Raw genomic sequence first — 72,089 nt, 5'->3', positions numbered from 1 at the left:
GGAAAAATAGAACCTTGAATTTGTCCCAAAGTGAATATATAAAGAAGGTGTTGAAAAGATTTAACATGCAGGATGCAAAAGCAATTAGTACACCTTTGGCTAGTCATTTCAAATTGACTAAGGAGATGTGTCCAAAGGCACAGGAAGAGGTAAACAAAATGTCTAACATCCCGTATTCATCAGTTGTTGGCAGTCTGATGTATGCAATGGTTTGCACAAGGCCAGATATTGCACATGCAATGGGAGTTGTGAGCAGGTTTATGAGTAATCCGGGTATGGAACATTGGAATGCCGTGAAATGGATTCTTCAGTATTTGAAAGGAACTACTATGAAGGCATTATGTTTCAAAGGATCTAATGTTGCTCTGAGTGGATTCATTGACTCTGATCTGGCAGGTGATATTGATTCGCGGAGGAGTACTACAGGGTATGTTTTTACTATAGGGGGAACTGCAGTCAGTTGGATTTCTAGGCTGCAAAAGGTTGTTGCACTTTCAACCACTGAAGTTGAGTATGTTACTGCTACAGAAGCCAGCAAGGAGATGATTTGGTTACAATGTTTTCTGGAGGAATTGGGTCAAACACAGAAGGATCGCCCATTGTATACAGATAGCTAGAGTGCCATTCATCTTGCAAAGAACTCTGCTTTTCATTCAAGGACAAAGCACATTCAGCTCAGGTACCACTTCATTCAGACTATTTTGGAGGAGGGTCAGTTACGGCTTGACAAGATTCACACAAGTGAGAATCCTGCTGATATGTTCACAAAGGTAGTTCCACATGAGAAGTTGATTTCTTCATCAGTTTTTGTTGGTCTTCTTGATTGATAAGTGTGAAATTTATACCAGTCAAGTCCAAGTGTTTTATCCAAGTGGATGTTGTAAGTACAGTGGTGTTGTCTAGTATCAGTCTCCAAGTGGGAGATTGTTGATATGTGGCGACTAATCAGCAAAGTATTGTACACTCAGCACGTATCCTCCAGGGATCCGAGGCTGATTCGGGCCCTGGGAAAGTAGGCGAAGCCCACTGCGAGGGTTCGGGGGCGGCAGCCCCCAAGAAATTTTTTTTTGCCATTTTTTGTTGATGAAAACTGACATTGTAATAAAACCCTAAAAAGGCCAACTTTGTTTGTTGCCCTAAAAATGCATGTTATAAGTGGCTGGGATGCTTAAGGCATTGTAAGGTTGATGTACTATTTTTGTTGGATAATAAGAAAGATTGGACGACTGTGCATGGTGGACGTAACCCATTCTGGGTGAACTACGTTAAATCTCTATGTTATCTGTGTCCTGTTTTATTTCTTTATCTTTTATATTTAAATCTGCATATAATTGTTAGTTCGTGTTTACTTCAGATCTGCTTGAAACCCTAACAACCTTAACCCTAACCCTAATACTAACCTTAACCCTAACACCAAACCCTAACTGTAACCGTACATTAAGTAATCATAAATTAAATCGTAATCCTAACCCTACTCGAGTTATAATTATAAACCTAACCCTAATTATAATTATGGTTACCCTAACCCTAATCATAACCTAACCCTAACCCCAAAACCATAACCTAATTGAACTCTAATCATAATTTAACCCTAACCCTAATGCTAGCCTAAATTCAAATATAATACTAACCCTAACTATAATTAAATGCATATCACAATCAAACGCTGACCTTGACAATATCCCTAATTTATACCTAATTGAACCTTACCAATAGCCTAATCTTATCATAATTGAGACCAACTGATAACATGACACTAAGTGTAATTATAACCCTAGGATTAATCCCTAACTACAACTTGAACCCTAATTTTACCATTAATAAGCACTAGCCCTAATCCTAATTTAAGCATATCACTAATGTAATTGAACCATGGCCCTAATTGACCTCTAATCCTAACCCTAAATATATTAAACCCCTTCCACAATCAAACCCTGACTCAAATTAACTATAATCTTAACCCTTAACCCTTAACCCTAATCCCTCTAATTGAATGTTATCCCTAAACTCAACTCTAACAATAAATTTGAACCCTAATTTCAACTTGAACCCTACTCTAAGTGTAATTGAACCTCATTCTAACCCTAACCCTAATTTTAATTGTATACACCTAAAAATGGTCTGAAGATAATTAATTGAATAAGCAATTATTTAATTAGTCTCCCTCCCCAATTTAATTAAATTCATCAACATTTTGATTAAATCCTTCCTTTTCATCTACTTATTAATAAATCTAAGGATTTATTTAATAGGTTCATTTCAATAATCCCCTTTGATTAATTAATTCTTCTCCATCAAAATCACTTCTTCTAATATTCTGATTAATTAAAATAAATCAATTATGAGTTGTTGAAATTAATTAGCCTTTTCTTATTATTTGAATTTATAAATTTAAATTACCCACAAATTCTCCTAACTTTTAACCACCTAACCTAACCATTCCTAAACCTAACCCATTCCATTTACCCACATGTCCCCTTTCCTTGAACACTTTACCCTCTCATGAGCAAAGCTTTGTGACACGTCACTAAGTGTTCCCTTTCATCCAACCTCTTCTAGAAGCCTCTTGACACTTGTCACCATAGAGATGAGAGATGTTCCCTTTAATCCAACCTCTTTTCCAACCTCCTCCAATTTCACCATTGATATCTTCAGACTTAATCTTGACCGTTGATTCCCGCCACCTCACCCCTAGGCTTGGAAATCCTATAAATAGACCTCATTTTGGAGCACAAAGGATCCCATCTCATTTTCATCTTATGCATTATTACTATAGGCATCTAGCTTCTAGTTTATCATTTTAGCAATGTTATCATGTTCAATTTTAGCTTAATTGCATCTTCATTCTAGCTTATTTTCTAGAATAATCATGAAATCATGTGGCTTAATCATGCTATCATTGCTAGATTATGCATCTTCATCATTTAAATCCTCCATCTAAGTGTAGTCAAGTCACTAGAATTTGCATAACCAGATCTAAGAGCAAAATTCATACTTACATTTACTAGGAGGCAATAGATCGATTAGCTATGGTTTTATCTTTCATTGATTATTTTCTAACCATTGCTTGTAATGATTTATTGAGTGTTTTGTATTGCAGCTGCAGGTATAATAGGTACACACTTCACAGACCATGACATTAATTATAGTCTTTAACCCTAACCCTAATTATAATCCTAACCATAACCTTGACCCCAATTATTATTATAACCCTAACCCTAACTTTAATCATAATCACTAATTATAATCTTTAATTGTAACCCTAATTATAATCACTAAGACTAACTCCAATCTTAACCCTAACCCTAATCCTAACCCTAACCCTAACCCTAACCCTAATAATAATCACTAAGACTAACCCTATCCCTAATTATAATCCTAACCATAGCCCTCACTCTAATTATATTCCTAACCCTAACCCTAATTATTATCCTAACCATAACCCTGACCCTAATTATTATTATAACCCCTAACCCTAACCCTAATCCTAATTTTAATTATAATTACTAATTATAATCTTTAATCATAACCCTAATAAGAACCCCAACATTAATAAAAACACTAACCATAACCAAAACATAAACCAAATCCTAATCCTAACCATACCCCTAGTTATAACTCTAACCCTAATTGTAACTATGCTTACCCTAACCCTACCTTCTATGTAAACCCTAAACATAATTGTAACCCTGACACTAAACCCTAACCCTAACCATAAGTTTAATCCTAATATTAACCATAATCATAATCATAACCCTAACGCTAACTATAATCCTAAACCAAAACCAAACCCCAACATTGATGCTAGCCCTAACCATTATTATAACCCTAACCCAAACCATGATGTAAACATTATCCCCAACCATAACACTAACCTTAACCCTAACACTAACCATAACCATAATACTTGTCATTAAATAAAGATTAATACATCTTAGATTTTAGTATTTGCTTTGATCTCGCAACACATATATTATTGAAAATAGTCTAAATAGATACATAAAATTTCATATTTCTCTACATAATAATATTATAATATAATTTATTTTAATAAAAAGAGACTATATAATTATATATTGAGTTTTTTTATGTTTTCTATGTTGTGTGGTGCCACTGCCACTAGCATATATACCTTAAATTTTAATTTAATCTATATAAAGTATGTCGAGTGATATCCTTCTCGAGGCGCCTATTTTTAAACAATTTTAGACACAAAAGTCAAATAAAATAGGCGCCTGAAGGATATCTCTCAACGTACTTTATATAGATTAAATTAAAATTTAAGGTATATATGCTAGTAAATAATAAAATAACCACTTGCAGAATATTTCTCAATAATAATAAGCAATAAATAGTAAACAATAAATAATAAACTATAAACAATAAATATTAAACAGTTATTTTAAATAATAAGTATTTAACAATAAATAATAAATAAAAACAATAAACAATAAATCATGAATCATTTTAAATCACAAATAATAATAAATAATTCTCACAAAAATAATTAATAAATCACAAATTACAAATACTCAATAAATAAATAACTCTTTCTTGACAATAATTAATTCCAAATAAATAATCCACTAAAATAGAACTAGTGGTTACATCCATTAACTAGATAATAAAATCATAACTAGAAATTGCACCTTGGTGTGCAATGGGTATGCCGAAAATTGCATAAGGTCAATTATAATAAAAAAATGTGTTCTATATTTACATACGTTTAAACAATACATGGGGTCAATTGATAAGTCATTCGGATAATACACATTGTTTATTTTATAGAAATTAAAATAAAATATCTTAAAACACAAAACTTATTCAATAGAAATAATTCTATAGATAAAATAAAATATCTTTTCTACCATGAATAATTTTATTTGATTGCACAAATGACATGAAAATTATTAAAAAGTTTTGGAAAAGCAAATAAAAAGAGAGAGATAATGACTTGGAATAATCTCCTCTCCTTTGTTTTTAGTAGACGTTAAGCCCTACCCTAGAGGAAATATAATAACACTGATTACTACTTAAAATCAAGTTAATTTGATTAGATGTGAGAATTAAAATAATTCATGAAAGTCTAAATAGAAAATAATAATATAATAAATTAATTATGTTTATACACCACAAAGTAAAATGAAGCAAAAAGGTGTAGAGCGAGCATAAATACTAAGGTGGCGTGTCAACTTTTAATTGTCATCTAAAGGCAAGTATCGGTTTCTATTGCCACTTCTCTATACTCTGTACATTTTTGCCACGTTTAACATTGAATATCTAAAATTATAACCAGTTGGCATGGATAAGTGGGGCGAGGACATTGCAAGCTAGCATTCATGCATTTTACTGTCTAGGAACACATGGAAAGACAAGGTCACATTGAAGATGGATTTTTTCAGAGTGAAACTTCTTCTATGACAATTGTGATCCACATTTTTTTTCACAGTGAAACTAAGACAATTGTGGTTTGTTGTGAATTATGAGAGCATTTAACGTCGGTCCAATTACACATAGGAATAGTGATATTCCAATTTCCTAAGGAGTTGTTGGGGTCGAAGGTGATTGCAGCTCTGAATGTCAACAAAGATTGTTGGTTAGGAATAGGAGATTGGAGTGGAATTGAGAATGAAAAGAGCGACATCAACATTACTAAAAATAACATGCATTCCATTTTCTTGAAACAAAGAATATGAGGACTCAATGAATTGGAAAGGCCTCGATATATGTACTTCATTTTTCGGCTAGAGTAAGATGGGACTTTCTTTTACAAGCTTACCTCTTTGAGCTACGACACAACCTAGTAGCAGAATAAGTAAAAGATGAAGTGTTGTCATTTGTAAGTAGATATTTAAGTCTATGAAACTAATTGATGATTATCATGAATTTATGGTATAATTGCATTAGTTTTCTTTAATGGGTCGTCCCTCATCTTTTCCCAGGATTGTATTATTTCACGGGTTTGTAAAAATTAAGTATACTTATATAGCATTGGGAGGAGAAAATCCCAATTCCCTGACAAGTAAAGCATGAGCCAATTACATTCTAAGTATCATCTCATTGTCAAACTTCTAAAACCATGTTGAACTTCAAGGTGGAAATTGTTTTTTTGTCCATATTTTCAATCACTGGCATGATGTTACAGAAAATCATTTAGTTCATTTTTTTGTAATAGAAAATTATTAAAGCATAGACAACACATGGTAGTATCTCTGAAGAAATAAGGTTCCACGGGCTGTAATATTTGCAAAAGATGCATAACAAGAATTTGCGAAAAGGTTTTGGAAATTTTCAAGCAAATGCAATTGGCAGGAATAAGCCAAATTCAATAACCTCAGCCAACACTCTTCCTGCGTTTGATAAAATGGGAGTTTTGGAATAGGGTATGGGCCTCTATCAAAGCATGATGAAGGTCAAATTTTAGCCAAAAAATATAATTAGAAATAGCTAGGTAGATATATGCAAAATGTTGAAGAAGAATAAAGGCACACAAGCTGTTACAAAATGCCACAAAGAGATGTCATTTGGTGGAATGCAATGATTGCAAGATTGTGCAGAAAATGGTTTGATGAAAAGGCTTTAGAAACTTTTAAGTAAACACAATGCCCTCTGTGCCATGTTTTCCAAATACACACAGAACAAAGAGTTGTTTAATAAAAACTTTTGATACTTGCAAGGAAAGGCAGCTAGGGACTGCACGATATGCACTCGATATATCAGTTGAAAGGGATTTAAAACTCTCTAAAAACTACAATGCAAGGAGTGAAGCCAAATCTCAAGAAATGGAAAGCTTAGCTAGTCTTAAAGTTACCTGTACTTTTTTTGTTAACACTAACCTAGTGAGGAGATAGGTGAAGTGGCCTAGTGAGGAGACAAGTGAAATAGACATTGTACCATGGAAGGGAGAAACTGCATCCGATTGTCCAAACAAGTGCAATCGTCTACCATCAACTTTCAACCCATAAAAGAACTGACGGTCACGATCTTTGTGATCATCTTGCAACTCCTGAAACGCACTATAGACCATTGATTTGCAAAAGTTAGCCGGTGCATTCCATAGTAGAAGATGCCTTCAGCGTAATAATAATTAATTTCCACGCAAATAAAAAATTCTCACAATAAATAATTAATTTCCAAATAAATATAATAAAACAACTAGTCCCACTAAGAAAAAGCAAAATATAATTTTCACTAAAAATATTCTCCACTATAAGTTATCACATGCACAAGTATCATCAAAGCATAAACAAAGTCATAACATCTATCAAGAATATCATAGCAATAAATAATAAACAATTGAATGGATAAATAAATGAATGAATAATTAAATTCATATATAATCATAAATAATTAAATAACTCAATCACCAATAATATTTCCCATAGATCATTTAAATTATAATAAATAATTTTCCATGCATAATTGTAAATGCTCTAATAATATATTTCCATAAAATAATTATTAATACATTATAAACTCACCATAAATATTACTTATTAATTACTAATATTATTTATTAATCACATAGTAAAGCTTATAACATTATTAAATAATTAATTACCACAATAAAACCAACCCACATAATAATTAAATAAGCATCACATGACAACTTAAATAAAATACTAGAACTGACAAGGTATGACTAGGCCTAGAGTATGATAGGACATTATATCATTCTTTATTTTCAACTTACCATTGGGATTAGAGACACACTCATACATGTGAAGCCAGGTGGAGTCGATGTCTAGTACCTACAATCTTGCAACGTCTATGTACAACACACACAAACACACATGGAGTAGACACACTAGTGGAAAGAGAATCACAATGTCACATCTCACTCGCAATGAGCTGTATGAAATCATCCTTTTCACGTTCATTGCAAGACATTACATCAAGGACATAACATAATGAATAACATTAACATCATCTCATCTAACGTAAAGATAAAATTAGGGTTAATGCAAGATAAATCATCAGAAACAATAATCATGAATCATGTCTCCTAATCAGGTATTTTCACGAAGCTAATCATTAACCTAACATCAATAATTAACCCAAAGTATAGAATCAATGTCACCATGATAATCATAATGAATCCACTTACGTCAAAGAGAAAATCAATGTAAGCAAATTAAATATTTATCACAACTATCATAAGGGACGAATCAAGGAGAGGCACTACACTACCTTCAAAGATAATGCCATCCACATAAACAACTACCATCAATAAATGATTACCTTTTGTTCTTCTGTAAATATTGATATCTACATTACCTCTCTTGAATCCTTGTTGTAGATACTTGTCCAATTTAGAATACCATGCCTCGAGGGCTTGCTTGTGTCCATTTAGATCCTTCTTCAATATGCACACAAAATATAGATTGTCTAAAAGTTGAAAACCTTCCAATTGTTCAATGTAAACATCTTCTTCTAACTCTCCATTCTGAAATGCAACTTTACCATCCATCTGATATGCTTTGAATTTATTGAATGCAAATAACATGTCAAGAACACTAGAGAAAATATTTCCTCAAAATAAACTCCTTCTACTTGAGCATATCCTTTTCATACAAGTTTGGTCTTATTTTGGGTCACTTTTCCATCTCCATTCAACTTGTTTCTAAAAACCTTGAATCTTGGAACCATCTCCCATGTTATATTCTTTTCAACCTGAGTTAATTCTTCTTTCATAACTTCTAACCATCCTTCATCTTTTCTTGCTTCTGCATAAGTATTAGGTTCATTTTTTTACAATAAAGCAAAGTGTACTTGCTAAGTTGCTTTCTCAAGTCTTTTCCAAGTTTAAACATTGGAACTATCTTTGTCTCCTATGATTTGTTGACTGTCAAAATTTGTTAGGTTCTATCAAAATGGTACTCTCTCTCTCTCTCTCCCTTGTAGGGTTAGGGTTTGTCAAAATTTTGCCTGTCATGAGTGGGAATGTTTGCCCTAGGCATAATCCTCTCCTTTTTCTAATTTTGTGTTGACTGGTTGAACTAGTTGGCAGTGTCCTTAGCCATAACCTTGAGCATCTTTGATCATCTATTAATTGACCCCTTGTGTTAGAAATTAAGTCAATTTATTGGCTAAACATTGCCCTAATGTCATCTAAATTTTATCTTAAGTTTAAATATCCAAAGCAACTAGTTCTTCATGGCCCCCTAACCCTTAAGTCCTAACTTAAGCAGCCATGTGCCTCATTGTTTCTTTTAAGTCATGGCCTTCCCCTCACCCTCACACAATATTTTTCAAGACCTAAAAGATGTTGCAAGGAGGAGGGGAGGCATATGTCAGTTGCATTTTATGATTATCCATCCATCCTCGCAAGGAAGTAAAAGTAATGGAGATGACCACAAGGGACAACAAGGAAGTGCTTGATGTTATAGGTGTAGTGCTCCCCTTGTCCCCACATGGTTTAAATTGAAGAAGATAAAACACCACAGGAGAGTGGGGAAATAATATTCGATACTATGAAGATAGTTTCCCCTCATCCCCTCATAGTTAAGGTTGCAGTCTATGAAATGTCATGGGGCAGCAGAGGATGATAATTTATGTTGTAAAGGCCATTTCCCTCTACCCCTCCATATCTAGAAATTATCACCCTAAGTCCTTGACAATTAGGACTGTAGAAGGAACTATTGTTGTGGACATTAGGCAACATGCTATAATATGTTGTTTTGATTTAAATAGAAATGCCTTGAAGGTAATAAATCTAGCAAAATTTGAAGATGAAGACAATAGGAAGGAGTTGGATATGAGAAGGAATGAGGTTTCAAGGCATGGGAAGAAAATGTACGAAAGTGGGAAGAATTATTTGTTGCAGGCAAAGCATGAACCATTTGAATTAGTCTCATTTAAGCATTATTTTGTTAAGACATATTATGCATTGTGTCAAATTTTGGGAGTTGATGCTCAGAAGACAAGGATGCATGTGGGTTTGATGATCATGACAATGTGGATCTAGCATCCTCGTTCAAATGAATTATATAATTTTGCTACTTATATTTAGGACCAATTGTAGACACCTAAAAATATCTCAGTGATCGTGTACTAATTATTCGTCCAATTAGTTGAATAATTCATTAATTATTTAATTAAGCTAATTAATCTTATTCTTCTAAATTCATATTTCCTCATCATCTTACTAATTATTCTATTTCAATTCTATCATCATTTAAGCATTTAATCATTTTCTAAAGTTAATTAAATATTATTTATTTAATTAATTGTGATTATTAATCCTTCAATTTAAATAATTTTATTATTGAAATAAATTCATTGTTCTATTTCTATTTCTATATCATTAATCATTAACCTCTTTTAATATTAATTAAATGTTTATTATTTAATTAAGTATGATTTTAATCCTTTAATTTAAATAATCTTTATTATATTCAATTTCTAAATAATTGAATAGTTTCTTAAAATTATTTAATTAACTAATTAATTCTTCAAATTCTAATTCCAAATCCCCAAATTCTAATTTCATTTAATTCATCTAATTTCATATAATTTCATTTAATTTCATATTCTTCTAATTCAAATTTAATTCCATATTCTTTTAATTCTTCTAATTTCATTTAATTTAATTCTTCTAATTAATTCTTTAATTTTATTTTTTATTTTATTTTTTTGATCGGTAAAAGGCTGAAGCCAGAGAAATTTATTAATTATTTAAATTGTAATTCTTCTAATTTCTCCTAATTTCAAATAGATGTGCATGATTTCAAAAATCAAATTGAAAATCAAAGTCAAGTTCTAAATATATTCAAATAACAAATTGAATTTAAAATAAATTCAATATTTGAATTAAATCTCATGCAAAGATTAAATTAAAAATCAAAGTCAAAGTGCAAGAACATGCTAAATTAATTAATTCAATTAATTAATTAATTAAATCATTATCTTTCTAGTTCCTATTTCTATCTTCCACTCTCATTTTTTCCAAAAAAATAAAATTCAATCTGTTAATTACATCATTTTCTTTAATTTCCTCCAATCATTCTATTTCTATCTCCTAGTTAGCTTTTTCTAAATAAATCTTTCTTTGTCATCAACCAATTATCCTCCAATCATTTTTTTCATCTTTCAATCAACTTTTTTCTTAATTAGTTAACTCATTTATCTATTCAATCTCTTCAGTTCCACCTCCAAATCATCAGTTCAACTGTCAATCAGCATGTGAGCTCACCTGAGTTCCACCTCTTGATCAATCTGTTCCACCTCTCATTCAATCCTCTCCAATAATCTATAAATTCAACATTCAATCTCCATTTTCAACAATCACGAACTTTGAATCTTTGTGTCATTTGCAGGTTGCCAACGCGATATCTGAGAGCCACCTTACCACAAAGAGGAGAAGAACAATGGAAGCTACATGCAGTCATGGAATAGGGAGATTTGATTGATTATTTTACATTCCTATTTGCTTGATTGTGTTATTTCATTGGCTTTGTTTAGGATTCTTTGATTAGATAGGGATTCGTGATGTCCCTTTGTTTCTAGTTGAATTAATGATGAATTTAAGTATAGACACCAATTACATGAAGGTTTGATGAGGGTGAAAGGAAATCAAACAACCATGGTATTCAAGAACTACTCTCTCTTATGCCATCTAATTCTTTTTCAAAATAGAATAGAGTGGAGCTTTGACCTCAAAATTACTATGCTTGATCCCAAGCAGGTTGGAAGGTGGCCAGTGCAAAGATGGACCCAAATTTGGGTCAAAGGGTCAAGGAGATCATATTATGTTGCATTTTTTGACCATTTTGCAATGAAAGTTGTGAGGTTGTGTGGCACCTAAAAATGTCTCATTGATCATGTACTAATTATTCATCCAATTAGTTAAGTAATTATTTAATTATTTAATTAAATTAATTAATCTTATTCTTCTAAGTGTCATATTTCTTCATCATCTTGTTAATTATTTCAATTTTAGTTTTATCATCATTTTAATCATTTAAACCAAGTTCTAATGTTAATTAAATATTTATTATTTAATTAATTGTGATTATTAATCTTTCAATTTAAATAATCTTTATTATTTAAATAAATTCATTCCCAATTTCTCTCTAATCATTTAATCATTAACCCTTTTCTAAATATTAATTATTTAATTAATTGTGATTTTAATCCTTTAATTTAAATAATATGTATTATTTAATTAAATTCAATTTCTAAATAATTAAACAGTTTCTTTAAATTATTTAATTAACTAATTAATTCCTCTTGTTTCATTTAATTTCATATTCTTCTAATTTCAAATACATGTGCATGATTTCAAAGATTAAATTGAATTCCAAAGTCAAGTTCTAAATATATTCAAAGAACAAATTGAATTAAAATAAATTCAATATTTGAATCAATTATCATGCAAAGATTAAATTGAAAATCAAAGTCAAAGTGCAAGCACATGCTAAATTAATTAATTAATTAAATCGTTATCTTTTCAATTCCTATTTCTATCTTCCACTTTGCTTTTTTCCAAAAAGCTTTCAATCAGTTAACTATTCAATCTTATTTAATTGATTATTTCAATTAATTGATTGATTGCATCATTTCTTCAATTATCCAACTATTCAATCTATTTTAATTGATTATTTCAATTAATTGATTGATTGCATCATTTCTTCAATTATCCTTCAATCATTCTTCTTCATCTTTCAATCAACTTTTTTCTCAATCAGTTAAATCAATTAACTATTCAATCAATTTATTATGTTCCACCTCCAAATCAACAGTTCAACTATCAATCAGCATGTGAGCTCACATGAGTTCCACCTCTTAATCATTATGTTCTAGCTCTCAATCAATCCTCCCTAATATATATAAATTGAGCATTCAATCTCCATTTTCAACAATCACGATAAATCATGAACTTTGAATATTTGTGTCATTTGCAGGTTGCCAGCGCGATATCTGAGAGTCGCCATACCACAAAGAGGAGAAGAACAATGGAATTCATATGCATTCATGGAATAGGGAATCTTTATTGAATATTTTACATTCCTATTTGCTTGATTGTGTTATTTCATTGGTTTTGTTTAGAATTCTTTAATTAGATAGGGATTCGTGATTTCCTTTAATTTCTAGTTGAATTTAATGATGAATTTAAGTATAGACAACATCCAATGTCCAAGGTTGCCTGATAAAGTTGTGAAGGCCTTGAGGGCCAAGGACATAAGGCCAAAGAGGGGCAATTGATAGAAGATGCCTTCTAACACAATTTTGGTGACTTCTTTTTATATCCCGATTGCATAATGACAAGGGTATATGGGTTTCATCAAGCACCACATATGCTGCCAATTATTATTTCACCAAGATTGGCATTTATAGAATTATATTGGCAACTAATGTGGATGAAGAGAAAATGGGTGGAGCCATAAATAAAAGGAACCCATCTCCCAAGATATACCTCCTATAGTGATTTTGCCATAGGATGTGATTCCATAGAAAAGGTCTAGGAGTTCTTGAGGGACAATTTCTACTTGCAAAGTGGTCAAGTAAAGGAGTATGACCCTGAAGGATATATAAGCCACCTCAAAATGTAGAAGATGAGAAGAAAGGAGGTACCCCATGAGCCTTGTGAAAATGAAGACCTAATAAGGAATTTCACCCCCAAGAAAACCATCAATGATAGAAGAAAGTTGATTATTTTGGAGAAAATTGAAAGGGAGAGAAGACAGAGGGGTCGTAATTTTAAAGGATTCCATGCAAATGTAAAGAATGAAGCAATAAGGATGCAACTAAAGTTGCAAAATTTGGAACAATTATTTATTGAGTCTTAAGGAGAGTCATTCGGCCTAGGAGAGCAGAGGCCCACTTATCAACCACCAAGGGTTGCAACATACATAGGGAAGGGAAATAAAATCATGGGCCAAAAGCCACAAGAATTCCAAGTCCCTCCTAAAAAAGAACAACCTTATAAAAAGGTCAAAGTAACTCCACTTGATATTTTGGAGATTCAAAATGATGAAGAAGGGATGGATTTTCTTCCTCCTTCCCCTCCACATGACATATTTTAGGATGTAGAGTTTTCAAGTGAGCCATTAGATGCTGACAGGGTTGTTGTACCAAATGTGATCCTAGTGAAGGAGACAACAAATGAAAGGATGATAGTTGCGGTCCAATTTTTGTTTGATGATGAATTCACATGAACCCCCACGTTCAATTTTTTTTGGCTATAGGCAAAAATGAAAGAATTGTCTAAATAAGTAGCAAATGTTTACAAAGAGAACATAAAAATCACTCCTGACGAAGCCATGATGATGATCAAAGAGAGGGACATGCTACTAGTCCCAGGTTGGGAGTTGAGAATTTTTTTGTCCTAAAACAGGTTATGAAGCAAGAAGATCCAATTTTTGTGAAAGAATTTGGCACCAAGGGGATTGGGTTTCACCCTAGCATTAAAACACTAGCCTAATGGTCAAGGGCCCGAAGGACAGATAAGCCCAAATTGTTTATATGGTGTAGAGGTGAAGATGGGAGATGCAATTGTTAGGACATTGAAGGATACTTTTGTTGTAGAAGCAACACAATTGCAATCCATTCAACCTTGTTTGCACAAGCAACTATAGATGAAGAAGAGAAGAGGCATAGAATATTGAAGAAAATACATGTTGTTCGCAATATCATCTTTAATGAGCTCTACATGAAGAATATCAAATTGAAGAAGGACTTGGCCAAAAAGGATTCAAATTTGTCCTCATCTATTACAGTATTAGAGCCCAAATCCCCTCCCCCCCAGTCACCAATTTGTCAAACAAGGCTCACCATCTAGGAGGACATTACCTCCACCTCTCCTTGTGAAATTGAAAGGCTAAAGAATGAAAATAAAGCCTTAGAGAAAATGGTAAAAAGAAGAAAGATGGTGTTGCTTGAGGCAAAGGTGAAGTCTAAGGAAAAATGACTAAGTATTATGAAGGGCACAATTTTGCATTTACTTAGGACAATTTTGAATAAATTGGATGAGGTCCACACCTCGTATCAAACTATTTTTTAAGTTTTGAATAAAATTCAAGTTTTCATTATAGTTTTCAGGCCATTGAAAAACACATGGTAGCCTCAAGCTACAATTTTGAAGGAATTATTTTTTGTGGTCAAAAGTCTTCCTACAACCCACCTAGTATCGATTCCATGTGGAAGAATTATAATATTTTGATTAAGGAGCTGCAGTATATTGAAAGCAAGGAGGTGACACTCAAGGAAAAGATTGATTCTTTCAAAAACTTCCAACACTAGACAATTCTAGAAATTTCGGGGAAAGATAAAGATATGAAGAGCTTGGGTGAGTGGAAGAGAGATTTTGAGAAGGCAGTCCATTTGGATATTGAGAAAATTAATGAGAGGGATCAACCCCAAACATTCACCTATCATTTTATTATTGACAAAGTCATTGTGACTAATTTTTTGTACAAAAAAATTGTTGCAGAAGTGAAGACTATAGTGGATAATAAATGCAGGGAGACACCTGGTAGAGTACAAGAGTTGCAAAGTTTCAAGTGCCCCACTAGATTTCAAATTGAAAAGTGTCACGAGGAATATTTTACTCCTAAAGAAGAGAAAATTGAAGAATTATTATCCTTGTCATATATTCTTTTGGGCTACATTCTTTTTTGTGGTTCCTTTGCAACAATAGATCACATTTTTGCTTCCCATTCAACTTGTACGCCTTTAATTACAACACCAAGTTCAACAACAACTTTTTATTCCCTATTAGGGCAACTATCAGATTAAGGTGACACATTAGGTCGACTCCATCCCAGCTTGCAACACTGACTCCAAGAAGTGGTTACTTCAGGAGCCTTCTTCATTTTCTCAAAAATGTTTTTTGTTCCGCTATACTAAAAAGATGACTTTGGCATATTCAATTGTAATCAGTGAAATTTTGACATGTGTACTACTGACTTGAATCTTGTTTTTCTCCCTTGAATTATAAAAGAGAATTCAAGATCAATAGTAAATAATTCTGAATTTTTGAGTAAGTAGAACGTATAGGGCTTAAACTTCTCATAATATAAGAAAGTTTTTAGAGTCTCATTGTATTGCAAATAATGCATATCATATTTTAAATAAAATGAAATGAAAAGAAATAGTTTCAAATTGTCTCCCATTCTATGTATTTGCAGTATATGAATCAATGCGTAAAGGATACATTAATTTTTCTTCTTTGTTAATGGTGAATGTGTAGCTTGAATGATAGGTTTATTCTAAGGAGGGAATTGCATTTTGCAATCTAGTTATAGTAATGCAAGTATACTCCATAGATATCCTTAAGTAGAATTTGGAGTTGTTACAAGTGCATGTATGTGAAGCATATGTGTTGAATGTAGAATTTGCATATATATATATATATATATATATATATATATATATATATATATATATATATATATATATATATATATATATATATATATATATATATATATATATATATATATATATATATATATATATATATATATATATATATATTTATATTTTACAAGAAGTGATTTCTTTGTTAAGTTTGACTCTATTACCCTAAGGATGGATACCTATTTTGCTTTCTCAGTTACTTTCCATAATCAACAAAATCAAGATATCTTTAAATTTTTTGTTTTAGGACTAGGTTTTAGAATAAGAGTCAATACCAAGTGTTGAGTGAAGGTTGGAATACCAATATTATTATTAATACTAGAGTCAGAAGACTTTCCTTGATATATCTTCATTGAGATGAATCCGCTTTGTTTGCAATATTGAAGTTAATGTGTCATATGTCAAGAGTATTATAAGTATACCCTCCTAGGTCTTGTAGAGCCTCACCAGAGCCTAAAGAGTAGGAAGTCATTAATTTTCAAGTTGAGACCTCATTTGTTGGCCACTAACATGTAGGTCTGTAGATTAAGTAAATTCATAGGAATCCTTCAGAAAATTAGTTGGATACTCCAACAGATTGGCAATTCTATTGGGGATAAGTCAAATCTTGCATATATTTGTGTCCAATAGTCTATCTTAGGTTTCAAGAGTCATATCAAATCATCTCTTGAAAAAATTAGGAAACTTTATGCATTGAGCCAGTGTTTCTAATAGTTTGTAAACTCCCATACGTGGGTGGTGACTCTGAGACCAAAAATATTTGACACGATGATTTATTTAACTTGAAAGGCTCACATGAGTAGTGAAAAGGCCCAAAATACTGCTACATGAAGGAGTGTGAGGGTTTTGAACCTGAAGTCCTCAAAGGGTGTACAAGATCAAAATAAGAAAGCAGAATGAGAAAAAAAAAAGATAAACAACCAAGTCGAGTTATCATGAACAAAATATGGAGTGCTAAGAACAAAGGTATTGCTGAAATTCCCTCTGCTTTAGATTTAGTGGATAGTAGCTTAGAAATTTCATTTGATAGTCTAGAGGGTAGATTACAATTACCTAGTTACCAAAAGGGGAAGGGGATTTTTGAATATTAATTTAGTGATTCACATATACCTACCTAAGGGGAAAAAAATTAAAGCAGCGAGGATTCTTCCCTGAGAGAAAACCTTATTTCAGTCACACATTTCCAATGGCTAGTAAGAATCCCTCAGACCCATATTATGTAGACCCCATTTAGGCAAATATTGCCCAAGATAAGTTGTATGAAGAGATAGAACAAGTTAGATTTCATAAAGAACATGAAGAAAGATACATTGAACAACTAGCAGTTGCTCAAAATATGTTCAACCTTTAAAGTGTTGTGACAACTCCTTTACTAATGAACCGACTTTATTCCCAAGTTGTATGTTTTGCACAATTTTTGATGCAAATACATGTTCCACATCTGGAAATGTTTCTAGAGAACCTAGAGTATGAATTGTAAATGGAGTTAGAACAAATGAGAGCTTAAAAGATTAGGCTACAACTCATAAGAGAGAGGGAAACTGTAGCTTAATAAGTATTAAGTTTAACTTCCTAGTCAACTATGTCTCTCCCTCCTTTTTCTCATCTTTTTGGTGCAATAGGGGACTTGCAGAGTCTCATTCCATCAAATACTCCAATGTCTAATCATGTAGAGTCATTTGTGTCTACACATCCTACATCAAATGTTTCAAGTATACCCACTTCTGTAGTTGTAAATGTTTGTTCATCAGCCCTTGCAATGAGTGCTGCTACCTTGAAATCCATAAGTAATGCTCAACTAAGTTCCCAAATGAGCGCATCTTGTATCATGATAGGGACTATGCTAGTGCCAACTCTCCATGTTATTACTATTGCCCAAAATGTATCAGTTGTTTATGCAAATTATAACCCACCTCCTGTGAGTAATCAACATATTGCTACTAGTCATATGGGAGTTAGTTAACAACACAATATGCAAAACCTTTTCAATAGACTTGGTTATGGACAATTCCTTCCCCCACCACAATATCCTCTAGCAAACCCTATGGGAGGTCCCAATGCTTATCAACAATATTTGTAGTATTTACAATATCAACAACAATTTGCCAACCAATACCAACAATATAATCAAGGACCCCAAAATCTGCTCAATCAAGGAAATGCAAACCCATATAATCTTCAGGGAAACTTGCAACAACAACAAATTCCAAACATGCCCTTGAATCAACTTGTTAGAGGGCTAATGCAGTTATATAGATATAGGCAAATAGACTTCACATGGATTCAAGGATACCCTAATGCAATTAGTAATGAGTTGAGAAATGCACTACCTAAGTTCTTAGGAAATAATACCATGACTAGAGGAACACATTAGAGCATTTCCCAAATGTCATGGATAATTTTGAAGTGGAGCATGAAGATGTGCCCACGAAGCTTTTTATGCAACCACTCATAGAAGATGCTAGGGAGTAGTATAGAAGTTTGTTGGATGCATCTATAAGGTATTTTAATATTTCAAAAGAATGTTTAGAGATCAATTTGGTGATCATTCTAATCCAAATTTCCTTTGCATGAGCTCACCAACACAAAGAAGGGACATAATGAAGAAGTGACCAGTTTCAACACTAGATTTAACAAGTTGTATAACAAGATTCCTCTTCATTTGAAACCAACTGATCCCATGTGTTTGGTCTTCTATATTAATGCATTTGATCCTAAAGTCAGTTATGAATTGAGGACCAAGAACCCCCTGATTTTGAGTGAAACATTCAAGGCTACCCTGAATATTGAGAATAATAGAAAAGCCTTTGATAAAGGAACTACGAGAGATTATGTTAGAATTTTGCAAAATTCTAGGGGACATCACAACAAGCAACCTAGAGAGGAAGATAAGATTGATAAAACCATGAGTGATCTAAAGGATTTGAACTACAAAATTGCTGGGAATGAAAAGGGTTTATCCCATGATAGGCCTAATTATCAAAGCAATGATAGGCCAAGGTTGCATGATATGTCGTATAACACAAACTGGAAAGATGGAAGACCTTGAAATAACAATGAGAGACCTTCAACCAACAAAGAAACCCTTGATCCTTTGAAGAAGCCAAGTGCAAATTTGGTCAGGGAAAACTAATGGTGTATTGTATGTAATTTGCCACATGCTCCAACACAATGTGTCATTGCTAAGGCAATAGAATAATTTGATGAGGTTTACATGCTAGTTGCCAAGAAGATAACTATGAGGGTGATCATATGGTTAATTTGCTCTCCATTAGGTCTTTCAGTGAAGATGCAGGGTCTGCTTCCTCTAAGGAAGAAGAAACATAATTTTATATGGACAATTAGAGAAAATGGAGCAAGAGAGAACACCAAGAAAGATTTTCAAATGATGAAAATAATGACAACCTCAGAGTCAATGCAGCTAATTATTGGTCTGAAAGTGAACTTGAGAAGACCTATCAAGGAAGAAATTAGAGAAATTTCAATTGCTCAATTAAAGAGTGATTACAACTCCTAGGGGACATCACAACAAGAGACCTATAGAGGAAGATAAGATTGATAAAACTATGAGTGCTCTAAAGGATTTGAACTACAAAATTGTTGGGAATGAAAAGAGTTTATCCCATGATAGGTCTAATTATCAAAGCAATGATAGGCCAAGGTTACATGATATGCCCTATAACACAATATGGAAAGATGGAAGACCTAGAAATAACAATCACAGACCTTCAACCAACAAAGAAACCCTTGATCCTTTGAAGAAGCCAAGTGCAGATTTGGCCAAGGAAAAATCATGGTGTATTGTATGTAATTTGTCACATGCTCCAACACAATGTGCCATTGTTAAGGCTATAGAATAATTTGATGAGGTTTGCATGGTAGTTGCTAAGAAGATGACTATGCGGGTGATCATATGGTTAATATGCTCTCCATTAGGTCTTTCAATGAAGATGCAGGGTATGCTTCCTCTAAGGAAGAAGGAAAACAATTTTATATGGACAATTAGAGAAAATGGAGCAAGAGAGAACACTAAGAAATATTTTCAAATGATGAAAACGGTGACAATCTAAAAGTCAATGCAGCTAATTATTAGCTCAAAAGTGAACTTGAGAATACATATTAAGGAAGAAATTAGAGAACTTGCAATTGCTTAAGTGAAGAATGATTACAACTTGAGAAGTACAAATATTGTCGATGGTCAAGGTAGACTTGGAGGATTGTTTGTAAAAGAGAATCAACTTAGTAATAAGTTTCAATCTACACCTCAAAAAGGTGAAGACAAGAGCATAGTGCCCAAAGTTTAGACGACTCAACAATATATTTCAAAAAAAATTTAGAAGAGTAACAAGCCTGACAAAGAAGCTATTGTAGAGACAACTCCAAAGCCCTTGATTGTAGATGAAAAGGAGAAGAAACCCAAGGCTAACACATGTAAATTTTCTGCCCTAGGTACTTCTAGTATACCCTGCTTTGACATGATTCAAACTCTTTAACAAATAAAAGTATCTATCCCTTTGTTGGAAATGATGAAAATAGAAGAACATAGGTAAAATGCTTTTTCTTTGATTTCAAATGTATCAAATGCATCCCAAGGAAATAAGAAGGTTATAAATGTCTTAGATAAAAAAGGTGCGCATGTAAATGATGTAGAAACACAAGTCACGAAGACTCTCGAGGTATACCTAGGGACAACTATTACTAAGAATCCTTCCTAGGTTGACCATTTTTACTTGGCTTTGCTAATTAACAATAAACTTGCTAATAATTGTATGATTGAATTTGGTACTGCTATCAATATTATGCTTATGGGAGTCATGAAAGAGATGGGGTTATGGGTTGATAGTACTTACGGGGAATGTTATACAATGGATAATAGGGAAATCCCCATATATAATAGGAATTATGAAGGATTTAGAGGTTAAATTAGCCAACTTCCTTGAAGCTACTTACAAGGTAGATGTAACAATAGTTGATGTTCCTCTTGATTTTGGGATCCTATTATCTAGATAGTGGACAACTATTATAGGTGGCAATGTGCAAGTAGATTTATCTTATGCCACTATACCAATGAATGGAAGTGAGGTTAAACTAGAAAGGGAGCGAAGATATCCAATCACAGTTGAGCATATAGATCCAAATGATATGATTTGATTCTGTGATGTTGAGATGAATAACTTTAGAATTGATCCAACACAACCATTGATTGAGAACATAGACCCCATTGGTAGAGAAGTACAAAATGGTTAGGAAGGGTTGTGGCAAATATATTTTGATGGGGCTTGTAGTAAAGAGGGTTTAGGGGCAAGAGTAATTTTAATTGCACCAAGTGGGAAAACATTCAAATATTATTTTTAATTATTATTTGAATATACTAACAATTTTTTCGAGTATGAGGCACTACTCTTAGGCCTTAACTTAGCAACTAAACATGGAATTAAACTATTGTGACTATGGGATGATTTAGAGTTGATTATATCTCAAGTTAGATCAAAACATTCCTCCAGGAAAAAGAGGTTAAAACAATAGAAATGTGTTGTATGGGATTCAATAGAACTTTATGATTCTTTTTTAATAGATTGGGTTGAGAGATCAAAAAAGATTATGGCAGATCTTTTAATAGCAAAAATTACCTTGACGAGAAATGATATCACCTTGGTTGAGATATCAAGAGTTGAAGTCAAAACCAAACCTTCAATTTTGGATAATATTTGCTACTGTCAAGTTTTTAATGATGTTGATGACTTGCTCTGAAAGTTTCTCCATTGCATTAATGAATATGAAAACTAATAAATTGATTTCAATGCTTTTGTTGAGGTTGTTGACAATAAGGAAACAATGTTTTGAAATGAAACTGTTCAATTGAAAACCAATAAGATTCCAAAAGGACTTGTAGCACTGGAGAGAGTGTTTGATGATAATGATGGTCAAGTAGTGAGACCCACCCCATTTAACAAGGAAGGCTTGGAGGAGATCAATTTGGGGACCAAGTCATCTCCAAAAAAGGTGTACATTGGGAAAAAGATTAGTCCACATATTAGGACAATGTTGATAACACTAATAAGGAAGTATAAGAATGTATTTGCTTGGTCATATGATGATTTGAAAGCATATAGAGAGGACTTGTTTTAGCATGAGATTCTTTTGTACCCTAAAGAAAATCCTTTCAGACAAAAACAAAGACTAATCAATCCAATGTTGAGACCGAAAATACAAGAAAATCTCATGAAACTTAGATATGGTGGGATCATAAAGCCAATTAAACATTCCACTTGGGTTTCAAACTTAGTTCCTGATAGAAAGAAGAACAGGGACATAAGGTTGTGTGTGGATTTTAGGAACTTAAAAATGCCTTCATAAAATGATAACTGTCCACTCCCAAATATGGACGCCATGTTGCAAAAGGTGACATGTTGCGAGATATTGTCAATGATAGATGGCTTTTCAAGGTATAATTAGGTCAAGGTAAAAGAGTCTAAGCAATACAAGATTGCATACACAACACTTGGGGGAACACATGTATATATAAGAATGCCATTCATATTGACCAATGCTCATGTTGCATTTTAGAGAGCTATGGATGTGGCATTCTTTGACTTGATTGATACCATTATAGTTGTCTATTAGGATGATTTGATTGTGCTTTGAAAGAAAGTAGAAGATCATTGCCTTCATCTTAAGACGATATACATTAGGGCTCTTGAGTATGGAATCTCTTTAAATCCTAAAAAGTGAAATTTTGTTGTCATTGAAGGTAAGATCTTGGGTCATATTGTTTCAATGGATAGGATTAGGATAGATCTAGAGAGATTAGCAACAATAGATAGAATACCATTGCAAAAATTGTGAAGTCCATTTAGTCATTCTTTGGCCAAATTAATTTTGTCAGAAGGTTTATTTCTAATTTTGCTAAAATTGTAAAGCCCATCTCTAAAATATTGAAGAAGGGAGTTAAGAATGATTGGATTGCTGAAGTAATTGATGTTTTTGTGTAGATATCAAAAGAGCAATCAAAGAAGCTCTAGTGCTAAAATCTTTGGACTTCAGCAAATCTTTCCAACTTTTCTCTTTTGCTTCCTTTCACACTATTGCAGTTTTTATGCTTCAAAAGAACGAAGAGGGATATGAGTGAGCACATAGCATTTTATTTAAAATCACCCCAAACTACAAAATTGAAGTATGACATTGTAGAAAAGTAAGCATATGCATTGGTGAAGGCTGTCAAAAACTTTAGACCTTATCTTGTGGGAGTAAAAGTCATAGCATATGTGCCCAATGCAGTTGTGAAAGACATCTTTATTCAATCAAAAGTAACATGAAGAAGGTTTAGATGGATTAAAAAAATCCAAGAGTTCAACATTGATATTTAGATCACCAAAATGGTTAGAGGGAAAGGATTAACAAATCTTATTAACACATATGCCACAAGTATTGAATATTTTCAACCCCCTATGCTCCCTTGGACACTTTCCTAGGTACATAAAGATCCATAGATGCTTGCATTTAATTTTATTCACCTAACGTTAACTAAAATTTAAAATAACAATATTTTTTAGATGATGTAGGATTGGTATACACCCTTAGATGCTCTTGCATTAAATGTCATTTCGTAAGATAGGTTATTAATGGAGGCAAAGTAAATATCAAGAAAGTTCATACACCCAAAAAATTATGTATAGATGTTTACAAAACCAATACTATTAGAGAAGTTGAGGTGGATTTTGGGTTCTCTTGGCTTGTAGAAAAGGTGATGAATGGGCATGGACAGGTACTAGGTAAAAAATTTTAAAGGTGGATTTTGTTGAATGTGACAATAATCAAAGAATATAACAAATCTTATCTTATCTTTTGTAAAAAAAACTATTTTTTCCTTAGAGATAATTTCTAATTTTCTTTAAAGGAAGAAAACTAGCTCTTTCTAAGTTAGGTGGTGGACCTTGTTATCTTGAAGATATTCTATATACCTATGTTGCCTTGAAGGAAAAGTAATTGTAATAGCAACAACTATGAAGATTGTAATTATTTTATTTGAGCAATAATAATACCAATACTTTTCCCTGTGGATGTTTCCTTGACATATTGTCAAGGTTTTACCACATAAATCTATGCCTCGTTTATTATTTTGTTATTCTATTTTTTTTTTTCTTCATTACTTCTTTGCAACTAATGTTTAATTTTTTGGGTTTATTCTTCTTCCACAACACTTATTTATCATGATCAACTTGATGCACACATATAAAATGGAATTGCCACTCCCTAGATAGAATTTCAAAGATATTCCTATGCTATTCCAAATCTTAAGGAGACATCATTTTGTCTAGTATTCTCAAGGAAGGTTGCAAAGATAAAGCTAACACCGACCATTCAAAGGATTGAAATATCTAGGGTAAAATTTTGGCTTCCACTTTTTAAGGTAGAGATAAAAACCTCCATTCATCCAAGGCCCATGCTTAAGAAATTTACCCTTTTCATTAGTGTATCAAATTAAGATAGTTAAGAAGCCTTTTGATAGGAGTTCAGAACTAGATTGACATCCCAATTTTCTTTAATCCAATTTTTTGTGAAAATTCTTTAAAATATAATGCCCAACAATTTACCAATCAAGGCATTCTCAACATAGGTTGTGGCCAACTTTGTAACATGCTTAGAAACATCGATTGTTAGATCATTCTCCATAGGCTTCACCACAACATCACCTCACCTCTATCAAAGAATTTCATGTATCATCGTCCATTGAAACTATTATGCTTTTAATACACTTTAAATATTTATTAAAAATATTGATCAACATTATTATTTTGTCCATGCACTAAAGATTCAAGTTAATTGTTAAAATATCAATTTTTTTAATATATATTAAAAGTGGAGGCATGCAACCTCATTAGTTAAATTGTAGTATCAATTTTATTAAAAATTATACTAGAGATAACTAAAATTTTGTTTGTTCTTCTTGTAAATTAAATTTTGGATGTGTTGCTTAATATATTTGAATGATATTTCACATTATTTCGAATGACTAAATGAATGTCTTTAAATAAAACATAAAATACACAAATCAATAGAACACATATTAATTCAATTCGAAACTAATAAAATAATCAAAACTCTTAACTTCAAAATTTTTAAAATTTCAATTATTATAATATTTTTTTAACTTTCAATCATAAAAATAAATTTAATTTGAAATAAATAATAATAAATCTAAATATCTTAATCAAATATCTGAAATTAAAAGTTAAAAAATATAATAATAATAACACAAAATAAATTTAAAAAATGGTAATTATTCATTTAAAACATTCCAATCAAAATGACCCTAAACATAAGGAAATAAAGAAAAGGAGCACGGGTACGCAATTTTCACCATTTAGAGACCTAAAAGAGTTTAGGAGCCTCAATCCTAGAGCATTTCTTCACACCCCTCATAAACGGCATCTAAATTTTCTGAGTGATAATATGAAGATGACCTATTATAGGTTTTTTATATGAGGAGGAATGGAATTCAAAACTCTCTGCATAAACCTTGAAAAGAAACAGCAGCTCTGGATTGCGGGCCATGACTGTATAGTCGGACTTCCTCAGCTATGGTTCATGCGAGACATGTCATTAAATTCTACTCCAAATTTGGTATGTGCTCGATTATATTAATACACAGATGTTTTTGCAGTAAAAAAGTTTACAGTTCTCGTAAAAACATTAGCGAGAAGACTTCTTTACCACAACAATCCGATTTTCACAATCACATAGTACGCCTCTGTACCACCAACAATGTTAAAAACGCTGTTACCGAAGTGAAAAAAATGCTTGAAATAAAATCCATGATGCCCACAGTTGTTACCTGCAATATAGTACTAGGAGCCCTAACCAGGGCCAAGGATTATAATTCTGCGCTGGGTCTCCATAACCTAATGGTTGATTCAGGATTGGTGCCTGACATTGTTACATTCAACACCATTCTCAACTGTCATTGTGAACATGGTCAGATTGAGTCCGCTTTTCAAGTTTTCATGCAAATAGAAAAAGTGGGTTATAAGCCTAGTATTGTTACCTTTGGTATAATGGTGAAGGGGCTATGTAAAGTGGGGAAAATGCAGAAAGCGATAGAGTTCTTTTATCAAATGTTGGCGAAAGGACACAGGCCTGATCTTCTTATTTGCAATATATTAATGGATGGACTCTGCAAACAGGGCGTTGGTCAGTTAAAGCCTATGATGAGTATTTATGGGCTCATGGTTAAGGGAGGAATGTGTCCCGATATTGTCACTTTCAATACCATCCTTAATTGTTATTGTAAAATTGGCCAGATAGAATCCGCTTTTCAAATTTTTCGGCAATTAGAGAAAATGGGTCACAGACCTAGTGTTGTGACCTTTGGAACAATTATCAAGGGGCTCTGCAAGGTGGGTAGAATGCAGGATGCTATGGAGCTATTCCGCCAAATGCCGCACAGAGGCCTCAGACCGGGTGTTGTTATTTATAATACATTGTTGGATGGGCTCTGCAAGCATGGTAAAGGTATTGAGATTGTAGCCGTCTTGCAAGAAATGGTGGAACAAGGACACAGCCCTGATATGTTCACATACAGTACATGGCTTGCTTGGCTGTGCCAGGAAGGGAAATTAAAAGAGGCCTTAGAGCTAATGGAGGCGATGCTACAAAAAGGTATGCCTCCGGATGTCACTATGTACAATACTGTTATTGATGGATTTTGCAAGAAGAGAAGGATTGCTGAGGCTAGAATGATTTTCAGACATATGTTAGAAAAGGGTCAGAGTCCAAATGCTGTCACTTATAGCACATTCATGGATGGATTGTGTAAAGAGGATAAAGTAGGGGAAGCTATGGATCTTTTATATGAGATGTTGGGCAAAGGGCATAACCCGAGCACTGTCACTTATAACATATTACTTGATGGACTTTGTAAAGCAGATAATATGCAGAAGGCGGCAAGTTTGTATGAGGAAATGTTAAGGAAAGGCCTCGTTCCGGATATTGCGACATATACTACTTTAATTAGTGGGATGTGCAAGGATGGCAGTATGAGAGAGGCTGAGAGGCTTTTTGATCAAATGATAGAATTAGGTCCTAGCCCAGATGGCATTACATACACTGTGCTTATTGCTGGATATTGCAAGGAAGGCAATGTTTTGGCAGCAAGGAAACTTTTTGAAGAGATGATGGAAAAATGCCTAGCCCCTAGCTTAATGACATATAGTGCCATAATTGGAGGGATGTGCAATGAAGGAAATTTTGAAGAAGCTTTGAATCTTTTTCAGGAGATGCTGGACAAAGGTATTATTCCCGATGATGTCTTGTATGGCACTTTGATGAATGGACTGTGCAAATATGGCAGAACAGAGGAGGCCGAAAAACTCTTCAATGAAATGGTAGAGCGGGGTCACAATTTTAAGAATGAGATGGTGTATCAAAATCACAATGTTAAAGGCATGGCTGGTTTCTCGTAAATATAAACATTATTATGTTCGTTATTGTTATTCATCCAGAGCATGTTCAGTGAACCTTTTTCCTTTGTAGGAAGTGCCATTTGGGCCTAGCAGGTGGATGATGCAAGCGATATTTTAAGTTTGCTTCATCAAAATTGTTGATTCTCTCACGTGACCTTAATTGTGGACATTTAAAGAGAACATATTCATTGAGAGTTGACTCTTGATCTTTAAATAGCAAGTTTTCAATCTGTCAAGTAGGCCATAGCCTGGCCAATGTGAGTTCAGTGGACTTGATGCGATAGCTGCATCAACAATAAAGGTAAATCCAATGCCCAATCATAAGTCCCCTATATGATGTTCATTCTTTAAGAAGCTTGTTTGGTATTTATGTATATGCTGAATCAGGTCTGTGGACAACTCGACATGGTGCCTCACAAAGGTGACGAGTGACAGGAATATATAGCTGATAAGCACATAATGCAACAGAGGGGTGCATGTTGACGGAGATGTTGTGAGGTCACCTAGCTGGAAGAGTTGACACGTGAAATTGCTTCCCATATCTCCAAAATGCTCCGGATGACTTCTTGTTTGGCAGTACTGACAAAAGATGTAATTATTATCATGACAAAGAGCTTGAACATTGGGTAATCTTTAATTATACAACAATGATCTATAGCATTGTAAATATAATATAGCTAAGTTAAGTTGACAGACCATCTAATAACAGTCATATTGGAGACTTTACTTTTACCGGAGGTTTCAATATTTGTTCGTTTGTTTCAACATTATTGGACAATTGCTTATGAAGGAGTTTTATTTAGTGCATACAGTGCAGATCTCTAGCCACAGGTATCATAAATCTCTTTGTAATAAATGCTTCAAGTGGTTAAATGCAAATAATAGCATATCGTTTAGGTGAATGGAATAACGTGCAGTGGTAATTATGTTTTCTTAGACAATTCCAGATTCAAATCCGTAGGAAACATGATGAAATTTAGAATTTGGGTGAAATACGATGGCTAATTTGCTGGGTGCAGTGTTGCACAATAGATGATAACCTGTGTAAGTCCGGAGTGAATTTGACAGAAGAAATACCTAACCATTGTGGCATTTACACTGAAGGTTATTCCACAACAGGAACTTAACAAAGAGAAAATTTAGCATGAGGCTATTATAGCTAAGTTAAAATGACAATACACTCAAAGTCAAAGAAAGCATGACATTTAGCAAGTTTTACAGTGTCTATATAGGACCAAAGAAGGGGAGACAAAAATTTGTTTCATATTGAAATATTATTATGCTATTTCTAATTTTTCTCTTTGTTATGTTCCTGTTGTGGGGTAACCTTCAGTGTAAATGCCACGATGGTTAGGTGTTTCTTCTGTTAAATTCACTTAGGACTTACACAGGGTATCATCTACTGTGCTACACTGCACCCAGCAAGTTGGCCATCGTATTTCACCCAAATTCTAAATTTCATTATTTTTCCTACGGATTTGATTCTGGACCTGTCTTAGAAAACACACTTACCACTGCATGTTATTCCATTCACCTAAATGATATGCTATTATTTGCATTTAAATTTTAACCACTTGAAGCATTTATTACAAAGAGATTTATGATACCTGTGGATCTAGATCTGCACTATGCTCACTAAAATATTTTGATATGAAAACAAATTTTTGTCTTGCTTTTCTTTGGTCCTATATGTGCACTGCAAAACTTGCTAAATGTCATGCTTTCTTTGAATTTGAGTGCATTGTCATTTTCACTTAGCTATAATAGCCTCATGCATTTTTATAAATCCTCTTCGCTATTAGTCCATTCTGTCGCCCAAAGAAGTTCTTTGAGACGAAAATGGAGATTCGATGTTGGAACAATCTAGTAGTATCTATAATGTTTGGGAGGCTTGTGATGGATTGCCACCACATGCATCCTTTTTCCCGCATTGAAACATCAAAAGTTAACTTATATAACCACAACATGACCCATTTTTGTCATGGGCTAAACTAGCAATAGCTGGACCTTTTTCAACATACATGTGATATGCCTTGTATTTTATATTTCTATGTTTACCTACTTTAAAAGTTTGACTAATTATTGTATGCATCCATTGAATATAAGACTGGCAAATTTGTCCATTATTTTTCCATTCTCTACAAACAAGATCTTAACAAGTATGAAATCTTCCACCTAGAGATACTTGGTGATGATTTAGTATGAGTCCTTTACTTTGTTATATCTTACTTTTGGGTTTGACTTCACAATTTAGTTTTTAACCCTGGATTAAATGCAGAAAATTTCAGATATAGAGCAAATCTTTTGTGCTGCAGTAAATACTAGGTTGGAAGTTGGTCTATTTTCTTTTATGGTAAGTTTTTTGATATAAATTTTTGAATTTCATTTGTTTATTCTGAAATTGGGCAATTTCTCTACACTGTTGATGCCATTTAACCTTCTTGATTCCAGGAGCTTATTATTAGCCTGAAAGCAATCATGCTGTCAAAGCATGCAAAACAGACTGTTTTGAAGCTGTATCCAAGGTGCATCTACTGTTCTTGATGTAAGCATTGATTCTTGTCAAAAATATGCTATTATTCAGCTTGTACATCTTGCATGTAGCACTTTGATTAGTTATTGCCATTAGATACTCTGTTGGAATCTTGAGCTAGGGGAAACTAGGAGAATGGCTATAAGGTGCTCTTTGCTCAATATGTCACTAAAGGATTTTACTTTTTTATATTTCAAATGCCTGAAATGAGTTATAAAATTTATTTTTGATAGTTCATATCTTGTCTATGAAGTTTTGTAATTCTATTTGAAGGGACGAAAAGTTTTGTTGAATGGTGTTGCTTCTATTGGTTGGTTGGTACAGGTTGAATCTCCAAGTCTTTTAATGTACACATATGCATGTGTGCACGCACATGCAGTGTAATGATCTAGAGTTTTCTAGCTTGTCTTCAGCAGATATAAGTTATTGATTATTACAAATTACAATTAATCTTCTAGTTAAACCTTAGAGCAAGTAAGCTCAACAACATGTATTCAATTGATAATTCATTGATCTTATGAAATTAACAAGAGAATATAGGTTTGATACAATCTTCACAAAATTCTGCTACACAGTCTTGCCAACACTGCAAAAAGATAGCAAGGAATTGTCAACTGGAAGTTGTAACTAATGCAACTTTTGCCACCCAGATCTGCTGATCACCCTCAAGAGTTAGAATAATCTAGGGTTTGAGGCTTGAAACACTCAAAATCTTAATGCTGTGAGTGGACAAGGAAAACTGCTTGCCCTAGACCTGACTTGGTGTTGATTCCGCTGCATTGAGCACATGAAATTAATTGTTATTCGCTCAGACCCTTAATATATGTCATTTGTGATCCCTATCCGAAATATTCACATGCTGTTCATGCCCTTCTGAAACAGATGCAATATGCAGCAGGTCATAGCTGTTAGGGAATCCTTAGGCACTCAGTCTGCAACTACCCTTACATCCACGGTTGACATTTTTCTGATGCTAACATCATGTTCTAGTGCATAATGACGGGTTCTCAGGTGTGCTACAGATTGCTCTTGTCCTCTCTAACCTGAACCAGCCTGGGTCTTGCAAGCTGGTTAGGGTATTGTCCCTCAATCTCTGAAGTAGATGGATTTGCTGATCGGCACTCTGCAAGATGAAATTTTGCAAATGAAAATTATTGTAGGTAATCTAGCTAAGTTACCAGTTCTGGTACTGATACAGGTACTGGTACTTATTAAAGGGGCACGTCAATTTTTTTCCTTGGTATGGTATATATATTATAAATTATAAGAACAATGATACTCATAATTGCCAATAAATAGAATATTTAAATATACTCATAATTGCCAATAAATAGAATATTAAAATACCTCATATTCATAATTTGCAAAATGTAAATACTGAAGTCTCAAAATATCATTACACAATGAAAATTCAAAATTACAATCAATATTTAATAATTTTCATAACCTTCCTTATCAAAAGCATCAAGGTCAACAATTGGTTCGATTTCATTTGAACCACAATCAATTGGATTGCCACTCCTACTAGGTGTGTCATGTCTAGTAGCTGCCTCATCTATAGAGACTTCAGCAAAGCTGTGCACTGTAGCATCTAAATCAGCATACTCAGAACTTAAATCCCAATTCTTTGTCATACCCTCATTGTATTTAGGTGTCTTATGTGACAAGAGAGGAATGTTGTAGTGTACATAGACCAAATCCTTTGCTTTTTTTGCACTCAAACAGTTGCACTTAATTGAGTTGATGGAGTATGTACTTCAATTTTGCTTACCTGAAGAAGAGCTCACAGCTTGTTGAATTTGTAAACAACATTTAGTGTATAATTTAATAAATACTACATAAATTATAAAATTATATTATCATAAAATATGATATATAGCATAATAGGATTGAATGAAAAATGAGAAAAGTAATATTAAAATATAAAAAGATACATACTTGGGAGAGAATTTTAATTGTAAGAGGTTGCAAGTAAATGGAGCCTTGACCATGTAGATACCACCAATCACGAGCATCTTTCCAATATTTGTCTCAAAGAGCCGAAACATCATAATTCCTTGAAGATTTAAAGTGGCCAAACTCGTTCATGACAGTACTTTGGGTTTCTTCATCTGGAAATATCTTTCTAAATGCAGCCTTGTAGCTAGTAGCAAACACCTCATCCCTATATGGTGGCACCTTCCTTAGTATTGGTGTACATTTTATCATTCACCGAACATTAGAATAAAATATCTGAGGACATTCTACCCTCTCTTGAACAAAATCACTACGTGTGTAAGATTGCGTGAAGATCACATGGCAACTCCAAGGTTTATATATGCGAACAGGCGACTTTATGTTGGATAGCTTCCTTGGTAATGTTTGCTGAAATACAAGGGGGACTACGCTCAACTTATCATTCACAAGTTAGTACTTAGATGGATTTGACAATAAATGCTATCTTTTTTTTTTTGGATTTTCAATTTTGTAATTTCAAAAAAACTGAAAATGGAAAAGGGTTTAGAAGCTCTATGCTGCTCCTAAGAAATCCAAGAGATGGTGTTGACCAAGGCAAAATGAACCATACTTTGATTCGCCAAAAACAACTCAACAAATAGGTGCGATCTTCAAAGGTTTGTGCTTATATTTTTCATGTCCAAGGCAGATATCATCAATTCGAACAATATCTACTTAGATCGAAGTTAAGCATCCATAAAAACAAGCTTAGACTAACTTTGCACGATAACTAGAAATCATCTACTTATCAAAAGTATGAGCAATAGGTTTTACCTTTAACCAACACTTATCAAATCTTATATCTCATCTAACAATATAATCAAATTCTACTCTACTTGTTGAAGAAAATGTAAACCATGCAAACCACTTAGACAATATATGTTCCGAAGCCTTTAAGCACATAAGAAACTCTATTATCAAAGCAATCTCTTGCAACAATTTTATTAGAATAATATCTTTCTCTGTGTTATTAATGGTCATTTAAGTTGTTTCTAATTTTGCCTCTAGTTAACAATTGTTTCTTTTAGAAACATCGTCTTTGTAACTCTATTTAAAGGAGCTTTGTCTCCTTGATTAACAACATCGATTCTTTGAAATCCATATGCTTTTGCATCTGTATTATGGTATCAGAGCAGAAAGAAAATTTTTGTTTTTTCTAAAAGTTTTCGAATGAAATTTTTCATCACTGAAAAAACAAATCTAGGGCCTGTGATTTTTTCAAAATTCGAAATTCAAATTTTTTCTCTAAAGGTTTTTCTTTCAGGCGGTTTTTTCTACTGTTCTTCGTGTTTTCTGTGGTGGATTTCTTTTTAATCAGACCTTCGTCTCGTGACGCCATTAATCCTTTGCGCATGACGTGATTTTTTCCACCTGCAATTTTTTTTTATGCCAATTTTGGACGGAAATCTGCATTTTCGATTAGGGTTTTTGTTGGTGTTGGAAATAAGCCACACCCGGACCGACGATGGACTGGTCCAAGAGGGGCTAGTAGCTCAGTGGTAGAGCACTCCAGTAGCATATGGAAGGTCCTAGGTTCGAGTCCTAGCTGGTCCATGTCTCAACATGGTATCAGAGCCAAGTTAAGGAAGATCATATTAAAATTCTGTAACGATCTCATAAACTTTCACCAGGCTCTTACTAAGATCACATTCCCATAATTCTAATGGCAACCGGAGTTAGGTTTGAAGATAGATTAGATGGAGCATCAAATTTTGTATCTTGGAAATTCAGGATCATGCTTGTTTTGAAAGAAAATAAAATTGACTCCCATGCCAAAAGTGAAACTCTTGAACCCTCTGATGATACAGAAAAAATTCAGTGGAGCAAGGACAGTGAGAAGGCCCTTAAGATAATTGTGGATTCAGTAAGACCACATTGTACCAGTTATTTCTAAATATGAGATGACCTTTCAGATGTTCAAAGCACTAGCTGACATTTATGAAATCAACAACACTAGCAGGGCTCTCACCCTAAAGAATCAACTACACCATATAAAGATGAATAAAGGAGAAACAGTTACATCCTATTTCTTGAGGATCGCTGAGCTTAGGGATCAACTATCCACTATTGGACATCTAGTAGACAACAAAGAATTTGCTATGATGGCTCTAAATGGACTTCCTACCTCATGGGAATCGTTCATTCAAGGAATCAGTGCTCGTTCTAAATTTCCCAAGTTTGATAGATTGAAAACCGATTGCATTCAAGAGGAATCTCGGCTTGTCACAAGAGGAATAAAACAAAACAATGGTAATGAAGACATTCAAGTTCTAAACTCTAATTCCCACAAGAAAGGAAAGAAGAAGAGCTTTAAGAGAAAGAGGGACAACAACTCAAATGGGAAGAGGTCTTCAAAGAAGAAGAGAGACATTTCTGAAGTACAATGTTTCAAATGTGACCAATATGGGCACTATGCAATAAGTGTCCAGACAGGATCAAACAACAAGCTTCAATGGCAGAAATTAAGAAAGGGAGTAATTCCGAGAAGCTAGTCTTCTACTCAACCCTCTCTAGTCAAGTCACCTCTAGTTTCAACACATGGGTGATTGATTGCGGAGCATCTCGACACATCACTGGATTTCGTGAGCACCTAGATACACTTGTGGAAAGTTCAAATGAAGAAGTGACAATTGGTGATGACTCAAATTATCTAGTTATGGGAATAGGAACCTGCAATATCAACCTAAAGTCAGGCATATCCCTACAACTGACTGGAGTTCTATTTGTACCTGGTATAAAGAGAAACCTTGTCTCAGTTTCTGCACTTGAAGATAAGGGTTACAGATTAACCTTTATGGAAGGAAAGGTACTTGCCTGGCCAAAGAACTCCACCATCAAGAAAGCCCACACCATTGGAGTAAGACAAGGGAGCCTCTACAGACTTTGCACCACTCCACAGCCTTGATTCATGAGACTCCAGATTCGAATGAACTTTGGCACAGAAGATTAGGGCACCTTCATTTCCATGCCCTACCTAAGATAGAGAAGATGGTGATCGGCTTACCCAAGCTAAGTCAAAAATCTGAAGGAGCTTGCAAAGGGTGTGCCATGGGAAAGAATACTAAAGGGTCTTTTAATTCTAGCAACAGTAAATCCAAAAATGTATTAGAATTAGTTCATTCTGATTTATGTGGATCCATGTCTGTACCCTCATTAGGGGGATTTTTATATTATGTAATATTTGTAGATGATTATTCTAGGAAGACCTGGATATATTTTTTGAGGTACAAAGAGTCTGAAGAAATCCTTTCTAAATTTAAGGAATTCAAAGCTCTTGCAGAAAATATGACAGGTAAGAAAATCATAACCTTAAGAACAGACAATGGGGGGGATTACACTTCTGATATGTTTAAAGATTATTGTATAAATGCTGAGATTAAGAGGGAGTTAACTGTACCTTATAACCCACAACAAAATGGGGTAGCTGAAAGAAAGAATAGGACTATAGTAGAAGCTGCTAGGGCTATGTTGTTTGACCAAAATATAGAAACCTCATTTTGGGCTGAAGCATCTAGGACAACTGTGTACATTCAAAATCATAGATGAAAAACTCGGCGAGCAATTCAAAAACTCGCGAGTAATCGCGATCCATAATCCCGCGCGAGTTAATCGCGGAAATACTCGGGGCGATTTTTTTATATACTCGCCGCGATTTTTTTGGCAAAAAATCGCCGTTAATGGCCAAAACCCGCCCGAAACGCGGCACAAAATGCGAGAAAAACGCGACTTAAGTCGCAGGCAAAAAAAAAACCGAAGTCTTTATTCCATTTCGCGGCTCGCGCGACTCCGGAAGGCAAAAAACGCCACGCGATTTGCATAGGGTTTGCATTTGCACGCACGACCAGGTATCTTTTTGTATTGTTTCATTTCGAATACACAGTCATTTTGACTGTGTAATACACAGTCATTTGAAATGACTGTGTATTACACAGTCAAAATGACTATATTGTTTGCATTTGCACGCACGACCAGGTATCTTTTTGTATTGTTTTATTTCGAATACACAGTCATTTTGATTGTGTAATACACAGTCATTTGAAATGACTGTGTATTACACAGTCAAAATGACTGCATTGTTTGCATTTGCACGCACGACCAGGTATCTTTTTGTATTGTTTTATTTCGAATACACAGTCATTTTGACTGTGTAATACACAGTCATTTGAAATGACTGTGTATTACACAGTCAAAATGACTGTATTGTTTGCATTTGCACGCACAACCAGGTATCTTTTTGTATTGTTTTATTTCGAATGACTAAGACTGTGTAATACACAGTCATTTGAAAATGACTGTGTATTACACAGTCTTAGTCATTTCAAATGACTGTGTATTACACAGTCACAGTCATTTCAAATGACTGTGTAATACACAATCATTAGTAATTAGTAATTACAATTTACAGTCATTTCAAATGACTGTGTATTACACAGTCATCAGTCATTTGAAATGACTGTGTAATACACAGTCATTTGAAAATGACTGTGTATTACACAGTCACAGTCATAATACACAGTCATTTCAAATTTCAAATGACTGTGTATTACACAGTCATCATTACACAATCACAGTCATTTCAATTTTCAAATGACTGTGTAATACACAGTCATTTCAAATTTTCAAATGACTGTGTATTACACAGTCATCATTACACAGTCACAGTCATTTCAAATGACTGTGTATTACACAGTCATCATTACACAGTCACAGTCATTTCAAATGACTGTGTATTACACAGTCATCATTACACAGTCACAGTCATTTCAAATGACTGTGTAATACACATTCATTTTCAAATGACTATGTATTACACAGTCATCAGTCATTTGAAATGACTGTGTAATACACAGTCATTTCAAATGAGAAATGACTGTGTATTACACAGTCATTTTCAAATGACTGTGTAATACACAGTCATTACAGTCATTTCAAAATTTCAAATGACTGATGACTGTGTAATACACAGTCATTTTCAAATGACTGATGACTGTGTAATACACGGTCATTTGAAATTTTGAAATGACTGTGTAATACATAGTCATTTTCAAATGACTGATGACTGTGTAATACATTAATCATTAATGTACATTGTAATTAATGACTGTGTATTACACAGTCAATTGTGAAATACTCATAGTCATTTGAAATGACTGTCAACTGTGTAATGTCAATGTGTATTAAAGTATTTCATTTAAATTTAAATTTGAAGTTAAAAACTTAAAAAAATACACAACCAATTAAAAATTTTAATTTTAGAGAGTCATCTATTTTGACTGTAAATAAAATACAGTTATACAGTCATTGTAATTTTTGGATGTTTGTGATTTTTTTTGGTAACAATGTTATTTATCTCTAAATGTTGCCTCTCTTTTGCTAGGTTCTTTTCCACATCTTTTTGAAAGAAAATGGATTCAGCTTCTACAGTTAAAGTTGGTGGCAAAAAGAGAGACCCTTGTTGGAAACATGGGAGACCAGGTCCAAAACGAGGAGATGTTTTTTGCAACCATTGCAAAAAAATTGTAAAAGGTGGCATTAATAGGTTCAAATATCACCTTGCAAAAATTCAATGCCGAGATACCACAAGCTGTACGGAATGTACTGAAGAGGCTACGAGAGATGCAATAGCAACGCTTGAAGCATATGATCAAAGGAAGGCAACAAAAAAGAGAACAGCAGAGGCAATGGCAGCCCCAAGGGCAGATTTGAGTTCCATGGGGTCACATACAGATGTGGGGACATCTGGTTCTTCCCTTGGGCCACGGATACGAGCAAAGGGAACTTTGGACAGCAACATGGAAAACTTCTTTATTCCACGTAACACTCCTGGTGCACAACCTGGATTGCTTGGCACTGCATGGAATAAAGAGGCTCACCAACAAGCCAAGGTGGCGTGTGCTAGATTTTTTATCTACAACGATGTTCCGTTCAATGCTATTTCTAGTCCATCTTGGGACCAATTGGTCACCGCGTTGACTGTGGCAGGTAAGGGGTTCAAATCCCCAAGCCGTTACGAGGTAAGTGGACCGTTATTGCAGGATGAGGTCCAAAACACTCATGCATTAGTGGAAGAGCAAAGGACTATTTGGGAAAAGAATGGCTGCACCATTCTTTCTGATGGATGGATAGATGGTAGGAACAGGACACTCATCAACTTTCTAGTTGCTTCAGGAGGACAGTTAGTATTTTTAAAATCAATTGATGCCTCCAATGAAGTGAAGAATGCGGAGACCTTGTGCAACATGTTGGATGAAGTGGTGATGGATGTGGGAGTGCAGAATGTCATCCAAGTTGTGACTGATAATGCAGCTGCATATGTGGCAGCCGGCAAACTTCTAATGGCTAGACATCCGACATTATTTTGGAGCCCTTGTGCTGCCCATTGTCTTGACTTGCTCCTTGAGGACATAGGGAAACTAAGTTGGGTAAAGAAAGTGGTTGAAGATGGAAGGAATATCACCAAATACATCTACAATCACACATGGGTCCTGAATCTTATGAGAGAACACACTGAAGGTAAGGATCTTGTGCGCTCGGGGGTCACACGCTTTGCTACCAATTTCCTCACCTTGCAGAGCATACTTGCTACATTGCCCAACCTGAAGCGGATGTTCGTGAGTGAAAGATGGTTGGGGAGTCCTTATGCTACAAAGCCTGAAGCAGAGAAGGTTGTGATTGCCATTTTTGATACTAATTTTGCCAAGATGGTGGAGGAGATCATCAATGTAAGTTTTGAAACTTTAATTGATGATTTATTATTTAATTTTCTAATATTTCAATCTGCTGATTTTGTTAGATTTTTTATATCTAGGTGTCGGAACCGTTGGTGAGGGTGCTACGAATGGTGGATGGGGATCATAACTCCATGGGGTATCTATATGAGGCCATGGATAAGGCCAAAGAGGCGATTCAACACTTGTATGGGTCAAACAAGACCAAGTATGAACCCATATGGCGCATAATTGATCGGAGGTGGAACCATCAACTCCACCAACATATTCATGCTGCTGCCTACTTCTTGAATCCCAAGTTTTTTTACTCTCCGAGTTTCAAAGCAGATGCAGAGGTTAGAATTGGCCTTGACACATGCATTCGGAGATTAGTTGATGATGAGATCCTTCGAGACCTGATACTTGATGAGTTGCAGAGTTATAAGAAGGCCTTAGGGGAATTGTTTTCTTCACCTGATTGCAAACGTAGGAGAGCCACCTTACGACCAGGTAAAAAAAAACATATGTTTAATTTTTACCATTTATTTCTCTCTTTAAGATTATTGAAATCTTTACAAGTTATAAATCACATTTTGTATCCTTGCAGATTTGTGGTGGGAAGATTATGGTGCCACAACGCCTAATCTTCAAAAGCTTGCCATCCGCATATTATCACAGCCTTGTAGTGCTTCTGGTTGTGAGCGCAACTGGAGTGTTTTTGAGAACATCCACACAAAAAAGCGCAATAGGTTGACTCAACAACGCTTGAATGATCTTGTCTATGTGCGGTACAACATTCGATTACATGAGAAGAAGGTGCTAGGGCAAGATTCACATGAAGCACTTGACTTGGATGACATTGATCCATATGCAGCAGAATGGGTTGCTTCTCCTGATGATGTTGATAATGATTTGGATCCATTCCTTACTAATGAGCAGCTGAGTGAGTTGGAGAGGGCAGGAGAGGAATGGGATGCGGAAGTGGCAGCACGTGAGGAGGAGCAGGAGGTTGATCATGCAGAAGAGGCACCTGTTAGTGTTGAGGATGTTGCCACTACTTCAGCACCACCCACCCAGCGGCCACAATCTATTTTGAGCTTTAGTCGTAGACGCAATTTATGATTTCTTATTTTCATAATTTCATTGATACCAAACTTTGAACTTGATATGTAATCAGAATTTCAGAGGTTCTTGTTTTGTGGTCTATGACTCTATAACTCTATGAGACTGTCACTATGATACGTTGATATGTATTGAACTCTTATACATATGTTGCACTTGGTTTTTGGTTTATGCTATGATACTTGCATTTGTTGCTATGTATTACCAAAAAAATTTGATTTATATATCATGGAAATCATATATGTTATACAAATTTGGTGTAAATGTGTGTTTTTGAATTATATATAAAAAAAAAATGTATTTTCAAATGTTCGATAAAGTTGCCAAGTTTTGCCGAGTTTTTTGCCGAGTTTTGGCGAGTCCCGAGTTTTAAAAATTTTTTGGCCTTGCCGAGTTATTGCAAAATCCGAGTTTTTCATCTATGTTCAAAATAGATGTCCTCATTCTCTTCTTGACAATAAAACCCCTGAAGAAGCCTTTACTGGCAACAAACCTGACATAAGTCATTTCCGGATCTTTGGGTGTCCAGTCTATATTCATGTCCCCAAAGAAAAGATGTCAAAGTTAGAACCTTCTGGAAAGAAAGGAGTATTTGTTGGGTACAATGAAACCTCTAAAGCCTACAAAATATACAACATGGTATCAGAGCTAGGTCCAGGCTAGGAGCCCCAAGCACACGAGAGGTGTGGCTTAAGGGGGGGTGTTGGTGTTGGAAATAAGCCACACCCAGACCGACGATGGACTGGTCCAAGAGGGGCCAGTAGCTCAGTGGTAGAGCACTCCAGCAACGTATGGAAGGTCCTAGGTTCGAGTCCTAGGTGGTCCATGTCTCAATAGTTTTTACCCTTCAAATCAAGTCGAATTTTTTTTCTGATTGCAGATTCGTGGTGGGTTTTTTGAGAGCTCAACTGGGTTGTTTTCACTTTTTAGAACTTTGTGGGTGCATCGTTTTCCGTGCCTAAAATTTTGTGCCAACGGATTTCAATTCTGATTTCAGATTCTTTTTGGGTTTTTCGCAAGGATTTCTGGGTTGTCTTTGGATTTTTTTGGGAGAATAATATCTTTCTCTTTGTGTTATTAATGGTCATTTAAGTTGTTTCTAATTTCGCCTCTAGTTAACGATTGTTTCTTTTAGAAACATCGCCTTTGTAACTCTATTTAAAGGAGCTTTGTCTCCTTGATTAAGTGAACAACATCGATTCTTTGAAATCCATATGCTTTTGCATCTGTATTAAATTTAACAAAAACCTCACACTCTCCAAACAAGAGGAGGAAGCCTTATATAAGCACCAAAAAAGAAATGAACAGTCGAGATCAAACAGCGATCAAGGGCCCAAATTAAAGTATCAAAACCCTAATTAGGGTTTCCAAAACCTAACAAGCTTGAGCAAATAGAAATAGGACAAGTGTCACTGGATGCTACTTTCAAGGAGGATGCACCCACTTTCTTTTTTTGAGTCGACAAATTTGATGAACTTGGACGCAAGAGGACGGACCTCTTCCATGGCGACATGTGGCTGAAGAGCACACGGTTATACTGAGAGGGGGGGGGGGGGGGTGAATCAGTATAACAACAATTTTCACCAACTTAAACTTTTTGAACTTCAGTCACAAGTATATAACTTATCTCATTAACATATTCTTTGCATATCAACATTCATATGTAATCTCATTGTTATGAGCACAATTTGAACACAAGATATATACGTGGAAACCCTTACGGGAGAAAACCACGGTAAATCAATGCTTTTATATATTTCTTCTCTTACAATATTTCGTAGGCACCAACCCCTAACACTGTTTGTGAGCACCAACCCACTGGAAGCACCAACTCCCCAATCTGATTGTGTGAGCACCAACTTCCCAACCTGATTTTGTGAGCAACAACCCACTGGAATCACCAACTTCCTAATCCAGAATTAGTGAGCACCAACCCACTTCACATAAATCTGATTTTCCACCTTGACATTGTTGCTATAACAACGGATGATGTATACTATTTCTTTTCACAAAACTGACTATATCTTCTTCTTCAAAAATCTGCTATAATTTCCTTCTTAACTCTGTCATAAATCTGATCATATACATTTCTGCCTTGAGATCTATCCTAACTGCACATATTTCTTCATATGTATATCTGATATAAACTCCTCATGTACTGCACACTTACATCTCAAATATCTTCCTTCCTTTTTTTTATTCCATACTCATACACTATCTTCTTTTTTTTCTGCAATGATCTTCCTTCTTACATCAGCAATATATCACACACCTGAGAACTCTTTATTTTCAGAGTTAATATCTCAGAACTCAGAAATATTTCAACATCATATTCTCACACTCCACACATTACTCTCACTCAATACATGCTTACAGATGATCTTTTATTCCATACTCACTATATTCCCCATCTATATCAGCATAATACCTTTTTAATATTTCTTACAATCTGAAGAAATTTCAGACTTATAAACTCCACACACAGTTATACGTAGCACTCTACTTTCTCACAATTATCACTCCCTCCATATATTTTTCACACTGTATAATTTCATGCTTCACACGTCTGAGAACTTCTTTATTTTCTGAGTTATAATCTCAGAATTATTCACTCAGGCTCAACACACCTCTAAGTTTCATTTCTATTATATATTCTTTATGCAGCCATCTAGGAAGTTGTCTTTTAGTGATCATACCTTTTCAAATCAACAATTATTAGTTTAAGAAATACTTAATAGTTCCAAAATCCATCGGATATATTTATACCGATTAACAAATATCGGTTGTGTTTTAATTTGACTAGTTGTGATTTTGGTTTGACCACGATTTCCATGAGACATGTCTCAAGAGACGAACAAATCGTGTTTTTATTTGAAGAATCGTATTTTTGAAACATACGATATCTAGTCTTTTATTATTAATGTTCTTTATTAATAAAAATAGATATCTTTATGATTGTTGACTAAATCTCTTCCCTTCGTATCTTACATTGTAATGTCCCCTACTTGATCTATTTCAATATACTAAAATTGATTGATATTCTTCAATTAGTTATTAACAAGTTCTTATTTATTTTCTTCATTAGATGATTAATTTCATTATTCATAGTTTTTAATATAGATATCAGACCCTGCTACTACTTCAGTTTTAAGGGAGTCTATGTATGTTACCAAAGCGCTTAGAGACCAAATACAATAGGTTCCCTCAAAGTTTACAGATCCAAGCCCTTACCTATCTTGGGTCTATACCTTCAAGGCTTATGGGTCGCTGATCCCCACCCTATCTTGGGACTTAACCTATTTCTTGGATTTAGACTGCCCCTCTTTGGAACATCTCATTCCCATCTTCTTAAATACTGACGGTAATAACATGATTTAGACTATAAGTATACTAATTTCTTATGTATTATGAATATATATGAAATTAAGTATGACTGTCATACATATTGCAGTCCATATTAATGTTACTATTAATTATGTATAAGAACATTATCAGGTTTCATATATTAAGCGAGGTTGCCGATTCGGGTTCGGGTTCGAAGAACCCGGTACGGCAAAATTTTGAAAACGGGTTTGGGTTCGTTAGTACAAAAACAAGTAAATTTTATATATATATATATATATATATATATTTTGATATTTGTGAAGCCTATAAGCATGAATTAAAATTTGCATGTCACATAGCATCATATAAACAACAAAACAAACATAAACTTGTAATCATAGCATCATGATCATACCATAATTGATAATAGCATCATATACATCAAGTTTAATATCAAAATGACAAAATATTCAAGTATCATTGTTTCAACTTTCAACAATATAAACTTAAAGTTTAATCATCAAATGAATCATCTATTTCATTCTCCTCCTCCTCCTCATTGACATTGACATTAGATGAGCCAATGCCACTTGCACTTGCACTATAAGTTGGCTCAATTTCCGAGTCATCAAGTGTCAATGCAAGAAGCTGAGAAGCAGGAGCATCCAAATCAGTATGCTCTGGTTCTATATCCCACATCTTTGTTTCCCCTTGTGTGTAGTCATGTTGTTTGTGTGAAAGAAGATGTAGGTTGGAATGCACATATACTAAATTCTCCGCTCTTTTTGATAGCAGCCTATTGCGCTTTACTGAGTGGATGAAAGAGTATGTGCTCCAATTTCTTTCTGAAGCAGATGAACTAGCAACCTATGAAGACAAAGTAAACTATAAATAAACTAAAACTTGTAAATTTAAAATTTTAATTAATTAAACTTACTTGTGATAAAACTTTTATAGCGAGGGGTTGTAGGTGTTGGAAGCATGTGCCATGGAAGTACCACCAGCTATGAGCATCTTTCTTGGATCTATGACGAAGTGCATCAACACTTAGACCATTCCCATTTGCGAATTCTATGAACTCATTTGTAACAACATCTCGCAAATCATCATCGGGATATAGTCTAAGAAATGCTGCCTTGTACCCATTAGATACTTCTAGATCTCTCCATGGTGGAATCCTTCTTGGTTTATCAAGAAACTGATTGCTATAGTACTTAGGTGTCAAGGCATAGGCAAGAAGGTGCAATGGAGTGGTCATCTTATTCCACCTCTCTACAATAATTACTTCCAGTTCTTTGAAGAATTTCTCCTGAGGATCATTCTCTTTTTCATTTATAGTGACCGTTATTTTTTCAAGCATTGAGTCAATGCCATCATAAATCTCGTGTATGCAAGGCCTATCCATGTCTATATAGCAAATCATGCTCATGATGGGCTCAGTGATACTTAGGAGATATGTAACAAGATCCCACCATTTCTCATTCAATATTCTATCCCTAATTTTTTCTGCCCTCTCAGTGCTACTTTGCTTCCATACAATCCAATTGGTGCTGATCACCATATTGCATAGTGCCACTCTAACTTTCACAAGTCGTCTTAAGACGATTGTGTTTGATGCAAAACGGGTCTCAGCAACCTATAACACAAATTAATGCCAAATGATTAAAAAATAAAGCCAAACTTTAAAGAAGAATACACAATATAGCTTACACAATGATATTATTAACATTGAAAATTCAAAAAAATCAGAAAATGTAAAATTAAATTACTATTTCACTTACCTTCAATAGCTCCAAATTCGAATAGGTTATAAAAATCCCTTGAGACATGTGGTGGTTTGTGATGAACATCTGGATGTCCTCAGCCTCTGCATACACATCTCTGATCCATTTTATTTTTTGCCCAATCCTTTGTAGCATAAGATTGAGTGAATGTACCGCACAAGGTGTCCAAAAGATGTGATCATAGCGTTGCTCAACCAACAAACCAGCAGCTCTACAATTTTTTGCATTGTCCGTTATGACTTGGACAACATTGCGGGATCCCACAGACTCAATGGCAGAGATGAGAATTTCTGCAATAAATTGGCCATCTTTTATTTGGCCCTCACAATCCACATCTCTCAAAAACATTGCCCCTTTAGGGGACACCGCTATGACATTGATCAAGGGACGGTTTTTAGCATCTTTCCACCCATCTGAAACAATTGTTACACCTGTCTCAACCCATGAATCCCTTATGGGTTTCAATGCATCTTCAACCCTCTTCACCTCTTTCTCCAATAATGTTCCACGTACCTTCTCATATCCGGGGCCCTTATACCCTCTTGGTGCCTCATTAACACTTTTTATCATTTGCTTCCAATATGGGGAGCGAACAACATTGAATGACAACCCATTTGCATAAATGCACCTTACTATATCTTGGTCAGCATTGTTTCTACTCTCATTTTGGAATGCGGTTTCTAAAGGCCCCTTTGTTCTTTTACATTTCAAGGGTGGTTCACTTTGAGGTTCATTTGTGGCAAAGAAGGGGTGGTCTTCTACTACAATACTGGGATTAGAAGGGCCTTGCATTCCCTTTGTTTTCTTTGATGCGGTTTGGTTCAATCTATGGGCTTCCCTCTCTTCAGCCGCCTCATGCTCCCTAATATATTTCATCACTGTCTCATCTGGTATAGGTTTACCATTTTTTGATTCCTCTTCCTTTTATTCCACACAAATGGCCTACCACCCGATAATATGAACTATTACGTTCAATATCACATCCATGGCATTTCCAACGGAATCCCCCACCTCCCGGAAGTTGTTTTATAATGTCCACATATTTCCATAAGGGAGAATTTGGATCATTTCTTTGTTTTGCAATTATTTGTTCATTGCCAATGGAGGAAGATGTAGATGCCATTCTAGTTCCTATGGCAAGAAATAAAATAAACATATTCAAAAACAAAAACTAAATAATGAAAAAAAATTCAAGTTTCATGTTTGACAATTTGTGAAACAAAAATAGTTGGAAAAAAATATTTAAAAACCTACCTCTTGCAGCCAATGGAAGCTTGAAAATGTATGGAAATGATGCTGCAACACTTGTTGAAGCTTCTAAAATCAGTCTTCAACTCCTCTTTGATCTTGGAAGCCAAATTTTGTTCACCCTTTCTTCAACCTGCTCTCATAAAAATTTTGTTTGCAACACAAATGAGGTGAAATGAGTCAATAAAATGTTTTAGAAGTCAATTTTAGGTTATAAGTTTCACTTTTTACAAGGCGGAATTGAAAAAAAAATAAAATTTGCTTTGTTTTTTGACTTTACGGGCCGCCCAGCCGCCCGGGTTCGACTGGGTTCGACTAGGGTCGAACCCGGTCTGGGTTTTTTGAACCCTGGTCGAACTGGACCCGTACCATGGACCCGGTCGAACCCGGACCCGTACCAGGGCGGCCCAGGGGCGAACCCGGTAACCTAGATATTAAGCATACATACTCATCTCACCCCCATGCATACCACCAAGAACAAAGATGTTACTGCTTGTAACTTAATAACAGTTCTGAACTTATCAATCCATGGTGATGTTCTTGGATGCTTTGATTCCTTTCCTTTATATCTCTCAATGTGAGGGAGAGGTCACACCTCTTCATCATGCATACCCTTTGGCAAGAGACACATCCTTTCACCATTAGCACCTTTTGAAAGAGTGCAACTCTTCATTATTTCTGCCCTTTGAAAGGGACATAACCTTTCATATTCAGATCTGCACTTCTTATTTAAATCAGATATGCACTTCACATTTTTCAAATTCTCCCCCCTCAAATGAGTTTCTTTTCTCCCTTTTATATCTCAATTTAGAGGAAGTCACAACTTATCATTTCATGCCTTTTGACCTTTCATTAACTTTAATCAAATTTTAATTATATTTAATTATATTCTTTTATATTTTAATTTTAATTTTTATATTTATTCTTTTGTATTTTAATTTTATTATTGTTAATAAAATAATTATATTTCAAAGTAGGGACATTACATACATTACCAAATTACATCGCTGTCACTAAGTCTTCAAACAGGGGCTGTCACTAATACCTCGACCTTCATCGCTCTTATGGCTTACACACTTCGACTTTCATTATTACTGGAGAGTCGATCATGTGCGCTATCTGTAGTGTAATTGCTGCCTCTTGTAACGTAATTACTTGCTAACTGCTGCATTGGATTACTTCTATTTTTATCATGATATTTAACAAAGTCGCTTCTTTGTCTAAGCTCTACCTTCACAATAATCGCAGCCTGTAATATTATTGTCACTGCCACTGATCATCCACAAACTCATACAGTCATCGGGTATGACTGTATCCTTCACAAAATACTTTGATTCGCTGCTCCATATATCGCTGTCTTAATAAATCATTGTTTAGCACAATATTAATATTTTTAATATGATTCACAATCACCATGCATTCTAACGGAAGTCACTTTGATCAGATTTAAATCTTCAGTTTGAATTGCCATGTTATGTAACCGATCATCTCAACTATTATTCTTTGATAGCATTACTGTCTGAGAAACCTCACATACTTCTAAGCCATTAATTATATCCTCCCATTATCATATGGCATCATTATTATTAATCAAACAAACTTTCCCTCCGTATAACTGATGTCTTCTAACTAGTCGCTGTCCCTTATATTCTTTTGATCGCTGTCATTTAATAGACATCCCTGTAAAAGTATTCAAATTAATGTTCAAAAGTGGAATGTTAAGGATTTTGTCTTTCTTTTAATTCCTTAGACAATATTCAATGCTATTAATGTATTCTCTCTAGTTATTTCTGATTATGAACTGAAACTTCTTTGTTTGCAGGTGGCTGTAGATAATATTTATTGATTTTGATATGTCTCCAGCATTCTTCACGGCACATATATATAGGCATTGCCTTGTAAGATCAAGGCATGCCTTGACCGGACATGTCTTGATCAAGGGTGGTGCCTCTTCATGATGCAAACCGATAACTATCGGTTAATATAAATGCCGATACATGACAAATGATAATTGATGCCAATCGGTTTGTGATTTAATGCGGTTTGATTATCATTGTAACCGATAATGAATTGGTTAGATTCTAATGCAATTTTAGTTATCATTAACCGCTCACTAATTGGTTTATTCTTAATACTATTTCATGGTAATCGATGGTAAATACAACCCGATTATGGATTAGTATAAGAGCAAAAATATGTTAATACGATAACTATTGTAGTTATCATATGACAACACTAATTAGTATTGTCATATGACAACTAGAATAGATATGCAGAACCGATTACAATCATAGCATATAAATGAAATCACTGCATAGCAAATACGATCATATCTCGATCGATGATTGAAATGCTTATAAAGATGATTATTATGTCTACCATTAGCATTTTAGATTTATCGATAGGATAGATGATTGAATGAGAGACTTCATTTATCTCTCATTCAATCATTTATCTTACCTAAGCTACATTGTTTCAACACTCCCTCTTAGCTAGGGAAGATAAATGGAGATCTATGTAAACATTGAAATAATCATCTAATTATATAGCGTCACATTTCTCATAATAGAATGTATTACATGACTTCGTAATACAAAAGATCAAGTCACATATGCTCGTGACATGATGTATCACATAACACATGATACAGAAATATATTACATCATCTCGTGATATAGAGATATTGTTGATACATGATAGCCTCGGTAAGATAAATGATTGAATGAGAGATAAATGAAGTCTCTCATTCAATCATCTATCTCATCGATAGACTATGATAAGACTTCAGTTATCATATATATATACATGAGATTATGATCATGATTCAGTTATCATATATTTATCATCGATTGTATGCATGATATACGATCTAGTTGTGATCGTATCCCTCGATTCATATATATAACCTTGCATATAAATCCCGATTAACAATCGGGTTCTTAACTAATGCCTAAATACCGATTAACATCGGTTACAAATCATAATGCAGAGGATACCGATTGGTATCGGGTTTATTGTTAATGCATACACACCAATTGGTATCGGGTTTATTATTAAATGCATATACACCGATTGGTATCGGGTTTATTGTTAATTGCATACACACCGATTATCGGTTAATTCGATTATGGTTTGAAGAGGCATGATCAAGTAATATCTTGATCGGTCATGTCTAATGGACATGACCGGTCAAGCTATTGCTTGATCTCCTTTATTTGCATATATATATTGATCGGTGAAATGTGGGAAGAACATCGAAATTTATAAATGCTCTTTCTCCATCTGCAACATACCATATAATAATCAGATTTATTATATTGTGAATTAACATATACTTGAAAGGAAGAATAACTTGAATATAACTTGCACCTTGAATTGAAAATTGAAATACATTTACATGGTATCAGAGCTATGGTTAAATCGAACTTGAGGCTATTCAATTTTGTGGAAAATTCAAGACAAGCATATATTCAACATCACATTTCTCAAAATGGCTAGCACTATCAGATTCGAAGATAGATTGGAGGAGGCGACGACTTCTCAGCATGGAAGTTCAGAATTAAGATGATTCTAAGAGAAAATAAAGTTGAATCATTTGTAAAAACTGAAACTATAGAACCTGAGATTGAACCTGACAAAGCAACTTTGATAGAGGGAAATGAAAAGGCCATCCAAATCATAGTTGATGGGGTGAGGAATAATATTATGCCCATCATAAGGAAACATGAAACGACCTACAACATGTTCAAAGCACTTGAAGATGCATTTGAGATATCCAATGCAAGTAGAACCTTGGCTTTAAAAAGAGAAATAAATCATATAGCTATGATCAAAGGGGAGTCAGTCAATGCCTACTTCATGTGGATATCAGCCCTAAGGGATGAGCTAGCAACCCTTGGATATGAGATCCAAAGCAAAGAATTAACACTCATTGCTCTAGATGGGTTGCCTAGTAAATGGGAAACATTCATCCAAAGCGTCAGTGCAAGGGCGGAATTTCCAAAGTTTGAAAGGCTAAAGGCAGACTGTCTCCAAGAAGAATCAAGGTTAAATAAGAAAGGGATCAAACAAAAGAATATAGATGAAGATCTTCGAGTCCTAAATACAAACTCCAATAAGAAAAGAAAGCAGAAACAATTTAGGAAGAGGAAAGGTCGTCATGGCAAGAACACCTTCAAGAAGGATCTTTCACAGATTCAATGTTACAGATGTGACAAATTTGGACACTATGTTGCCAAATGTCCGGAAAGAGCCAAACAACAAGCCACATTTGCCAAAGTAGGAAAATCTAAAAGGGAAGATGACTCTGAGAAGTATGTACTCTACTCAACACTTACAAACCAAGCATCAAACAAGGTTAACTCCTGGGTGATCGACAGTGGCTCATCCAGACACATTATAGGGTTTAGAGAAGTGCTAGACTCCATGATAGAGGAGAATGATGAGGAAGTGACTATCGGAGATGACTCCACAGATCCAGTCAGAGGAGTTGGAACCTGCATCATCAAACTGAAGTCAGGAGTATCTTTGCAACTTAAGGGAGTACTATATGTCCCAGGCATCAAGAGAAATCTAGTCTCTATATTAGCACTAGAGAATAATGGGTACAGAGTGACCTTCATGGACAACAGAGTGTTGGCTTGGCCAAAGAATTCATCTATCAAGAAAGCTAAAACCATTGGTCAAAGACAAGGCTACTTGTATGAGCTATGCACAGAGCCCAACCTAGCTTTAATCCATGAAACTACAAATGCTAATGAAGTTTGGCATAGAAGACTAGGTCACCTGAATTTTAGAGCTTTATCATCAATGGGAAACCTTGTCACAGGCCTACCTAAGTTAAAGCAATATCATTCAGGGGCATGCAAGGGATGTGCCCTAGGTAAAAATGTTAAGGGTGTTTTTCAAAATATTACTAGGAAAACAAGCAAAGTTTTAGAGTTAGTTCATTCTGATGTATGTGGACCTATGTCCGTACCTTCTTTAGGGGGATTTTTGTATTATGTAATATTTGTTGATGACTACTATAGAAAAACTTGGATCTACTTTCTGAATTGTAAAGAATCAGAAGAGATCCTTAATAGGTTTAAGGAATTTAAATCACTAACAGAAAACTACTCAGGAAAAAAAATTAAAACCTTAAGAACTGACAATGGGGGGGAATACACCTCAGATTTGTTTAAAGATTTTTGTAAAAATGCTGGGATTAAGAGGGAGCTCACTATACCTTATAATCTTCAACAAAATGGGGTAGCTGAGAGGAAAAATAGGACAATTGTAGAAGCTGCCAAAGCCATGATTCTTGATCAGAATCTAAATACCAATCTTTGGGAAGAAGCAACCAGCACTGCTGTATATATACAAAATAGATGTCCTCACTCCCATCTTGAAGATAAAACCCCTGAGGAAGTCTTTACTAAAACAAAGCCAGATATCAGCCACCTTAGAATATTTGGGTGTCCAGTCTATATTCATGTACCTAAGGAGAAAAGATTAAAATTAGAACCTTCCGGAAAAAGGGGAATACTTGTAGGATACAGTGAAACCTCCAAGGCCTACAGAATCTATATACCTGGTCAGAGGAATATTGAACTGAGTAGGGATGTAATCTTTGAAGAAGACTTAGCCTTCAAAAGAGCCCAAAGCTCAATAGAATCTGAAGTCTATGTCCCTACCCCTAGCATAGATGAAGACCTTGCTCCCGAGCTTCAGAGGGAGAGTCTTGAGGAAAATGAAGTTGAAACTCAAAACCCACCTAGAGAAAATTTCAAGAAAAGACCACTATGGGCCACCAAAAACTGTAGAAGAAGCTCAGAAGTATGCTGCCCCTTCAGGAACCTTCAGAGAAAGCAAAAGGCCTAACAAACTTACCAACTACGTTGCTCTCATGAATGATCTTTCAAAAGATGAACCTACTAATGTATCAGATGCACTTAAACATCAAGTATGGAAGAATGCCATGTTTGAGGAATACCAGTCCATAATGAAAAATGATGTTTGGGAGATTGTTCCTAGGCCAGCTGGAAAATCTGTTGTCACCTCCAAATGGCTCTTCAAAATCAAACATGCTGCAGATGGCAGTATTGAGAAACACAAGGCTAGATTTGTAGCCAGAGGATTCTCACAAAAGGAAGGAATTGACTATGAAGAAACCTTTGCACTTGTAGCCAGATGTACTTCAGTAAGAACAGTCTTAGCCATTGCAGCAGCAAAAGGATGGAAAGTACATCAGATGGATGTAAAGACAACATTTCTTAATGGAGAGATTGCACAAGAAGTATACCTAGAGCAACTTAAAGGGTTTGAGATTCATGATGTAGAATCTCATGTATGTAAACTCAAGAAAGCTCTTTATGGGCTTAAAGAGGCTCCTAGGGCCTGGTATGAAAGAATTGACACTTATATCGCAGGGCTAGGCTTCTCAAAGAATGATGCAGATCCAAATCACTACTATAAACAAGACAAAGGTGATATGCTGATATTGATTTTATATGTTGATGACTTGTTAATTACAGGGAGAGATCAACTCATAGATCAGTGTAAGAAAGACCTTGCTAAAGAATTTGACATGAAGGACTTGGGAGTCCTTCATTACTTCCTAGTTTTGGAAGTATGGCAGAATTCTGATGGCATTATACTAAACCAGGGTAAATATACCTTGGACATTTTGAAGAGATTTGGAATGCTAAACTGCAGACCCATGACCTCTCCAATGGAAACAAACCTTCATAAACTTAAGGAAGCAACAACAGAATCACAACCCTCAGATCCTACTTTATACATGCAATAGATTGGGTCCCTGATGTATCTTGTAAATACGAGAGCAGATATCTGTTATGCAGTTAATGCCTTGAGTCAGTTTATGTGTGAACCAAAGGAGATACACCTGGTAGCAGTAAAATATATCACGAGATATCTACAAGGTACCCTAAAACTTGGTCTCAAATATAAGAGAGTTGAACTAGATTTACACGGATTCACAGATTCAGATTGGGCTGGAAGTGTAACTGACAGGAAAAGCACCTGAGGATGCTGTTCAGTTTAGGTTCAGCCATGATATCCTGGATTAGCAGAAAACAGTCATCAGTAGCATAGAGTTCCACTGAGGCCGAATACATTGCAGCCTCCATGGCTGCTCGAGAGGTAGTATGGCTTAGGAAGCTGCTTGTGGGGTTATTCGGTGAACCAATGAAGCCTACAGTTATTCATTGCGACAACCAAAGTTGTATAAAACTTTCAGTGAATCCAGTGTTTCATGACAGATCCAAACATATTGAAATTCCATATCATTATGTACGAGACATGGTAGATAGGAATGTGATCCAATTGGAATACATTTGTACAGGAGATCAAACAACAGATATTCTTACCAAACCACTTTCAAGGGAGAAAGTTGATCACTTCAGAAAAGGTCTTGGTATGATTGAAATTTAACTTGCTTTGTACTCCTATACTTATTAAGATGTTTTATGTGTAAACTTCTTTGTCATGTTAGGACTTTTATGGGTTTAACCCCTTGTGTTCATGTCTAAGAGGTGACGATCTCTCAGATAATGAACACTTGTATGTAGACATTATAAGGTGACGATTTTATGATGTTCAAACCAGTTATCATGTTGGATCTTTGGTATGCCATGGATGTGCCATGATTGTGTTGTGGTAAAACATTTGGATAAAATGTTAGTGCACATACCACAACTTGGATAAGTTGAGAATTTAACTATTCTCATGTAATTATTGCGTGTTTAGGCAATACTGATATCATGTGATTAGGTGATATCTTGTCATCACAAGTTGATGTGATGAACTTTTGTATCACGCGTTTAGGTGATACTTCATGTCACGTGCTTAGGTGATGTGATCTCCCGTATCATATGATTGATGATACTTCATGTCACATGTCTAGGTGATATGACTCCTTAGAGAGTAAGATTATAAGACCATAATGAGAAATGTGATACTAGATATGTTCTCTTTCACTAATCTTCCCTAGCTAAGAGGGAGTATTGATACATGATAGCCTTGGTAAGATAAATGATTGAATGAGAGATAAATGAAGTCTCTCATTCAATCATCTATCTCATCGATAGACTATGATAAGACTTCAGTTATCATATATATATACATGAGATTATGATCATGATTCAGTTACCATATATTTATCATCGATTGTATGCATGATATACGGTATAGCTGTGATCGTATCCCTCGATTCATATATATAACCTTGCATATAAATCCCGATTAACAATCGGGTTCTTAACTAATGCCTAAATACCGATTAACATCAGTTACAAATCATAATGCATAGGATACCGATTGTTATCGGGTTTATTGTTAATGCATTCACACCGATTGGTATCGGGTTTATTGTTAATGCATACACACCAATTGGTATCGGGTTTATTATTAAATGCATATACACCGATTGGTATCGGGTTTATTGTTAATTGCATACACACCGATTATCGGTTAATTCGATTATGTTTTGAAGAGGCACGATCAAGTAATATCTTGATCGGTCATGTCTAATTGACATGACCGGTCAAGGTATTGCTTGATCTCCTTTATTTGCATATATATATCAATTGGTGAAATGTGGGAAGAACATCAAAATTTATAAATGCTCTTTCTCCATCTGCAACATACTATATAATAATCAGATTTATTATATTGTGAATTAACATATACTTGAAAGGAAGAATAACTTGAATATAACTTGCACCTTGAATTGAAAATTGAAATACATTTACAGATATCACATAGCACGTGATATCAGTACCGCATAACATGCGATACCTTCGATATAAAATAATTTGAGAATATTGAATTCTCTTATATCCAGGTTATGGTATGTGCACTGACATTACGTCACATAATGTCTACCATAACATATCATGGCACATCCATGAGTCAAGATGATATCAAGTCAGCATGCTCTGGCTTTGGAATGTCAGTCAATCTACCTTTTGCAAGTACCCTTTCTTCTTGGGATTGCATTTTCAGGGTATGGCCAGGTTGCTTGCATGCACACAATGTTAGGTGCATGCACTTCCGTACATTCCTTGATTGACATTTCCCTCCACACACAAGGGTCAAGGCTTCTCTCCCTTGATCAACGGTCTCTCCTATGTGACCAGTTTTCTATATAAGGCTGTTATGCCTCATTGTAAAGGGTTCTTTCCTTGCTGGTTTGAGCTATTCTATGCTCTTTCACTTCTCTTGAAGACTTGTATTTATCTTGCAATTCTGCAATTGTAAGTTTGGCCATTGGTCTTATAATGAATTGAAATCATCATTCTTGCCTTACTTCAATTTATGTATGTTGTGTATGTATTCTTACCTTCATCATAAGTGTATGTTTGTGGCTTTCTTTCACATATATGTTGTGTTAACCTGTTTCTGGGTGTGACTTGTGGGAAACCTTCTCCCCTCTTGACATTCAACAAGTCCTAACCTCCATACGTGCATTAAGGTCATTCATGCAATTGAAGTTTGTGCATGTCTTAGGTATTTCAGTTGATTCCTTGTGCCATTTCGGGTGGGGAGAGAAACATCTCTTATCTTGGTGCATCACCTCCTTTCATTTTAAGCATTTCTTTCTTACCTTTTCCTCTGCAAGTTGTTAGGATAGGTTTAGAAGTAAAATTTGGAGTGTTGGGTTGGTTCAACACTTGCACTTGGATTGAGAAGGAAGCCGACCTTCTCCGGAGATTCAACCCCCTTGCGCAAGGTCCGACACTTCGGGCTTGTTTTGATGTTTCACAAGGTTGCTGAGTTGATAGCTCAACAAGGGTGCAAGCTTTTGTGATAACAGGTACATTTTGTGAACCACGTCATTCGGGCAATGACAATTGAGTTCAAAATATTTCACCACCTTTCTAGCCCATACCATGCCCAAGCCAACAGTCAGGTGGAGTCCTCAAACAAGGTTTTGGTTTGAATCATATTCAAGTCTTGTAGAGTGGAACAAGAGGACTAGGAAGAAAGACTTCCAGAAATACCATGGGCATACCGTTGGTGGTGATATGAACATCATAAATTACCTTAGAAGATCGCACTAGCTTAGTGGAGTTGTTGCTTTGCATGGCAAAGCAAAGTCTACTAGAATTTCACTATACCATTCATAGTCTCTTACATTCTTAGGATTAGATTAGCTTCCTAAACCCTCTCTCTTTTATCTTTTCAAGTCAAATAAAATTCCACGTTCCAGCAGTATTCAAGCAAAAGTTCAAGTAAAATGTAAGTCCACCTTGTGATTCCAGTAATATCACATCAAACCATTGAGTCTATCCAAATATAAGGTCAAGATTTGACTATCGAAACCTTGGAGTCATCTTGTATGAATACGAAGTTTAGCATAAGAGGAGATTTTGTTTAAGAGAGGATAAGATACTTAGTATTTTATTTTGTTTGAAGGTGTCATAAAAACACATCAACAAGGCTGGAATAATCCTTTTTCGTGGAATCCTTCTCAAAAGATTATCTGGAGAATGTTTCCCTATTCTCAAGCATCATGCACAAGACTCAAGAGGCAATGTCAAGATGGGAGAAGATTTTTTGCAAGTGTGAAAAGGATATAGCTATTATGGAGTACAGAGTTGAATCTGTGCCAAGTGTCTTTGTGGGGGAGCTTGAAAATGTCATGACCGGATTCATAGCGTTTGCCGTCAAAGAGAGGGATAGTGGGCGCCCTATTTTGGGCGATGATCTATTGAATGCATAATGAAGTGGTAGGCTATTAAATACATAGTGGACATCCTATTTTGAGTGATGGGCTATTAAATACATAGTGGGTGTGATGCCCTATTAATTGTCAGGCCCACCACTTGGCACCACATAGGTCATTTCTGGTCAAATCCTAATTAGGGTTTGCATGGAGAAATCTCGACCCTTGATTTCAATTTGATCTTGGCTGTCCATCACATTTTTTGGGGCCTATAAAAAGGGTTTGCCCCTTCATTTGTAACAAAGGGAGAACTTGTATGAAATTGTTGCTATAGACTATCAAGATAATAAGAGTAACTCATCGAATTTGGTGATGACTTATGTTGTTTTGAAGTTTGCATGGTTTCACTTCCTCAAGTAGATTAGATTTGTTTTCAAGCAATTAGATGAATGAAAAGGATAATGTTGTTTTGTGGTGAAATTAGTTGCTCATACCTTTTCCAAATAGATGATTTCTATTTGCAGTGTAAGGTTGGTTTGAGCCTTTTTATGTGAATGTTTAACTTCGATCATCGAATGTACATTGTTCTCCTTGATGGTGCGAAAATTATTATCACAACCCTTGAAGATTGCACCTCCTTTGCGAGGTTGTTTAAGTTGGCGAAACAAAGTGTGGTAGATTTCACTTGAGCAGTTATTGTCTTTTAAGTTCCTTGGAATTAGAATAGAGTCTCTCAAACCCTTATTCTCATTTACTTTCTGCATATTTCATTGAAAATGTTTATAAAAGCACTATTCATTGCCAAAACATTCGCAGTATTTCCTTGAGGTTCAAAATTGTTTAAGTCTCCTTAGAAGATCATTTCATAGTGCATAAGCCCCCCTTGGATTACTAGCATACATCAAGCCAAACGAGCTCATATCCAACACAGTCGAATGTTTGCAGTAGGAACCTTGGAATCACTTGTATGATCTTTCACAATCTTAGCATACACAGGATTTTGCTCAAGAGAGGATAGAGTGTTCTTTGGAAACTTTAATTTGTGTTGGTGTGGTTGTAAAACACCCATCAACACATAGCAACTAGGCATCCACTTTGGGAGTGGGGTATAGTTGCACTTGCATGTTTGTGCTTGTTGGCATGTTATTTGCATGTCACCCAAAGTTGGGTGTGTAGGTTTGCATGTTGTGCATATTAGCTGTTGGAGAGTAATGGAGCTCTCAATATTGACCAAATTTGATTGGCTGTGGGTTAGGTGCCCATGTGAATGGTGTGTGATCATTTGATTGTTTTACTTTTTGCTAACTTTGCAAGTTGCACATGAGGAGGTGGGCATAAGGTTTTTTGCAGGTGTTTTGTTGCCTCTTATTTTTAGACACCATAGTGGTATTCTCACATCCAACTCATCTGTAAATTGGTAACTTTGGTTAGTAGTTTCATAAGTTGTTTTGTACATTAGAGAAGTAACAAAGCGTTACAAAAATTGTTAGAGAAATGTTGTGTTGATGTAAACTTCTTTGAAGGATTAATACAAGCATTGGATCTCTTTGGGTGTGGAGTTTTTTCCTGCAAGGGTTTCTCCATGTAAAAACTGTTATCAGTGGTATTGCTGATTTTATTTATTATTGTTGAATGCTCTAATCACATAATCATCATTGTGGGTAATCTTGGAAATCTATTTTCAGATTTGCATCACTTTGTTTAAGTTAATATTATAATAGTTTCACCTTGATCTCCAACAATAACCTTCTTCGAATGTCGTACATGTTCATCCCTAGTAGGCTAGTCTTGTTGAAAACCAAAATGTTATCAAGATATAGTTCCACAAGCCTGTTAGTGTAATCTCTAAGTATGTTGGCATAACTAATGGAGATGATGATGAGAAGATGACCGGTAAAGTTGATATGATCAGGTATATGTTGTCATTAATGTCAACTAGTTTGACTAGATGCAAAACTTGTAGAGGAGAGAAGGAAAAGCTGAATCATGCATTGCGGTTGAGATATGTGACTTGGAAAATCTGTGTTGATTCAGGTGTTGCGGTTCAGAATATATGTTCATAACATTGGTACGAGTCTGTGATTGAAATCGCATCACGTTTGGTGAACCGGAAAGCACATTTATAATTGACTGTTAAGAGCTTTGTGAAGAAGAATGAATACCGGTATCAGATCTTTAACCGGTAATGATTTAAGGTTTGGCGGTGGATCTTATCATGATCATAACTTAGTGATGACATGTTATAATCCATGTGTAATGATAAGATGGTATTTGAGTGCGTACAAGGATCGGATTTCTTGGGAAACAACAAAGTGCTTAGAAAAATGATACAAGGGTTTGATTGCTTATCATATCGATGTGCGGTGATCATTCAAGGGCGGAAATCATCTAGAAATTTGTTGTAATGATCTGTAATGTATTTTGGCGGAGTGTTTTGCCGTGCTAAATGTAAATTCATTATATCTTGTTGATGTAATTAAGGTTTGTAGCCACCCTAACTGAAAAGTGTATTTAGGGCTAGTTGGAGAAGAGATTTTGTGTCGGTGGTTTGATAAGTAGGTATTGCCGAACCAATTTGAAGTGTCTGCATGTGTGTAGCAGAGTTGTGTTGAAAAGGATCTGTACTAGCAAGCACAGAAGTGCTGTAATCAAATCATTTGCCTTGTTGTTCCCTAACAGTTACAACAGTTTGAAACCCCTTAATCGGGTAGATCCTAACAGGTCTGATATTGTAAATCCCTTCACCAGGTGGCTCATTAACTTGAGTTCGAAATCCTCTAACAAGGTTACTCTTAACAGGGTAGAGCTCCTAAGAGGGCTGAGGCAAAATCCCTTGACCTGGTGATTCCTAACAGGGCTAAGGCAAAATCCCTTGACCGGGTGATTCCTAACAGGGTCTGCTCTTAACTGGGCATATTGTAAGCTCTTAACCGGGCACATTCCAAAAGAGTGCAAATACATATTGCAGGTGCTAATGCCCACTGTGGTTTTCCCAGTTGGGTTTCCACATCAAAAATCTTTGTATTTATGTGGTGGATGCATTGTTGATTTTTGCATTTGATATCTTTACTTTGTTTGCATATTGATGAACACTTGAGTGAATGGTTTGTTAAATCAGCTTAGAAGATTGTTTGAGTAGTTACTAGTACAGTTTTGTGAAGGGTTGTAGATTTGTTTTATTATTGATTCACCCCCCTCCCCCCCACCCGCTCCTCCTCTTAGTAATAACCGGATCCTCATAATAACAATATGCATTTGTGTGTGAATAAAGAATGTAATCTAAGTATGGATAAAAAACTATACGAATCAGATGTATGAGAACTATGTTATGAGTAGTACTCTTATGAGGTGAGCTGTTTCCTGATTGTTGCACTTCTCCTTCGTTAAATCTCTAATTAAATTACATTCAAGGAATCACCATGAATATGGTGGGGTCTCCATCATAGAGATGGATTGTACACATTCATGTAATATAAATCAAGAATACTATGTTCCGTAATATAAATCAAGAATACTATGTTGAGTATGTTCCATTGATCTACGTAATTTCACCAACAGCAGCAACTATGGCCAGAAAAAAGAAAACAAGATTTTACACGGTATGGCAACATAATTAATGAATAAAAAGAGGTGTTATCAGCAGATAATGTGTCTCATTTACACAAGAGCTTGGCCACATCTATGCAGCATGCTGGATACATTCTTTAACCAAATAAATATTTTAATTAACTTGTTAGATCTAATACATGATGTTTCTAAATTCTAATTTTTTATTTTGTTAAAAAATGCATCCAGCATGGTGGATAGATGCAGGTGAAGGGATTGGTAAAGAGTGAGGCAGGTATTCAATGGGTAGATGTAATCTGGTGTACCTCATTATATGAAATGTCTGGTAATTTATGAGGAGAGATCATGTAGGGCAGGAACTAAAAAGGTGTAATTCATATATTTATTTTTGTAATGAGAAACTACAGGTGTCTGCCATTTATGGTAGACATAAAGTTATGGACAGTGAGATGCAGTGACAATGTTACAACTCCATTACAGGCTATGCTGATGTAATGGCTTTTAGCAATCAACTGTTTATTTGTTGCCTTCCTTGCCGCTGAATCTGTCCTTTTACCAAAAGTACAACATTATCTTTTTTGTTTTCCTTTCAGGTCTGGTTCGCAGACGCTAACTAGAACAGTTCACTGGCTTTTGTGTTTGACAGGGGTTGCGTCAACAGGGCTTCTTGGCTGTATAGGCTAAGATCCAAATGGAGGGCATGTTTGATGGCAAAAATATAAGCAATGTAGGTGATAGTTTTTAGGTGATGGCTATGTATCCTGTATATTCCTTGTTGATGCTTCAGAAAATTACATCTTGTATAGATCTCTATGGTTTCTTATTAGTTAAATGATTTAAGAAATTGATATTTATAATTTTTAACCATAAATTTTAGGGTTTCAATACAAAATATATATGCCCTAGCTTTATTAGGGATTTACTGTTTCCGTTGTTTTGGTTGTGTTACTTATGACTTCTTTTAAGTGCAAGTTTTGGAAATTTTTATTAGCATAAATACTGTAATCATTCACTAGAGCATTTTTCCTCTGCTTATTATATTGACAATGTGGCATATTTGGTAGGAGGGTTGCTCTTGGCCTGAGTGTTTGATAACTTGTTTTTAGGTCTAATAGCAATAATTATATTTTATTGCACCAGTGTTAGCATAGGTATTTAATATTTATGTTTTACTCTGATGGTCTAATTGATTGGTGGGTGGTAGATGGTCACATGTAACGAGGAAAGATGCCTTGAGAATTCTTTGGTAATTTTTGAAGGACCCCTTGATGAAGCTATGCGAGTTAATTGTTGAGACTGAGACATCATGAGTGTCATAGAAGAGGTGGCTGCTAAAAGCTTGAGACACCTGCACCAGCATAAGAATTACAATTCATAGAGAAAATATTATGTGATGCTTTTCGCAATTTGAAAGTCTGAGCAGTATTGCTTTTCAGAGACATTAGCGATGGATAAGACATCGACCTGTTGCGGTACCAGAAGTCCACTGTAAGCTGATCCAAGATGATCAGTTGAAATAGAGAAAAGAAAAATAGGTTGCTGAAGATTGAATTCATTAGTTGTCTATAAAACAGCAGCAGTCGCTTCACTTCTATCTAGTGAGCAATTCCAGGTCTGACTGACAGAACTGGAGCTAGATGCAGAGCTGCCACCAGAAATTGCAGCTGCAGATTCCAAAATATTGCTTCTCATTATTTTAGCGGTTGCTATGCCCACTGCCACTGACAGAAGCTGCAGCAATATGATAACAGGCAAACCAAAAACATCTTTAGTCTGCAGAAAACAAACATTCATTAAACCCATGAAGTTATCTGTATACAAATGTTATCTATACATAAATAGTCCACAAAATGTGAACATAGAATTCTAGTACCTCAAAGGGTATCGAGTGGTTCTTTTAACCTCATTTTAGTTTGTTTTTATGAAGATATTATTTCTATGGTATTTGGACTGTAAATTTGCATAAGCTGGTGCCGCATGGATAAACTCTTTTTCCTTGAGAGGCAACATGGGTCCAGGTTCAAGAGCATTTGGTACTGCTGTTCCCATTATGCTATTTTCATCTTGTGTTGGTTGTCAATGGAGTTGATTATATGGACATGCATTGCACAGCAATTTCATTAATATTGTGATGGCAAAGTTAAGGAAGGAAGCTGCGCAAACAATTTTAGTCAAATTTACATTCATTCCAATAGTTTGTACTAAATAAAAAATTATAGAAAAGAATATAGCCAAGTAAACTAGTGGTGAGTATAAAGAAACTTGTGGTAGGAAACTGCATTGTTGCCTATGACCTCTATAGTTTTAAAGAATATAATTTTCTTTTACAAACATGATACAAAATGGGCAAACTTTAAATCTAACCGTGACTAGAATATTTTTCTCCCAAGGAATCATTATTAATAGAGATCCTTCACATCATTGTTAAACTAAGTCTTTTCTGCCTTAATTTTTTCACAGGATTGCTAAAGTCTTGATGTTTCAAGGGCTGGATAAACTTATAAACATCTATAATGGAATAGAGAAAGTAACACTGTAACATCATTTCATGGAAAGCTTTGTAAGAACCAGTAAACAACTCATTCATTACAACTTGGACGAAGAATGCCAAAGAAATTCTTAACAGTCACTTTACAGTACTTAATCTCAGAAGAGCAAATGATATCATCTATGGTGTCAACCTGCTCTTCACTTGAAGATGCTCCTGTCACAGATAGAGGTGCTAGTCAGAGGTAGCAGCTGCTACAAAGTGTTTATTAACTATCATTCAAAATAAACATTACCATAAGTGTGAGACCCTACCCTGACTCAGTTTGACATTTTCAGTTATTTGCATATTGAGACTATTATGGATGCTTTATTTTATGCTTTATGGATTTAGAACTTATATGATTCCATGATTGGATCACATTGACATATGTTGATGTTTTATTTTATGCATGATGATTATGAAACTTTGTATGTTGCTAGAATAGAATTATTTTGAAATGGTGAATGTCATTATTGGAATTTGAGGACTTCATTTTGATGATAGAAAAATGACGCTTATTTTATAAAAGGTTCAATTTTGAGAATTATGTTAATTGCTTATGTGAAATCAAATTTAATTGAATGAGATATTGAATTATTGTTGCCAATGTATGAGTGGTTGATGTGCAATGAAATCCATGTATTTAATTATGTATAATTGTGATTACTTGGAATTACTAATGTGTTAATTGAGATGCGCAGGAAAATTATCCATGTGACCATGAAATTTATATGGAGAATCAAACCTAGACCAATGTACGCTTGTTAAGCCAGGGGTTGTCTATTTGGAGAGACAACACCTCGTTTGTAATATATTTTATTTGTGAAGTGTATGATGCTTGAGTGTTAAAATTATATTTTATGTATATGTGTAATCCTACAAGAGACAAATTCCATGTGTGATTTTTATATTGTATTTTTATTGTGTCACTTGACACGTGCTGATTAGTGTCATTGATTTTGACTTGTCTCTTGGAGGGAGTTTTGTTTCTACCAAAGCCATTCAAAACATGAGTGTGGTCCCAAATTTGCCTTGGGTAGGGAGTCTTGGGAGTGGTCAACTCAGGTTTGACCCGTAGGTAAACTTCAGTTGGGTTTCTAAAGGGTTAAATGGACTCCTAGGGTCAGTTTTAGGGCTTTTCCAAAGGTCCAAAGGGTATACCTATGGGTTAGGGGTATTTTGAAACATGTGACTTCTCCCATGTGACTGTTTAGTCACCTCAAAAAGTGGTTTTTCCAAGGTGAGCGAAAATTCAATTTAGAAGGTTCCTCTTAGGATAGACAACCTTCCCTTTTGATGTCAAACTCTCTTCCCCATCTTCTCTCACCTTTTCCCTTTCCAATTTGAGTAATGTGTAAGAGTTTGGGAAGAGCAACCAATGGGAACTCTCACCTCACCTAAGGGGTTGGGAAGTGTGTGAGAGTCCTTCTTAGGCAAGAATGAGAAACTTAGTGAGTAATCACCCACTCTCCATGGTTGGAGATGATGCACTTGTTTGAAAAATTAGTGGTAGAATAGAATCTTTGGGAAAGATTGGGAAAAGTTTGTGTGGATTTGGGCAGCTCATCCCCAACTAAATCTAACATACCTATTGGCAGAATAAGGTTGGTTTACTTCCTCTTATTTATGTTGTTTATGTTGTTTTGTTGAAGGAAAGAAAAATTTGTTGAAAGAGTTGTGTTTATGTAAATTGTTGTTGAAAAAAAAAAGGGTGTAAGCTTTCATTTCTATGTTCTTTTTTGTTTATGTGTTCTTGTTTTGGGAGTGTCCAAGACCATCCTACCTTGGGTTGGAAGGAGTATGACAGCCTTGGGTGAGGGGCTCTCCTTATGGAGAGTGATCTCAAGGGTGTCCTTTGTGACCCTTGCTGCATAGCCTTGTGTATGCATTTGGGGGTCATAAGGGGAGAAAATATGGCCTTTGAGCCTTTGGGGGTCATAAGGTATGGAGGTGTATTTTTGTTGCATTTGTATTGCCATGAGGTGGCTTGAGCTGTATTTTGGCTTACAATCTCCCCAATGGTATTTGGTCCACTTCCACCCGTGGAATGATCATCACAAAGTGTGGTGAAAGTGTAGCTTGGGATGGGAAGATGTGTGTTGAGTGTATGCCCTATTTGTTGTGTTGTTTGCTTGTTTGTAACCCGTCTAGTGCTTGGTTCTCCAAGTTCGGGGGTGACTTTTAGTAAGCCTAGGCTGGGAGGTGAGCTCTCCATGGTCAAGTTGTGTTTTATTGCAGGTTGCTTGGGATGGGGAAAAGAATGAATAAAGAGCTTTGTTGCTGTTTTGGGTTGCAGAAAAGTGTTGAAGAAAAAAAAGAAGAAATGTATTCAATATTGTAGTTTGTATAAAAAAAAGGGGAATGTGAGCTATGTTGTATTTATTTTCAAGAAAAGAAGTGTGATTATTTTATTTATATTACCATGAAAAGAAAGATATTGTTGGGTTTTCAAACCCATTTGTATTCATATTTACTTTGTATCTATCTTTGCTAAAGGAATATATAATTTTCCTACTTGGTTGGTTTTGCAAAAAGAAAGGAGAATAGTATTAGCTTGTATTTAAATCTTCATGTTTTACAAGAGAAAAAAAAAATGAAGTAGATGCATTCTTGTGTAATCTGAAAATAAAATTAGTTGTTACTACATATTCCTTTATGTTATTTATGCTGTTGTAAATTTAATTAAACCTGTCATTTTTCCATTTAAAGCAGAAATAAATCTTATTATAGTAGTCTATTTCTTTTCAAAAAAAAAATTAGCATTTAGTTTTAGTTTGTTTTGTTATAAAAAAAAAAGAATATATATTAAGTTGTTGTTAGAATGCATTGTAAATGTTAGTTGTAGAATGCTGTTTTTAAACAAAAAAAAAAAAAAAAAGAATATTCAACATATATATTTCTTCAATGTTTTAAAAAAAAAAATTACTCTTTCCCATCATTCAAACTACAAATAACATTAGTAAAATCCCTGCAAGCATCCTGAAGTTATACAAAACAATAATCCCATAAGCTTGCCTAAATGAGTTATGAGGGGTAATATATATATATATATATATATATAGCTGTATATGTATTCTCTTCATTTAAATACTAATCTGAAAACTTGGTTATAAAAAAAAAGTGATGTATTACAGATTTAATAATACTAAAGAAGAAGGAGGAAACTGATAAACTTGTTAAATAGGTCATTTATATATATATATATAATTCATTATTAGTGAAATCTGCCAATCCCAAAATAAAACTATATGTAATCTCTTATATATATATATATATATATATATATATATATATATATATAAACAAAATATATAAACATTTCGCATTGTATTTTTTTAACAAAAAAAAAAATAAAAAAAAATATATTTCGAACATATTGCGGACCGGGGGAAAGGGCCATGAAACCCTACCCTCGCCGGCCGCCTTCTTAACCTAGCGGGCGTCGCAGTGAGCGGACACTGCTCGCGGTGGGCCGCCGTAGTGAGCAGGGCGAAGCCCGCCACTGCGACGACCCACAACGGCAGTGACCGCCACTGTGGCACCCCGCAGTGGGCGGCAGCCGCTCCCTGCGGGGTGCCATAGTGGCCGCCGCCCGGCTCTCCCCCTTCCTCCTCCGCCATGTTAAAGCAAGGAGAAAGATAATAACCCCGGCTCGGCCCTGCGCGCGCTGCCGTGGGGAGAATATGAAGCAAGATAGCGCCCACTCCTTCACCTGCACACACACACACACAAATTAAAGGAGATACACACACACAAAAAAAAAAAGAAGATAAAGTATGTTTTACACACATGCCCTAACCCTATTTTCGGGTTAGGGCAAACACATTTAGGTTTTAAACTAAGATGTGTGTGTGTGGGAGTGATAACAAAAAGGGGTGAAATAATAAAATAGGAAGAAGAGCTATTCCCCCCCCCCTTTTCTAGAATATTCTTATAAAAATATATATATAAATATACATACCAATATATATGTATTTGTATATATATATAAGTAATTTAAATTTGCTATAGTTGTTTGGAATTCAATTAGTTAGTTGTAAAATTAACTAATGCTCTTTTAAATTAGTAAATAAATGTAGGAGCATTGTAAGAGGGAGATTTTAAATTCTTGGGTAGAATAGACCCCCTTTAAAAATAATAATAATAATAACACAACGATAATTGTAGGGTCAGGTGGCCCATTTAAATTTCAAATTTATAAAGAATTTTAATTTCTGGAGTTCCTAATTGATAGGGTTGTTAAATTTAATAATTAGATCCTTTTATTTAGGCTCTGGGTAAATAAAAAACTATAAGAGATCATTAGTCAAATAATTTTGGAAATTATATTTTAAGTTTGAGATTAATTGCTAGAGAGTGTAATTATTTATTAATGGAAGATTAGTGAAAAATTATTTTGGGGAAAGATTAGCTCGCTTATAACTTAGTTAATTTTATCACCAAATTAAATTAATGGTTTGATTTACTCAAAATATAGTTAAGACCAAACTAGATTTGCATTATTTTAATTAAGTAAGTCGTTCTAAGTTAAGTATTTTTTAAAAAAAAATTATTCCGTTCGAGCCCAAAAGTTTGGGCATGACAATAAGGGAATTGTCAATGTGGTTAAAGGTGTGCCTCTTAGGTTACTTGTTGTGGTGCAATTTGCATTGGATTCTGAATCCCGTGGCAAGTGTACTATCAAAAGCTGGAATTGTATGAAACCAAAGTATAGGTGGAGAAAAGAAAACTTAGAACAGTGTTGGAAAGTATATGCTAGTAGACCTACCCAACTGCTTGATCAATGACAACCTTTTTATCAGAGAAACAGGAATCGCCATGAATCACCTAAACTCGGCGAGTTCGAGTCCGAGTCATGCTCACCGAGTCTTTGGGACCCGGACTCGGACTCGTCCGAGTCTGCCGAGTTTGGCCCAAACTCGCCAAACTCGGCTATTGCCGGGGTTAAGTAAAATGACAAAAAAAAAACATTTTAAAAAGTTTTTTAAAAATGAATGGTCTTGTCTTTGTTCACTACAACCTCCGCTTGAGAATGAGAAAAATTAGGGTTACAACATGTCAGCCAATAGAAAAATAACACCCGACGCCTTTATTAAATAATAAGTTTTTTTGGCCTTGCCAAGGGGCATTGCCCCTTGACCCCACCTTGGGGGCGTTGCCTCCAAACCCCCGTCAAAAAATATGGGGGGAAACTCCGTCGATAGAAGTAGGAAAAAGTTAACCGCTGAGTTTGATACTGATTGGATCGACCAGGGAGATATAGAGCCCGAGATTGTAGCCATGGCAGAGGAGGAGCGAAGAGCACGAGCACAAATAGGAGATTCAGAGGCAGATAGTGACATGGATGTCCTTGATGTTGGTGAGCATGGCATGGTGTCACAGGGAGCGGCTATGGCTTTCGAATCATCTAGGACCTACCTTAGACGCCTTCGCAGGGGGCCGGGGTCGGAGGGTGCTGCTGTGCAGGCTCCTATGAGCCATAGGCTTATAGTTGTATTTACCTTTGGTATTTGTATGAAACATTTGATGATGATCATATGATGACATGGATTTTTTATTTCATGAGTTTTGTAATATTGTATACATTTGACAATAATTATATATCTATGTTTGTTATTTCCTTCAGCTACAATTTGTATTTATGCTTATGTGATTGATGTATACTTGTGTATGTAATCAAATGAGCCGAGTTTGATGATGTTATTGTGTCTTTAAGGTGTATTCAATAAAGGGTGCCTGAAACAAATTTTAAATCTTTAAAAATCTCTAAATTTCTTGAGTTTTTCACTTTCCCAAGTCTAGCCAATTCTGAAGTCGAGTCTGACTCCAAGTCTCGAGTCGGAGTCCGATTCGACTGAACTGAGTCCGAGCCGAGTCCGAGTCCTGTTTCTTTGATACACATACATATCAGCTTTATTTGCCACTGGGTCATGTTTGACATTGTTTCATGTACTCCTGAGTATTGTTTAACGAGTAAAGCATTACTCTGGAAAAAATCGCGATTAATGGCAGGGGGCACCGACTGATTCCCCTCTAGTCGGGTAAAAATCGTTGACCTAAGTCAACGATTTTTCTGTCGATGCAACCCCTAATAATCACGTTGCAAATCGCGATTAAAACCTGTGTAATAGCATTTTCATAGGGTTTTTTCAATTTTAAGTGCCCACAATCAATCAAAACAGCGATATTAGTTTGCCGGCTAGGATAGGTCGTGATATCTGTTTGCATCGCTTCGATCGGCATGTTTGAGAGATTACCCGCAATATTAATATTCCAGCACTCACAACTGGGGCCTCCTCCGACGGATTTCAATAGCGACCTCCACTCTGATGCCTGTGCGTGGCTCCAAAAGCAGGCGCGGTGGTAATCTTTGTTCTTTATCGATTCATTTATAAAAGTTTACAAATTTTTCACATGCATTTAAAAATGCTAACAATATAGTTTGTATTATTTTATCTATATTAATCTTTTATTAAAAAAGTTAAACATTATATTAAAATGTAACAAGAATTTATTTTATTTTTAAAATAAATTTAAAAAACATTTTACGTTGGATGAATTAAAATTTAATATATTTGAAAATATTTAATCTATTATTAATTTATTTTATTTCACCACTATTGCATTTGTCATGATTCGGACTCAATGAGTTTAATTTCTTTATTTAATTCCAAGTGCTTGGAATTTTCCACTTGCCTGCTCCCTTTGTATGCTAAAGCAATTTCAGTCGAAGGAATGGTTGCGAAAATCCACCTTCCACTAATCGCTTATCAAATTCAAGAGCTTATTTGGCATCTACTTAATTACAACTTTGAACTAAACACTAGTGGGCAGTGAATAAACCGTTAAGACCAAAATAAATAGCGTTTTAAGTCATTCAAAGGTCACGCGTACAACATCCAAGTCACTGCTGTCTCGGAATTTAATGTTGGAATGCCGGTGAGCAAGAATGGACAACAAACAACTGCTGAAAAAGTTGCTTCTAACCTTAATAGAGAAGACACTTTTTTCTGGAGGGACAATAAGGCATCTAAAATAAAACATGTCTTCACAAAATGAAAGTGGATATGTGTTAGTTAAGTATATTATAAGATAGTGTAGGGAAATGATGGACAAACCTCATTTTTCCCCATGGCTTTAGTCATGTGAGAATCCAAGTTGCTATCACCCACATGGTTGGTCATAGGTGTCTACAAAGATAACAAAAACACATAATGTACTAGGAAGTTGGAAAGAAAACCAATTCAATGAGGAATGGTGCATAAAATTAAGGGTTTTAGTGAAACTTTTAGAGCATTCGTGCATTCGTGAAGCATTCATTATCAAATATTTTCAGAGATCTTCAAGGCTGCATATTCATACTTCAAGCATTGTGGAGAAAAAATATATCAATCTTATGCAAGCATTTGTTTGTGATTAGGGTTTTTCATGTTCATGTGTTTGTCATGCCATTACATACAACATTTGTGATTGCATTCAAAGAGCATTGTATAATCATTAACAATTACAAATTTGAGGTATATTTATTCAACATTTATTTCAGTATTTGCATTATTTCATTCAAGGTTAATTCTTAAATTGGGGTTTGACTTGGGCAAACCTCTATCCCCAACATTTTTCCCTTTCTTTTGTGTGTGCAAGAAATGGGTGCAGAGCTATACTTGAGAGGATCAACAGAACTGACAAAGACGAACAGGTTTAGCTTTTGATGACAAAAAATTTGGAGGACCATGGAGAATTTTTATTATTTGATCCCAAAAAATCAGGCCAAACTTCTAGGAATATATCTCACATGTTTTATTTTTCTTAGATCCAGGTTGGTGGCTCCATGGGAAATCTGTAGCTTACCATTTTCGTCAAATCATTTCAATGGTCACCTATTTTGCCCTAATTTCACAATCATTACAATTCAACTTAGAAAGAAGGAAATTCACATCACCACACAATTGGGTAAATCTAATTAACATTCTCAGCCTTCTTTTTAATCAAGTTGAGGCTAGATCGATTAGATTTATCCCCTTCTTTCAATGTATGGTTAATTTGGTTAGTTAGTGGTTTTATTTATTGAAACCCTAATTTTCAATTTTACACTATTAAATTTTGGAGGAGAACATCATCACCACAACCAACTTTGCATTCATGCATTTGTTTACATTCTCCCTAAGTTACACTTAAAGGAGGGTGTTGGTGTGAAAGAGTGTATTTCATATCCAGTTTACCCCTTTGTAGTGTGAACAAGGTACATTTTCTGACTAGTAATTAGTTAAGTCCTTTTTACACATTCATATGTTAAGTTTACTTAGGGAGTTAAGAATCTTTTAGAATCCTTAGTGGATATGTGATCTTATCTCTAGTTGTCTCATGTCATAGGATTAAGATGTAAGAGTTGATTGTGAACTCTCCATACCCCACGATCTTCTGTGAAACTAAAATAGTCTTCCACAAGAGAGAATGGAAATAGTAGCTTGCTTGATTGATTGAATATAAAATGTACATATGATGCATTCCTTATAAAGACAAGGTTGAGAGACTGTGATATGTTTCTTAATCCTATGCTATGAGATAACTAAAACAACAATCATTAAATGAGCTAGGACAAGAAGTAAATGTTAAAAGATAAGATAAGGTCTAATGACGACTAAGACCTTCCTAGAAAGATTCTTTAGGACCTACGACCTACTAGTGAATTAGTTATGTAGAATACTTTATTCACACCAACACCCCTCCTTAAGTGAAATTTAGGGAGGCGCATATTATGCAAATAATGCAAAACATTCAAAGATGAT

General features: G+C 34.9%; 1 protein-coding gene across 6 annotated transcripts; it reads left to right on the top strand.

The window, feature by feature from the left end:
• The first annotated feature begins 25,702 nt into the window (after positions 1 to 25,702).
• On the top strand, positions 25,703 to 62,853 carry LOC131069338 (pentatricopeptide repeat-containing protein At3g22470, mitochondrial). Of its 6 annotated transcripts, none has more exons than XM_058004709.2 (6): positions 25,703 to 28,125; positions 28,212 to 28,450; positions 30,113 to 30,177; positions 30,276 to 30,349; positions 61,420 to 61,500; positions 61,978 to 62,853. In XM_058004709.2, exon 1 carries the CDS (start codon positions 25,944 to 25,946, stop codon positions 27,822 to 27,824), a length of 1,881 nt encoding a protein of 626 aa, XP_057860692.2. In that variant the 5' UTR covers positions 25,703 to 25,943; the 3' UTR covers positions 27,825 to 28,125; positions 28,212 to 28,450; positions 30,113 to 30,177; positions 30,276 to 30,349; positions 61,420 to 61,500; positions 61,978 to 62,853. The 6 variants fall into 6 exon arrangements, with proteins under 6 accessions (XP_057860692.2, XP_057860689.2, XP_057860693.2 ...); XM_058004706.2 differs by having other exon boundaries at positions 30,276 to 30,369; XM_058004710.2 differs by lacking the exon at positions 61,420 to 61,500 and having other exon boundaries at positions 30,276 to 30,369.
• The last annotated feature ends 9,236 nt before the right edge of the window (positions 62,854 to 72,089 follow it).

This window comes from Cryptomeria japonica, chromosome 7 (genome assembly GCF_030272615.1).
Source record: "Cryptomeria japonica chromosome 7, Sugi_1.0, whole genome shotgun sequence".
Classification (NCBI taxonomy): domain Eukaryota; kingdom Viridiplantae; phylum Streptophyta; class Pinopsida; order Cupressales; family Cupressaceae; genus Cryptomeria; species Cryptomeria japonica.
This window is presented reverse-complemented; position numbering and strand designations above follow the sequence as displayed.

Bases quoted from the DNA above. Each gene is read 5' to 3' on its own strand.
- LOC131069338 (XM_058004709.2), top strand. From the start codon at position 25,944: ATGGTTCATGCGAGACATGTCATTAAATTCTACTCCAAATTTGGTATG.